The sequence below is a fragment of the Schistocerca piceifrons genome, chromosome 2 (assembly GCF_021461385.2).
Source record: "Schistocerca piceifrons isolate TAMUIC-IGC-003096 chromosome 2, iqSchPice1.1, whole genome shotgun sequence".
NCBI lineage: Eukaryota > Metazoa > Arthropoda > Insecta > Orthoptera > Acrididae > Schistocerca > Schistocerca piceifrons.
Genome location: NC_060139.1, coordinates 512,001,785 through 512,073,873, shown reverse-complemented (window position 1 = coordinate 512,073,873; position 72,089 = coordinate 512,001,785). Strand labels below are relative to the sequence as shown.

Below are 72,089 nucleotides of genomic sequence, written 5' to 3'. Positions count from 1 at the left end.
GATTGTCACAGTGAAGGAGAATTTTATCATGCCTTCCTCTAAGCATATTGGTCTCAAGCTACGCAAGACCGAGTAAAACATAGCATCATGATGATGAAACACTTTGAACAATCTGAATTTTCCAGTTTTGTCAAATATTTTGAAGACATGTTGCACAAGAATCAATACCTGTCAAACCTATACAGCCCTTCAGAACTCATCCACATTTGCTTAATGAAATTACCTGAACATTTACGACATATTATTTTGGCAGGACGTTGCAAAGACGACATTGAAGCTTTTCAGGGACTCTTACAAGAATTAGAAATTGACTCAGACAGTCGCGGGATGCAAAAACAGGAAAACAATCACTACAGGACACATCCGTCACAATTCCGTGATAACAGAAACCATAACTGGACACGACAAGTCTATTCTTACAACGCAAATCGTGACCAAAACAGACACCACCCATATGACAACCACTGGCAGAGTAATAATAGTTACAGAGAAAGATCGCATTTCCGTAGTAATGAATATGACAGAGATTACCATACAAACAGACAATATGGGAACAAAAACAATTATTATCAAGGGAGACAGAATAACTTAAGACGCAACAGTTCAGCGCGCAGTTACGATTCCGGAAGAAATTCTCCACCACATGACCGACAAAGAAGAAACTATGTAAACTACCGACAAAACGACAGACCTGAATTCCATCAGAACTGGCGGGATTCAAACAGAGCAGGGCACTCTCGACAAGGTGAATTTGTAGAAGTTAGGCCTCCTAATCCCAATAACGACGCGCGCCAACAAAGGGAAGACAATGACTTGCACCACAGGCAGCCACGTGTGCAGGCTGGCTGGGAGAAAAATAACATAGATAACCTTGAGAAAAATTCCAGTATTCTTTACCGACGTATACCGCATGATAATTACGTTCAAGTTGAAACTCTGAGTACTTTGAAGAGTAAAGGATTGCACCACATTTCACATGTAAAACCGTTTATTGAAAGATAATCTGCTTTATAACTTAGTCTTTGCCATAAACCTTTTCACTTCACGCTACTAGTATGCTTGTCAGGCTTAGAATCTGTTAACATGCAACAATGTTTGAAGTTAAATATCCAGTCAAGAACCAAGAGAATTTATTGAAACAGAAATTACGAATGCATTGTTATAGTGAACAGACGTCTCAGTGTTATTGTGTGTGTACATTCTTGCATGTTAACTGCACGATTACGTAACGACTATGAGGCTTACATACTTAGAACATATACTGGTACTGCTAATGAGATTTTAATGCAACATTTTGGTTTATTTGAAAATACATTCTGGATTTAAAGTACTTTCAGTGAGATGCCAGATGACTTAGTATTTGGTTTCTTTGACAGCTACACGATTTTATCACGACGCTACTAATGAGTGACAATTTACAATGTTGTTTTTGCGGTGTATCTGTTTTATATCTGCACAGTTTTTCTGAATTCTTCTGGAAAGTAAAACATGTTTTAGTTGTACCTTTTGTGGTATAGCTACAATGAGACAGCCTTTTTCGTAGCACAACAATACGTTACAGTATAGTACTTTCTTGATCACGGTAATGTACGTGATAACTACGATATCTATACGCATAGCATTTCGCTTTGGTTTATTATAAGGTAAGTACATTGACTTCCACAGAACTTTGCTTATGAACGACGATAATTACGACACTAGGCACATTTTTTACCAGCGCTACAGTACACATACTTGAGTGAATAATTATTTACTTAAAACATTTATTGTTAAAGATTTTTTAATTACAAAAAAAGTTTTCTGTGATACATTTCAATCCATTGCTGTAATCTGTAACACCTGAGGGTATAATTACATTAATCCTCAGGGGGGTACGCGCCTACTTTGTGTACCATGTGTTTGGCAAGCACAAGGAGCCCTAGCTAATATGGTGTTTGCTTATACAACTTTACACATCGGTACCATATTTCTCTAACACATAATTACACAGCTATCTGATCATTTAACTGAGAGAGACAAACATTTTTTTTTACTATGTCAGTGACAGATGTTTACGTAATTACACAGTTGGATAACTTCACACTTACGAAATTGTATTTTGTCTGTACTTTGTGAACTCTTCATATTTTTTCAGAACCATTGTGATACATTGAGAGCTTTGAATGATGTATTTGGTATGAGATCATGATTTTTAAGGTACGTTTGAGGTAGATGACACTATAGAAATGAGCAGAGAATATTTTTTAGGGTTTGAAATTACTGCAGAAAGCTACGACGTTTTTGAGATTTGACTGAGGTGTTATGATGTTATTTTTACTACGACGATGTGTATTATGCCTCTGAGGTATGTTTATGGTCAATAAGCTGATGCTATATGAGGAATTTGATTATGCTACGTATCTGTTATGATGAAATATTGAAGAAGTGTCGACTAATAATTATATGTGTAATAAGGTAAGGAGTAATGAATAGTGGTTAGGGACTCTGACTCGTGAAAAAGGATGTTGGAAACCAAGAATCGTACTTTAAGAGTTATGAAATGTGTGTAAATGCGTGAATGTATCACAATGCTGGCGAAAATTTTTTGGACACTGTTATATTCATAAGATTTTGTATCTACACATTTGCAACGCAAATTCTCGACCTGTGAAATTTTTTATATGAGACTGCCACTTTAGCGGAAACTGCTGTCGTAAATATTTCCATAAGAAAGTTAAGTGACCACCTGCATGTAATGCGTCGTGGGCACCCAGCTGTGTCAGATGCCTGGAGAAAAAGCCATTAGTGTGTGCTTTTTCAGAGGCAGAGGTAGAAAAAAAAAACGGGAGGCCATTATCCTCGCTATTGACATTCCTTTGTAGGAAGAATCGCAAATACGACACGCTCAAACTTGGAAACATATGATTATTCTGTGGAGCTCTTAATTTATGATATTTACTAAAATACCTAATGAAACGATGAGAAACATTTCAAGGCTATTGTCTTGCTAGGTGAGAGAAATGCCATATGCTTGCTTTATGTATTTATTTACTCATTTTGTTTAATATCTAGTTTCTAGCTGCACTGCAGCATTGGTTAAAATAAAATTTAATAGATGTACTAATATAAATATTTTATGCCTACAGATCCAGTAAATAATTTTATGATCTATTCAAAAAAACGAAGGAGCATAAAAAGACATTACCCTTCACAGGAATTGCATACAGAATTTTCTTTTCAACTACTTGGTAATTTTTTTGGTAGAATAACTTCTTGTGGTGCACTACTTTAATTACAGAGACATTAGGATGTGAATACACATTTCCCTTGTCTGCATTGTTGTCTTTAATGTAATATTTTTCTGCTTGAGCTTTGTCATGTTTAGATATAAGTTATTGCATTTGCTGCTGCTGTGTGCCAGGCATAATGCTACTGAATTTGACTTTGTATTACGCTGTTAAGCCAGTTTTACTACGGATTTATTTTTCTTGTTTGCTGCACAGTGCCTTATATTAGTTGTAATATTGCAATTGCTTTGCCAATTTGAATTTTTTGTCATTGCTGTTTGTATTAATTGTTTTGTGCTGCTGCATTGCCTCGTCCCTTAGTTTAGAATCTGAGCTCAGTAGATTTATGTTAGCTTAAGAGGGGGTAGACTATATAAGAAACTATCTATGATGAATTGGAAGAAATGCATTGAGAAGCTATAAGAAAATGGTTTGGTCTAAAAAGTATTTTGAAAGAGGATATGAACCAAAAAAGTAGGGTTTAGGGACAACAGGTGTAGGTAGGATTTTCTTGGAAATAAATGATGAGCTAAGATAATGGAAAATAAATAATGAGGTAAGAAATGTGTGAACATATAAATACAGAAAGCATGCTTGGATAGAATTTTTTTGGTGGAAACAAATGTTGAAATAAGAGGAAAGATATATGGAATGAAGTTTTGGGGTGGACTGCAGTACCAAATGTCACACTGAAAACAAACCCTGTCCTGTATTTTTGTGTTATTACACTATGTGAATTTGTGTTTTTCCTGTCTGTATGTGTCTAGCTAATAAGATTTATGTTGTGGAATTTTTCTGATAATATGTTATTTACCTTGTAAATATGCTTAGACATTACTTTTTCTTTTTTGTTTTAATGCTCATGTGTGAAGTTGATGTTTCAAAAGTTATTCTGATCTTCTATGTATTTACTTATGTCATAATTCCTGTAACACTGATGTATATGTTATTTCGATTCTTTTGTAAAGCCCGTATTACTACAAATGTTATCTGTATTGTTATGTTCTTTGATGATGTATTTTGTACCTTTGTTATTGTATTCTTACGTTATAAAATTGTAATTGACACCAGTTCATCAAATTAAGTTACTTGTAAGTTACATTACACTGCACACGTTTCTGTTGGTCGTAGTATATGGACAATATGAGAGAAGTAGGGACTGATAGTGTTTGCACGAGTGTTAATAATTCAGCAAGGGACCGGATAACAGCATTGCTGGTTCTAAGGACATTTCAAAAAAAAATTTTGTGAGTGCACAAGTGGTGGTTCATGGACTTGCTATATTATCCACAAGACTCTTCGATGGTGATTGTGCACCTGCACAGTCGCAACAGATGGATGCTGGCCGTCTCTACAAGGACTACAGTGGGTCTACACCTTTGATGACTCACCAACACCATTATTTCTACAAGGACTGCAGTGGGTCTGCACCTCTGGTGGCCCACCAATAACGTAATCTCTAACAAGACTGCAGTGGTCTGTTCTGTGATGACCTACCTACCAATATTCCTCAAAACTTCGACTGACTCTGCGGTGGGTTTGCTCTGTTGTGGGCCATTACCTGTCAGCATGTCAAGAGTCAGCACTGTCTTTCCGTTGGAAGGACAACACTACTTCTTCAAGACTGCATGGAAATACACTACTTCCATGTGCATTGTCTTTTAGTGCTCAGACCTTGAGAAAAGAAACGGCAGTTTTACTGTGATGAATGATCAGGACTGTCTTTATGGACTGTGAGAAAATTTTAGCTTTTGACCAACATTGTATCAATAAGTGTGTTCATTTGATTTCTTTGTTATTGTAATTATGAAAAATTTTATCAACTCATTATTGGCTCCTGCCCAAAACAATTTGTAAAATTTTTTGTGGGGAGCATGGGGGCTATGTAAGTAAGCTGTTTATGTTTTCTTATTGGCAACGTTACGTAGCGCTCTGTATGAATATCACTGACTGTGCTGTGTGCAGTCTGTGGCCAGTTTGCATTGTTGTCTGCATTGCAGTGTGGGGCAGCGGCAGCTGGATGTTAACAGCGCATAGCGTTGCGCAGTTGGAGGTGAGCCGCCAGCAGTGGTGGATGTGGGGAGAGAGATGGCGGAGTTTTGAAATTTGTAACATTGGATGTCATGAACTGCTATAATATTATGACTATTAAGGTAAATACATTGTTTGTTTTCTATTAAAATCTTTCATCTGCTATCTATGTCTATCTGTAGTTAGTGCCTTCCATAGTTTGAATCTTTTATTTAGCTGGCAGTAGTGGCGTTCGCTGTATTGCAGTAGTTCGAGTAACGAAGATTTTTGTGAGGTAAGTGATTTGTGAAAGGTATAGGTTAATGTTAGTCAGGGCCATTCTATTGTAGGGATTATTGAAAGTCAGATTGCGTTGCGCTAAAGAATATTGTGTGTCAGTTTAAGCACAGTCATGTATAATTGTTCTAAGGGGACGTTTCGGGTGGAGATTAAAGAATAAAAATTTGAGAGAGGAGTTTACTGAAAAAGTACTGGGAAAGGTAAAATTAGCTAGAGTGTGCAGGAGCGGTGAAAAATATTCTGTTATAAGGGAGACCGGGAAGGAAGTGCTTGGCTTAACATCTGGGAGAGGGGTGCCAAAAGATAAGGAAGCATGGTGGTGGAATGAAGAGGTCAAGAAGGTTGTGAAGGAAAATAAAGACGCTAAGAGGAAGGGGGATATGTCCGGAAGTGCTGAGGATGGGCATGCATACAAAATTGCAAAGAAGGAGGCAAAACAGGCCGTGGCTAAAGCTAAAGCTGAATCGGTAAGGGAGGCATAAGAACAATTACAGAAAAATCAGGATATGAGGCATCTGCTACGGAAAGGCAAATCAAGAGATACAGCTTCTAATGATCTAACAGCAATAAAACAAATGAAAGATGAAACAGGACTAATTCTGCATGACCATGGATAAATAATGCAAAGGTGGTTGAATTATTTTGAGAAATTGCTGAATGAAGAAAATGTAAGAGTGAAAACTGAGGAAGGAGGGGTAAACGAAGGATTAACGAGGGATATAAGTAGAGATGAAGTGGAACGGGCAGTTGAAAAGATGAAAAATGGGAAGGAAGTTGGCCCAGACCAGATCCCCATTGATGTATGGAAGTGTCTCGGTATAAAGGGAATTGAGCTCCTTTGGGATTTAATGAAGAAGATTTGGCGTAGGAGGAGATGCCAGACGAGTGGAGAACTAGTGTACTGATCCCAATATTTAATGGGAAAGGTGATGTGCTGGACTGCAGTAACTGTAGAGGTATTAAACTGATGGCACACACAATCAAAATTTGGGAAAGAGTTATAGTAGAAGAAAGACTACGCAAGGAGACTGCGGTGTTTGAAGAACAGTTTGGGTTCGTGCCTGGAAGACGAACGACGCATGCAATACATGCTTTAAGGCGGATAGTGGAGAGAAATGGGGAACTACAAACCGATCTACATATGGCTTTCACTGATTGGAGAAAGCATATGACAGAGTCCCAAGGGACGAAATATGGAGAAGCATGAGAGAGCAGTGCGTGCTGGAGAGGTATGTGAGGTTAGTGAAGGAAATGTACAGAGGGGCAATTACACAGGTGAGAAGTAGTGTGGTCATGACAAAGGAGTTTCCAGTAAAAGTAGGGTTACATCAAGGGTCTGCGCTTAGTCCCAACCTCTTCGACCTGATTATGGATGTGCTGGTGAAAGATGTGAAGAAGGAAGTGCTGTGGAATATGATATTTGCGGATGGTGTGGTTCTTTGTGAGAAGAGCATCGACAGACTTGAGAGAAGGCTAGAGGATTGGAGGCCGGCACTAGAAGAAAGAGGGATGAAAATTAGCAGGACAAAGTCAGAATATTTAGCACTGAAGGATGTGCAGATGAGGTCTTGCAAGATCCAGGATGATGAGCTGAAATCGGTCTGCAAATTTATATACCTGGGGTCGTACATACAGAGGGACGGAGGACTGGAAAGCGAGATACAACACAGAATAAATTGCGGTTGGAACAACTGGACGAAAATGAGTGGAGTGTTGTGTAACAAGAAGGTGTGCATTGGGTTGAAAGGGAAAGTGTACAAGTCGGTGATAAGGCCTGCTATGATATACGGGGCAGAGACATGGCCAATCACGGTAGCCCAGGAAAGGAAGATGAAAGTATCGGAAATGTGGATGCTGAGGTGGATGTGTGGGGTAACAAGGAAGAACAGGATTAGAAACTTACTTGTTAGAGGAGCTGTGAAAGAGGGACCCATGGGGAATAAGATACAAGATAGCAGACTAAGGTGGTACGGACACTTACAGAGAAAAGAAAAGGGGAAGAGTATATCAGAAACAGAGTTTAAGATATAAAGATTGAAGGAGCGAGAAGGAGAGGAAGACCGAAGATGAGGTGGAGGGATAAGATATCCGGGGACTTAAGGGAGAAAGAATGGAAGAAGGAAGAGGCAATGGATAGAGTGCTATGCAGGAGAAAGATCCAAAAGAGCAACGCCGACCCTACGTGACGTGAGACAAGGTGACGATAAAGAAAAAGAAGAAGATTATACTAATTTTATTCATCCCATTTACGTAATGTGGTACCTACTAAATTTAAATCACACCTCAATAATGAATGGAACTACATTTCTTCCAGATATTGACTGATAAAGTTTTGTAAATTTGGTAAATCAATAGCAAATTCAATCCTCCCAATGTACTATATGTGTTTTATAACTACGCATTATAAATACTAGAAGCTGTTCCAGCAAGTGAAACTGGATTCCATACGAAAAAATTTGCAATTTAAGTTTTGGTTTCTTATTCACTTCACTTTCACTGTTTCAGAAATGAAGCTTTTCTAAAGGGATTGTCTTCTGCAACACCTTCACAGATAAAATTTGCGTCAAGTGTTAACATTTTTCTCGTTGTTTCCTTTTACTAAATATCATGTAACGTCTTCAAAATTATTAACTAGGAAACAGTTTCTCGATGTTCTGCAAATATTGTTTATTTGACCACAAACCAGCTTTCTACTTCTCTGGAGCAGTTGAATGTGGCAACCACAGTTACAGTAACACACGATTTTCCGTGTAACACGGTTCAGATGACAGTACAATCACGTCATTTAGTAAATGACTTGCGATTTACATAGGTATTACTGACATAGATACATAAAATAATGAGATACAGAGCGCTTACACTAAAACATATTACTTTTTCAAGTTATATAGAAATCGTCACATTTAACGAAAAATGAAAAATAAAACTGCATTAATATTGTATTCTAACGTATGCATAAATGATATTGAGTTAAAACAAGGGAAATACGAAATTATAAACAATTCTGCTTTCAGTGCCATATGTCTATTGACTTCAAATGTGGCGTGAGTTATCTGCTTTTCTGAAAAACATGTACAACGTCACAATGTACACCGTATGGATGAAATATGTACCATAAACTTTGAATTTGTCTTTGCTGTTCTCCAGCTTCCCTCTTGCTACAACGACATGAATATTGCACGTCTGCCCGACCGACCAATATACTACGAAACATGAAAATCCTTAAAATTATATCATGTCTGTACGCAAGCCAACTGGCACAAGTCAGTCATTATAAAACTGTGGCACCGTCCCACGTTTTGGAAGTATGCAAAATCGTAGCCATTACTAAAACACGGTAAGTTTGATTGCCTATGATTCGGTTTGGAAGACATTTACGGATAATGAATCTAATGTGAGGCTGTGCATAACGGAATGGAAAGCTTCATATTTGTGAATTTGTGGATGCTGGAAACTTACAGACATTACACTATTGGCAAGGAAAGCGTTTCTGAAGAAGGAAAATTTGTTAATATCGAGTATAGATTGAAATGTCAGGAAGTCGTTTCTGAAAGTATTTGTATGGAGTGTAGCCATGCACGGAAGTGAAACATGGACGACAAATAATTTGGACAAAAAGAGAATAGAAGCTTTCGAAATGTGGTGCTACAGAAGAATGCTGAAGATTAGATGGGTACATCACATTACTAATGACGAGGTATTGAATAGAACTGGGAAGACGAGTATTTGTGACACAACTTGACTAGAAGAAGGGATCGGTTGGTAGGACATGTTTTGAGGCATCAAGGGATCACAAATTTAGTACTGAATGACAGCATGGAGGGTAAAAATCGTAGATGGAGACCAAGAGATGAATACACTAAGCAGATTCAGAAGGATGTACGCTGCAGTAGGTACTGGGAGATGAAGAAGCTTGCACAGGATAGAGTAGCGTGGAGAGCTGCATCAAACCAGTCTCAAGACTGAAGACCACAACAACAACATCGACAGGGGATCGCAAGTTGATTCCATATTTCTAGACTATCACAGAGCATTGAACACTTTCCTCACAGGCGGCTTCCAATCCGATTACGTGTCTACGGAGTATCATTTCTGCTGTGAGAGTAGATTTGTGATTTCCTGTCAATAAGGTCACTGTTGATAGTAACTGATGGGAAGTCATATAGTGAAACGGAAGTTATATTTATGGATCCCCGAGGAGGTGTTGTAGGTCCTTTGGCGTTCATAATCTTCATAAATAATCTACATACATAATTTAGATGACAATCTGAGCTGCCCACCTAGATTGTTTGCAGATAATGCTGACGTTTACCGACCAGCAAAGAACTCACAAGATCAAAACGATTTGCATAACTGTTAAGAGAATATATCTGCATGGAGTAAACCGTGACAATTTACCCCAAACAATAAAAATCATGTGGTCCTCCACAAGAATCCTGTTAAATTTCGGCTCTATGATAAATCGCATAAGCCAAACCAACTAAATACCAAGGAATTATAATTACGAACAACTTAAACCACGACATACAGAAAAAGTTACGGGTAAGCCAAATTAAAGACTGCGTTTTATTGCCAGAATACTTAGAAGATGCAATAAACCTCTTACAGTGCATGGGGGCTTAATTAAATAATGATTAATGCAAATACTTTTTTAATTTTCGTCGCTGTATGTCCGGCTACGAAGTCTCGTAACCGGTTGGACCTGACTGGTATTTGTACGCAATCTGACTGCATAGCATAAAAACAAAGTATGAAAGGAAATTTCCGTTAACACAATTAATTAATTAAGTCCCCAGCAACTATGAAAGCTGCGAAACAACAAGGCACAAGTGTCGCTGTTCTGTGTGTGGAAGTGTGATTCAACGTACACATCTGGCACGGTTCTTCCTCAATACGACAAGATATTTTAAATGCCATTTATACTGAACTAATTAAAAAAAATAAACATAAATACTATAATTGCACATAGTAACCAGAAATACAGTCTAATACAAGAACACGAGCCAGATGCTTTGTTGACTGAACCTGTGACCAAGAGGCATTATTGTTTAAGACACTGAAATAATGAAAAAAAGGAATTTTTTACCTCCATATATATTGACGAAAAGCACACTCTGATTATTACAGCATCCCCAATCCAACAATATCTGGTGTCTAGCCCATCAAAACATTATGACAACATCTGAACAAGCACTCTCCATGGGAACTTCTCAACAACGACTGACCATTGCTACATCTCAACAAGCACTCTCCACCACGACTTCTCGATAAGCACTGCCCACTGCTACTTCTCAATGAACACTGCCAGTGGAGGCGGCTGAATAATACTCTTTGGCGCAATCTCTGGCGCTGTGGCTCAGTGTAGCCACCTTTCAACAGAGACTGACTATACTACTCCTTCTCGTCCTCTTCTGAGGTACTGCTGCGCAGTATGGGATTCTTATCATACAGAATTGACAGAGGGCATAGAAAATATTCAAAGAAGGACAGAGTGTCGTGTGCGTGACGTGTTCTTGGATAATTAAGACAAAATGGGCTGGTACTCCATCATGCTTCAACCATATCTCCAGCCGTTGCTGGAATGATGTCTCCTCCGGCAGGATAGGTATGTCGCTTGATACGAATTGACGATACTTTACCCCAGTCAAAGCATTTGGTATCATGTAAGGCTCTGTTAGTCTATCGCCAATTATTCCTGCCCAAACGCCGGTGAAGCCTTGTTTCTGCAGTAGTCTTACTTCTGCTACTGCATGTCGATTTGTATCAGCCCACGTAGGCTGGTTATTAAAACTGATAACCCCATCTAGCATGAAACGAACCTCGTCTGGGAACAGTATCTTTATTGAGAAAATTGGATTTTCACAACATCTTTGCAACAGCTATTGGCAAAATTGACTTCTGATAGGATAATCTGGAGGAAGTAGGAAGAGTAACGCGAATAGGTCTGAAACTTCTACGTACACTAGACAGAGGATCTTCATCCAGTACTCGCAATATTCGCACTTCACAACAGGAGTAAGAATGGTACGGGATACGCCATTAGTCCGCCGTTGTTGGAGTTACGGAGCCAGGGTCTGCTAGATATTTTGCAGCATAAAGGATTGCTTCAATTTGTGAGACCACAATAGAAGATGGTATCTGCGATTTCCAGTGTGAAACAACAGGCTTGAATTATGCTGGCAAGTGCGAAGATGAAACTACATCGTACAAGCATTCCACAAACTTATAAAAACACGAACAGTTTCCATTAGAACTAATGTATGGGTTAAACTTGCCCAGAACTGTGAATATGGTTTACAGTAATAACGCTAAGGATGTTTACTGCAAGCTGTATCCACAGATAGTACAGAAGAATGCGTCTTCATTTTTTATTGAATTCTGCAGGTTGCTCGTAATAAAAAAGGGGTTATCTGTCTCACGGTAGCGAAGATGAGCAAATGCTCATAACTCTTAAAATATCCATTTTAGAGCCTGGGTTTTACTGGACATTTTTGTGCTGTATTGATCCATACTAGCACCTCTGTAAATATGAAATACTTTTATTGACACACTATATGTTTCGCCCGAAGTGTTTCCAAATTTGATGCATGCATGTACAGCAAAGCTTTATACGTGAAATGTTATAACTGAAGTAATGTACTGTACTAAGTTGCTCTTGCGAATACTGCATCTATTATTCTCATTCCAGTGTCCATTATTCTCATCCCAGTCATCGGCCGTTCATACTTGGTTGGCTTAGAGGAAGGGTTTCTGATACATTTTTAATGTTAATGTTCACATATTGTGTTAACGTGTGAAGTTGGTGATTTTTTTAATGTATTTTGGCTGGAGCCACAGTTACGGTGAATGTTTTGAATGCTGCTGCCGCCATTTGTCTGTAATAACTTTTATTTTATTGTTATGCGATCCTTATTTGACAGTCATTTTCAAGTGCAAAAACTTATTAATATGTCAAAAGATCTAAGACTGGTATGAAATACAAGTCCTTGTGGAAAAAGCATATCTAGTCATACAGCTCTGATTTGTCATTAGTACAAGTGAGAACATCTCTAAAACGCCTAAACATATTGCAGACTTTAATTTCTGGACCCATAGCACAGCTGTTAAGTATCGCATACCAGTTTATTGGATAGCAGTTTCATATAACAGCTGTGCTATAGGGCCGAGAAGTGAAAGTTCATTTATTTATTTATTTACACATCTAGTTCCGTAAGGCCAAATTGAGGAGCAAATATCCAAGGTTATGGAACGTGTCAGTACTTGAAATTACAGCATAAAAGTAGTATGAGATAAAATGAAATGTGACCGTTCGAATAGTAAAAATGGCAGCATTAAGTCTTTGAACAAGATCTTAAACATGGGCTTTGCACGAGAGTTTACTATCTACCTGAACACCTAGAAATCTGAACAGTTCAGTTTCACTAATCATACACCCATTCTGTGAAATTAAAACGTCGAGCTTTGTTGAATTGTTAGTTATATACTGTAAAAACTGAGTCTTACTGTGATTTAGCGTTAAATGTCTACAAGCCGTAAATTTATGTCATGAATTGCACTATTTAAAACAGCGCCAATGTTGCGCACAACATTCTTTACTACCCAGCTATAGTCATCAGCAAACAGAAATACCGGGTGACCAAAACGTCAGTATAAATTTGAAAACTGAATAAATCACGGAATAATGTAGATAGAGAGGTACAAATTGACACACATGCTTGGAATGACATGGGGTTGTATTAGAACCAAAAAAATGCAAAAGTTCAAAAAATCTCCGACAAGTGGCGCTTCATCTGATCAGAATAGCAATAATTAGCATAACAAAGTAAGACAAAGCAAAGATGATGTTCTTTACAGGAAATGCTCTATATGTCCACCTTCATTCCTCAATAATAGCTGTAGTCGAGGAATAATGTTGTGAACAGCACTGTAAAGAATGTCCGGAGTTATGGTGAGGCATTGGCGTCGGATGTTGTCTTTCAGCATCCCTAGAGATGTCGGTCGATCACGATACACTTGCGACTTCAGGTAACCCCAAAGCCAATAATCGCACGGACTGAGGTCTGGGGACCTGGGAGGCCAAGCACGACGAAAGTGGCGGCTGAGCACACGATCATCACCAAACGACGCGCGCAAGAGATCTTTCACGCGTCTAACAATATGGGGTGGAGCGCCATCCTGCATAACCACATCGTACGTTCCAGCAGGTGTTTATCAGCCAGGCTGTGGATGATGCGATTCTGTAACATATCGGCGTACCTCTCACCCGTCTCGGTAGCAGTTACAAAATCAGAATCACGAATTTCCTCGAAGAAAAAAGGCCCGATAACGGTATATGTGGTAAATCCAACCCATACCGTGACTTTCTCGTCGTGCGACGGAGTTTCCACGACAGTTCTAGGATTTTCGGTAACCCAGATTCTGCAGTTGTGGGCATTGACAGACCCTCGAAGCGTGAAATGAGCTTCGTCGGTCCACAACACGTTACTCAACCAATCGTCATCTTCCGCCATATTTTGAAACGCCCACACCGCAAATGCCCTCCGCTTCACTAAATCGCCAGGTAACAGTTGATGGTGCTGATGGATTTTGTACGGATAGCTTCGGAGGGTACACCTAAGTGCCAACCAAACGGTAGTGTATGGAGTGCCGGTGCGACGTGCGACTGCACGAGCGCTGACTTCCCCGTGCATAGACGAACCCGCTACAGTCCCCATTTCTTCCTGAACTGTCTCAGCAGCATTACTCCTTGTGCTCGGTCGGCCACTACGGGGTCTATCGTCTAAACAACCCGTGGCTTCGAACTTCGAAATCATTCTCCCCACAGCTGCATTTGTCAACGGACCTTTACCCGTTCGAATCCCCTGCCTATGGTGATAGGATCGTAACGCTGTACTAGCACATTCCCCATTCTGATAATACAGCTTCACTAAAAGCGCCTTTTCAGGTAACGTCAACATGCCGCTACTGCTGGCGCATTTGATTCTCTCTCTCATTACAGGTCCTTTTATACACGATTGTCGTGCGCCGTCACTGACGTTTCGCTGTCCAGCACCATCTGTCGGACATTTTGTGAACATTTTTTGTTGTTGTAATAAAACCCCATGTCATTCCAAGCATGAGTGTCAATTTTTACCTCTCTATCTACATTATTCCGTGGTTTATTAAGTTTTCAAATTTATACTAACTTTTTGATCACCCGGTATTTTAGAATTATCCGTAATACTGGAGGGCATATCATTTATATAAATAAGGAACAGGAGAGGCCCAACCACTGATCACTGGGGCACACCCATTTGACCGTACCCCACTCAGACCTCACGTGACAGCCATTCTCAACACTGTGAATGATAACATTTTGCTGTCTGTTGTTAAAGTAAGAGGTGAACCAATTGTGAGCTACTCCATGTATTCCAAACTGGTCCAACTTCTGGAGCAATATTTTATGATCAACGCAATCAAACGCCTTAGTTAAATCAAAAAATATGCCTAGCGCTCGAAACCTTTTGCTTAATCCATCCAGAACCTCACAGAGAAAAGAGAGTATAACAATATAGTCTGCAATATAGTTACGAGCTTTTATAGATGTTCTCACTTTTACTACTGACAGATCTGGCCTATATGATCAGTTATGCTGTTTCGACAGGGACTTATATTCCTTACCCGTCTTGATGTCTTTTGACATAAAAATAAGTTCTTGTAGTTGAAAATGACCTAAGGGCGAAATGTGGATCGAATAAGATTAAAATAAAAGCACTATGGGACTTAACTTCTGAGGTCATCAGTCCCCTAGAACTTAGAACTACTTAAACCTAACTAACGTAAGGACATCACACACATCCACGCCCGAGGCAGGATTCGAACCTGCGACCGTAGTGGTCGCGCGGTTCCAGACTGTAGCACTGCCAACCTCAGTGAACAATTCCGTGGCTGCCACTACCGAGTGCTTTGTGCTGTCCACTTCGCTTTGTGTTGCGCATCTCTCGTTGTTTCCTTTTCTTATTTAGGCTGGAGACGCTAGTTCTGCTCCGTTACTGGGTTTGAGTACGACACCCACGACTCAAGGAAGAATCGGTGATCCCATGACATTATGTCTTGGAGTCCTGTGAGGTGGAGGCGGTGATAGTTCTCCCGCGCCATTGTTCTTTACACAGTGGCAAAAGGGCTCTTCTGTTTACGCTCTGGTTCTAGTACCATGTTCAAGTATCGGCACTCTATTCGCACAGGCCATATTTGTCCAGGTGAAAAGTCGGTTTTATAAGTAGCTACAAGTAATCAACAAAAGCTTAGACAGAACACATGATCTAGAATACTTTTTAATCGTATAATAGCACTGTATCCGACAGAAATCACACAAAGAGATGTTATGTTTTCTTCTGCTCTGTTGGATAAAGTGCGTCTATGCGTGGCTATCTGTGAAAAGCAAAACCACCTTTCCCGCATGGGGCTCAACCCTCGATATTAGCTTTTCGCGAGCGCTACAATATCATTTTCACAGATTGAGAAGAGGAACGACATCAGCAGAATTCCAGCATATACGTCACGTTTGAAATGCTGGAATAAGGAACACATTCTACTTCTCTCTTAAGTGTCAGCCTTTACAACTACCGTTTAACCGAAAGCATTAATTTATTCATAATAATCTGTCGAATCGTTGTGGACATTTGTTGCTAAGAATAGGGTACGTGAGTATCCTTGCCAAGTGTTTACAGTCAATGACAGAAAAATAAATACCTGTGTTCTGAACAATTACAGTATAATAGCATACATTAATAAAGAAACCTAGAATTAGAGTATATTTACACTGAACATCATGATGGGAGGGTTATTGAAGAAGATAGACCTCTATCAATGGATTATGGCTACAACAGCTTGCATTTTAAGCAGTTACGAGAGGTCTGAAACTGACGAAACACATTCAGGAATGTAACTAATTTAGAGAAGTATAAATATCTTCCACAATACTTTCAGTGCAGTGGCACCGATATTGCTTTTTCTTAGCACTGCTCATTGGAATGAAACTGATGTAGACATGGCGAGGATTGGCTGACCGATGTTTGCATTTTGCTCATACCAAATACATGTGAAAATTGGTCTCGTTACTAACTCAAGTCCTGTGCCTGTATTAGTCTGCTTAAGATAGAATAAATTTCTGGAGTAATTTTTGGTAACGGCCTACGAGTTGCAGTTCTTCGTTTCAGAGTATCTGAGTTACACTCTCTAGGATTCGTGTTAGAGCACCCTGCTGGCTGGTCAGTGCGAGAGATATCCTTACTTCATTAAAACATCATGCACCAGCGCAGTGGAAAGAACTTTCTCTTGGCAGACTCCTTCTACTCCCTCCACTGTAGGATTACTTAAGATCCATTTAAACTGGTGTCCATCACATCAACTCTACCATCGTCAGACATCTGACAAAAACTGCTGGCTAAATCGTTTTTCTATTCATTGCTTTTTTCTACTATTCGCATCCATGTTGATACTTCACGTTTCACAATGTTATCCAAATATCTTACTTTAGGTTCCCGTCTTGGTCTTTTCTTATCCTTTGGAATCCAGTGAAGTATTTACTTGGTCCGGCTGTTGTAAATACAACTTATTACAATTAATGAAATTTAGGAATTGTCAATGTTGTGAAACGGACTACTCTTTGTTACCCGTTCCTATCGAACTAACATTATGCTCCTAATTATAACTCACGACCTTCAAGTTTTGTATCAGTAATTTGAAAACAACGTGGTCTACATGTACGTTATTAGAAATGTAGTAATCATTAAGCATTAAAGTAATTCATTTAAGCCGGCCGCGGTGGTCGAGTGGTTCTCGGCGCTCAGTCTGGAACCGCACGAATGCTACGGTCGCAGATTCGAATCCTGCCTCGGGCATGGATGTGTGTGATGTCCTTAGGTTAGTTAGGTTTAAGTAGTTCTAAGTTCTAGGGGACTGATGACCACAGATGTTAAGTCCCATAGTGCTCAGAGCCATTTGAAACATTTTGAATTCATTTAATTTAATTAATATGCAGTTGAAGTTGCGAGGGCATGTTCCCTTTACAAAGTTCCAATGAAGCTGAAAATAAAAAATAAAATAAAACGTCGAAAAGATATTATCTAGTTTGCATCTTTTTGTCTAGAAATCAATGTAATACAGCAGCCACTCGTACCGTTCTTGACGAAACAATTCAATCCCCTTTTATATGAAGCCTACAGATAAGTCGTAAGATTAACGGGATCAACAGACACGTCACGTTAAACCTGGCTTACATTTCAGTTAACATCTCTGAAATTACTAAGGCTCACACGGATAACAGCTGGAGCTTTACCTCTGCATTTAGATGTCTAGAAAATCTGAAGAGTAATTCCCTAACCTTGCGTTAGCAGCTGGCATTGGCGATAACTCTGAAAACAGGTGACAGGCTTAACTACTTCTCCCTTCCTGATTGGTGGGTATTATCTTCAGCAAGGCTTGCCGATTTTTTAATGAAATTACGATGTCCCAACAAGTGTAACAGGGCATGTCTTAGCGTTATGTAATGCCCGCCGGCCAGAGTGGCCGAGCGGTTCTAGGCGCTTCAGTCTGGAACCGCCCGACCGCTACGGTCGCAGGCTCGAATCCTGCCTCGGGGATGGATGTGTGTGATGTCCTTAGGTTAGTTAGGTTTAAGTAGTTCTAAGTTGTTCTAGGGGACTGATGACCTTAGATGCTAAGTCCCATATTGCTCAGAGCCATTTGTTATGTAATGCCCACCCATCAGTAGTTGTCTTCTAACTCCGTCGTTACTTGAATGTTATTCCTCAAGCTGCGAAAAAGTAAAATCAGAGAAAAGACAGATTTTATGATCATTAGCCGGAATAAAGAAAATAGATTGAATGATTTCACGGTGTACGTTATAAATTTGATCTGTAACGAAACTGCTACCCGGTGCTGCTCAAACACTTTTTCTCCGACGGCGTAATGTTTATGACATAATATAGTATGTGAGGACACCAAGTTAAATCTCACTTCGGAAGGTTTTTTTTATAATTTTCCGAACGTAGCATCAAAGATATCAATTACTTGAGCGACATTAGACTTCCGTAGCAATTCTCTAGTGGAACTCATTCGTGTGCGTTTCACAGAGTTTTCATATCTACCTCAAAGATGGGGAAATATTACTAAACGTTTGTCTTCTCTATAATTCTTTGACGCAACAGGGTCTGTTACTCTCTCTCTCTAAAATGGTTCAAATGGCTCTAAGCACTATGGGACTTAACATCTGAGGTCATCATTCCCCTAAAATTAGAACTAGTTAAACCTAACTAACCTAAGGGCATTAATCACATCCATGCCCGAGGCAGGATTCGACCCTGCGACCGTAGCAGCAGTGCGCTTCCGGACTGAAGCGCCTAGAAAACACTCTCTCTCTGTCTCTCTCTCTCTCTCTCTCTCTCTCTCTCTCTCTCTCTCTCTTGTACCTCGTTTCACTTGTACGACAGAATACTCTAAATGCAGCTAAACGACAATTCGTTACATCTTTTTTTATTTTCTATGCCACCACACTTATTACTGCGCCAGCAAATAATTCCAACAGTGCACATAACGTGTTTCGTTCACATCTCGTTCTGTTTCACTGATCTTCGTCCCAGATATATTGTTTCGGCTTCCTACTCACCTAGTAGTACTCTGTAAGCTGTTTCCACTTTATTTCATAACTTGCGCCTTAATGGCTGCATGGTGGGCAAAGTAGTCGCTCAATGGACAAATTATATGTCACACACTTTTAAAAAAAGCACGATGGTCTCTTTGGAGCGCTGATGTTGGAAGACCAAGAACGAAGTTTTCGGATTAAGAAGAATATAAGACGGGGATGTAGTCTTTGGTCCCTACTGTTCAATCTATACACGAAGAAGCAACGACGGAAGTAAAAGAAGTGCTGAAGAGTGAGGCTAAAATTCAGGGTGAAAGGATATTATAACATTCGCTGATGACGTTGCAATCCTGAGTGAAAGTGAGATAGAACTGCAGTACTTGCTGAATGGAGTGAACGGTCTAATGAGTTTACCACGGACTGGGAGTGTGGTGTCACCGCCAGACACCACACTTGCTAGGTGGTAGCCTTTAAATCGGCCGCGGTCCGTTAGTATACGTCGGGCCCGCGTGTCGCCACTATCAGTGATTGCAGACCGAGCGCCGCCACACGGCAGGTCTAGTCTAGAGAGACTCCCTAGCACTCCCCCCAGTTGTACAGCCGACTTTACTAGCGATGGTTCACTGTCTACATACGCTCTCATTTGCAGAGACGACAGTTTAGCATAGCCTTCAGCTACGTCATTTGCTACGACCTAGCAAGGCGCCATATTCAGTTACTATAATTACTTCAAGAATATATTCTGAACAGATAATATTGTGAATCATGTATCGTCAAGAGCGACGTTCATCATTAATGGATTAAAGTTAAGTATCAAACTAATTACGTCCGCTTTCTGAATTCTCATTCCTTGTCATGTTCCAGTCCTCACGTCAGTATAGTTCTTCCCTCCTCACGCCAGCCTGCGTGAGCTGAAACGCGTGCATTTCGGCCTCCACTCGTAACATGGTGTTGGCTCTTCTGCTAACACAAAAGGGAGTATACTGAAGAAACACGATAGTAATGAAAAGTAGTAAGAGTGAGATCTGCGATAAGCTTAATACTAAAATTTGTGACCACAAAGTAGACGAAGATCGTTATATATGCTAGAGGCAGCTCTCTCCTGGACGTGATTAACGTTTTGTCTGGTGTGCTTATAATAGCACTCACTAATAAGTTCTGTTCGAAGGACTGATTCTGGTAGGTATTTTCCCCCTAGGCTCGATGCATAAATTCACACATATTACACTCTCACAAAAGGTGGAAAAAAGGCAAAGTTGCAGCCAGAGACAGAGGTATCAGGCGTTCGGAAAGCGACTAAGGAGAGGTAAACATGCGAGCCCGGGAGATGTCGGCGAGGTGTGCTCCTTCTGAGCTACCTACTAGGAACGCAGGACACATACTATCTGATCAAAAGCATTCAAATACCCCTATATAGAGCAGATTAGATTAGTAAATGTCACGAGTAGCGGACCTGCTATCATCGAAGGATGACAGGAGTATTGTGTTGTCAGTACAGAAGCAGCAAATGGATTGGTTAGGAGATTTCAGTTACTTAAGTAAGTGAACTACACTACTGGCCATTAAAATTGCTACACCAAGAAGAAATGCAGATGATAAACGAGTATTCATTGAACAAATATACTAGAACTGAAATGTGATTACATTTTCACGCAATTTGGGTGCGTAGATCCTGAGAAATCAGTACCCAGAACAACAACCTCTGGCCGTAATAAAGGCCTTGATACGCCTAAACATTGAGTCAAACGGAGCTTGGATGGCGTGTACAGATACAGCTGCCAATGCAGCTTCAACACGATACCACAGTTCATCAAGACTAGTGACTGGTGTATTGTGACGAACCAGTTGCTCGGCCACCATTGACCAGACGTTTTCAATTGGTGAGAGATCTGTAGAATGTGCTTGCCAGGGCAGCAGTCGAACATTTTCTGTATCCAGAAAGGTCCGTACAGGACCTGCAACATGCGGTCGTGCATTATCCTGCTGAAACGTAGGGTTTCGCAGGGATCGAATGAAGGGTAGAGCCACGGGTCGTAACACATCTGAAAAGTAACGTCCATTGTTCAAAGTGCCGTCAATAAGAACAAGAGGTGACCGAGACGTGTAAGCAATGGCACTACATTCCATCACGCCGGGTGATACGCAAGTATGGCGATGACGAATACACGCTTCCAATGTGCGTTCACCGCCATGTCGTCAAACACGGATGCGACCATCTTGATGCTTTAAACAGAACCTGGATTCATCCGAAAAGATGACGTTTTACCATTCGTGCACCCAGGTTCGTCGTTGAGTATACCATCACAGTCGCTCCTGCCTGTGATGCAGCGCCAAGGGTAACCGCAGCCATGGTCTCCGAGCTGATGGTCCATGCTGCTGCAAACGTCGTCGAACTGTTCGTGTAGGTGGTAGTTGCCTTGCAAACGTCCCAATCTTTTGACTCAGGGATCGAGACGTGGCTGCACGATCCATTACAGCCATGTGGATAAGATGCCTGTCATCTCGACTGCTAGTGATACGAGGCCGTTGGGATCCAGAACGGCGTTCCGTAATACCCTCCTAAACCCACCGATTCCATATTCTGCTAACACTCATTGGATCTCGACCAACGCGAGCAGCAATGTCGCGATACGATAATCAGCAATTTCGATAGTCTACAATCCGGCCTTTATCAATGTCGGGATCGTGATGGTACGCATTTCTCCTCCCTACACGAGGCATCACAACAACATTTCACTAGGCAACTCCGGTCAACTGCTGTTTGTGTGTGAGAAATCGGTTGGAAACTTTCCTCATGTCAGCACGTTGTAGGTGTCGCCACCGACGCCAAACTCCTGTGAATGCTCTGAAAAGCTAATCATTTGCATATCACAGCATCTTCTTCCTGTTGGTTAAATTTCATGTCTGTAGCGCGTCATCTTTGAGGTGTATCAATTTTAATGGCCAGTAGTGTTCTAATCGGGTGACACCTGATTAGCAGATCCATCACGTACTTTCCAAGTCTTCTAAAACTGCCCAAGCCGAGAGCTGGTGATGTGACCGTGAATGGAAACGCAAAGGAACAACAACAGCTAAACCAAGATTAGTTAGACTACATGTATTGACGGACAGGAACCGCCAACTGTTACTGAATGCGGTTGTAAACAGTTGCATGAAATCAACTGAAGGAATTACTCCTGAGCTTCATTGAGTTACCAGGAATCCGGCTAGCATGATGGTTGTGCGTAGGTGATTAAAAAGAATGGGGTATAGTGGTAGAGCAAGTAGTCATAAGTCACACACTTCCGTAGTCAATGCTAAGCAAACGATGCTTGGTGTCGTGTGAAGAGTGGTGCGACGACTGTAAACAAGTACTTTCTCTGGTTTCGGCTCTTGGGATCAATGGACTGTCATTGCCCCACAGACTGTCATACACGTCACTGAAATCGTCCCCAGCGAAGGTCAAGTCATCAAAGACGCGAAGTGTGGATGTACCCCATGTTAATGCAAAATAGTAGGTGTCCGGATACTTTTGCTGTAGCAGTGTATACGCGACTCGAGTGGGTTAGTGTATAAAGCCCAGTCGCAATTTTGGCATGAAGTATCAATGAGTGCCGCCGACAAAACCGCAGAAATAGTGGAAATTCGTTGACTCAGAAATACAATTTTTAATACTGCGGGAGCACCAGCAGATTCATGTAATACACAAAACCACTGTCAGATGCAGAATTTTAAGCTGAATCAGATGAAACACGCGCCTGCCAGTACCGCAACATAGATAGTTCCTTACTGGTAACACGTCGCTGAATTGGCCTGGACGAGTGCTATTTAATGACGCTATGTAATATCACGTAATTATTTTATTTCAGCAGCCAGCCACAGTTAATTAACATCTATCAGTAACTTAATAAGTGCTAATATCACATTTCCCAGGTACACAAATGTGTCACAGAAAGATATGTATATGTGTAGTCATAGTATAGTGTTTGTGTTGTTTAGATATGTGTATTTCCCTGCGGTTTTACAAACACTTAAACACAGGAAGATACAGACTAGAAAATGATAAAAAAGTCATATATATTAATATCAAGATTATAGTACCTTCTCATTAGTTACGCGATCTGTCCATATAATCTTCAACATTCCTCTGTAGCACCACATTTCGGAAGCTTCTATTCTCTTTTTTGTCTAAACTGTTTATCGTCCATGTTTCACTTCCATACGTGGCTACACTCCAGACAAACAGTTTCGCAAAAGAATTCCTGACGCTTAAATCTATATTCGATGTTACTAAATTTCTCTTCTTCAGAAATGATTTTCTTGCCATTTCCAGTCTACAATTTCTATCGTCTCTACCTCGCCCATCGTAAGTTATTTTGCTCTCCAAATAACAAAACTCATCTACTCCTTTAAGTGTTTCGTTTCCTAATCTAATTGCCTTAGCATCACCTGCTTTAATTCGACTACATTTCATAACTTTTTTTTATGGGACTTAACTGCTAAGGTCATCAGTTCCTAAGCTTACATACTACTTAATCTAAATTATCCTAAGAATAAACACACACACCCATGCCCGAGAGAGGACTCGAACCTCCGCCAGGTTTGCTTTTGTTGATGTTCATCTTATACCCTCCTTTAAAAGGCACTGTCCATTCCAGTGAATTGATCTTCCAAGTGCTTTGCTGATTCTGACACAACTACAATGTCATCGGCAAACCTCAAAGTTCTCATTTCATTCCCGTGAACTTTAATTTCTACTCCAAATTATTCTTTGGTTTTCCTCACTGTTTGTTCACTGTAAATATGCAGGACAGATGAACCTAGAAACAGAATACAGCAACTACACAAAGACATAAACACTGTACACAAAAACATGAAGTCCATAATAACTTCAGTTGTGAACAAGAAAACACATTCAATTTTTTAGACGTAACCGTAAGAAAAGACAATAATAAAGACATATTTGACATATACAGAAAACCCACAACAAGTGACATTATCTTAAATGCATCTTTAAATCACCCACAGAACCACAAACTGCCATCTGATTCCTGCACAAGTTAAATAGCCTTTCACTCCCTGTATTTTACCCCTGCTCTCTTCAGAATTTCAAACAGGCTGCTCCAGTCAACAGTATCAAGAGCTTTCTGTAAGTCTACTAATGCTATAAATGTAGATTTGCCTTTGCTTAACCTGTCATAAAGTTAGTATTACCTCGCGTGTTGCTACATCCTGCATCCTATCAAGATTACTCGAAAAATAATTAAAGTCACATTGATAGTTTAAGTTTTTACTATGGTCGCAGTTTCGAATCCTGCCTCGGGCATCGATGTTTGTGATGTCCTTAGGTTAGTTAGGTTTAACTAGTTCTACGTTCTAGGGGACTAATGACCTCAGCAGTTGAGTCCCATAGTGCTCAGAGCCATTTCAACCATTTTTTTAAAGTTTTTACGTATGTGTTAGATTTTAAGAAATTATTTCAGTGTCGGTATTTTGAGCTCTAAATTACCATTTCACTAGCGTTTAGGAGGTGCAGACGCTACGTGCGACATTCTTGTCCCACGACCGCGCCTAAGATAAGTCGGACAGTAACGACCAGACAGGTCATGACAGATGTGCGATCCGATACAGTAGCTATCTACAAGAAGCTTCGGCTGCGGCCGAAAGGTGTCAGCACCTTCCGGACTACGAAATCGTAAATAGTTAAACCAGTATATTTTGGAAACAAAACTGTGTTTTTTATTACTATTATGACTTTTATTCATTATTTACCATCCGATGTATTTAATTATTAGTGTGAAACATGATGTAAAAGAAAAGTAATATAATAAATGATTACCGGTATGTCTCTTAATTGAGTATACGTTAAAGTGAGAACTGCATCTGTGAATCATACTCTTGGGGGAATTTTGTTAAGTGCAGCTAGTTAGTTTATGTGACTGAGGAGAAAAAAAAATTACGATAATAATGTTATCTAGGGAAGGTGTCATTTCAATAATAGTGAAGTTTTTGAAATTAGTTTATTTAATAAGTTGTTCATAAAAATATTAAGTAATAATTGGAAAACTGTAAAAGACGCCGGACTGCGCGGTTTAATAATGATATGAGATTGGCTTTGATGGATATCAGTTAATCACAGTAAGTTCGCTTGTATTGTGGGGGCTAAGGAGAACTGCTTTCTAAAGCAATTTCGGAGCTCAGCCATCATCACGTACGGAAGCTTTCATAAGGAGCTTATATTTATATAACAAATTTTGCGGAATATATAATTCACAATTTCGCAAAATTATTACAGCTGCTCAGAGCTCCTTATACAAGCTTCCGTACATGATGTTGGCTGAGCTCCAAAATTGCTTTAGAAAGCAGTTCTCTTTAACTCTCCCAATAAACGCGAACTTACTATCCTCATTAACAGATATCCATCACGGCCAATATGATGTCATTATTAAACCGCACAATCCGGCAACTTTAACAGTTCTCCAATCACTACTTAATACGTTTATGAACAATTTAGTAAATGAACTAATTTTTGAAAATCAACTATATGCACTGTGACTTTTGAATGGACGAAACCCCGCCTGGTGTATTGTACAAGTCGGGACCTAGAACTGTAGGTTCAAAAGGATCAAGTTGTGTAATATTTGAGAGAGCATTTGTCACAGATAATGCGTTTTGTAATCTTTTGGTAAGTGACATGTGCGCACGATGTGTCGATCTCCACGCGAGCCGAAGTGGTATCTCATGGCTATTGATTGACAGCTTTTCTCTTCGCATCTCCGTGTACTCACGGCTTTACTTGTAATGCGCATAGGAGCTTAAATTGTATCCTGTCTACGGCTATGTGGCCTTTTCTACATTGGTGTTTCCGACGCTTCTGCAGGTGCCACAGGCGACAAAGCATCTCTGATGACACTGCGCCCTTATAATTTCTAACAGTACAATCGCACTTACGCTTTCATGGCATCCAAATACTAGAGAAATGCCCAGGAAATTATCTGCGGCTCCCAGTCACGACCCCTCGGCCTCTCCGACCAGAATTTGCACAGTGAGATCTGTAACTGTCGTAGGTTATTCTGCAAAATCTGTTAACGAAACTAAAATTTTCTGACTAAGCATTACAATCGTGATGAAAAAGTACATAAGCCCAAATAACACAATTACGAAAGTATTCACAAAAGGAGTAAATTGTTGTACACAGACACACGAACATAGTCGTAAACATTAGCGTCCATGAAATTAAGATTAACGTATGTGGAAGTCTTTATGACATAGGAATGCTAGATTTACTCTTTTAACTTTTCTTGTCGTCAGTTCTTTCTAGTTTGTTTTTATAACATTAGTTGCTGCAAGAAAAACGCACTGCACATAGTCTGTGAAATTTCCTGTTAAAAAATTAGTTTCGCCGGAAATATTATATTTGCACTGCACTACTTGTTGTAGTGTCTTGAGTAAAGAGCCTACTGTCGGTAAAATAAGTGCAATAGAATTCGGAAATAACAAGACTGTACACAGTACAGCATCAAAGTCTTGCAGAACCTTTTCTTGAAATGATAATTGTTGAAGACTCAGTATGAGATACAAACTGTTCTCATTCACTGTCATCGACAACCGCAGCGCAAGCAGAATAGTTCATATGTATGGAGGCTAGAAGCAAACTCAGAGGAATCTGTAGTCTATTTCAGTTTCCTCTTGACAGCTCAATGCCAAAGATTTACCACAAACTAGCTGCTGAGCGTGAAGTCCCATATTTGACACAAAAGTATTCCCTTCAGTACAATTGAAGAGACCTACGCTCTCTATGTTGTGAAATCATATATATTTTCCCTTAGTCCTACCACAGTACAAGTGTCCAAGCACAAATCTTTATCATACATGCAATCAAAGAATTACGTAGAAGTAAATGTTGTAACATATTACATACGTGGGCAAACATAAAAGTTACAGAATCAGTAAACAATGCTTAGTCAGACTCTTACAAATCCTAATGCTTAACAAATCGTAATGCTTAACAAATGACATAATGCCATAAGCAGTACACATAAAAACACGAAAGATCATTTCTTATCAGAAAAATTAAATAATCTCAGTAAATAAGCACTTACAGATAATGAGATCATCAGTGAAAGAACCATGCGATAAATCTCAGCTACAAAAGGATATAACAGCCTCATACAATCATGAATTAATGTTTTTCTGCTTAAAACTATCTTACATACCGTGAAACACATCTACAATACTGTATCAAACGAATGCTACGTTCTGCAAATTTTTCGAGATCATCTAACTACTGGGTAGGAGAGTATATGAGAAAGGAGAAAAAGGGTTCATTTTGTTGTGCACAGCACGCTATTTGTTCCTGTTGAAAGAAATATGTGAAATATGTTACAATGGCGACAGTCGTCAGTTTGTGAAACATACCATGAGTAAATTTTGTGGCTACTAGGGTATCTAATCCACGTATGTACTGACTAAGAAATCACATCTAAGAAGTATTTGCTTAATGTTCTCCAAGTATATGTCAGGTAGAGGGTAAACAATACAGAGCTGGTGTACAAGGATTACTGCTAAACATCATGGAATAAACAGAAATCATGTGAAACAAAACGATGTTGACCTTCTAAGAAAAACAACTGTAAAATTAGGAACAAGAACAAAAGTAGAATTTCTCATAACCAGAGTGAACAGTTGTCTCCAAGAAAAAAAAAGAATCATTTGGAACATCTTGGCAAACCAAATAAAACGTCCTCTCCACAACCTTATCAACAACCTCCTTCTTCATTACATATGAAGTACCTTTCTCAGGCAAAAATGTTACTATATCTAAATTATTAGCATGTGTACAAGTTCGCCAAACATATTCGCATCTTCCTACACATCATCAATACATCGCTTAAAAATATGTCACGTTCGTAGCATCATGTTGTATACACTACTATAGCTCCTCCAATACGTCAAGATACATCTTGAAATCAATATAAATGTACCTAAAACGTTTCGTGACTTTGCTCAGAAACGCTGCCTTTGCCGTAATTCAAACTCAGTAGTCCTTGCTGAAAATATCGGAATCTTCCAACATTTTAACAACTCTTTGAAAGAACTGTTACCTGATCTGCACAAACGTCCAACCTCACTTAACTTTACCAGTAAATTCCACTGTATAACACAGTTTCCCTGTAAGAAATATTATCATCGTGTACCTGTGAGATCATTTTCATCACTTGTTTCATGTATCAAGACATGCATGTGATGCAGAAATACAAGAGACTGTTCTCTTTGCATCATCAAAAAGTAAATCAAAATCTATTCTCTAATGCAGGCTAATCCAACAACTGCGCCCGGTGGGTGCGGCTGCGCTCCGCGGGCGCAAGGCAGTGTAATTCAGCGCCCCGTACGCGACCGTGCGTCGCGATTGAGACCACACAGCGCTGCTCTGCGCTGGACTGATCCGCGGTCAGATCCAACGTAAACAAAATAACAGAGGAGGCGCAGCTCTGTAAAAGTGGTCGATGAGCCGTGAAACAAACAAACCATTTACTGTTTAGGTAACAACTAGTGTTCGTGTGGTTGAACAATATCCAAAACAGGAACTGAAGAACAGCTTATTAGTTTTCTGACCCACAGATTGATTCTATTAGTATTGCACATGTACAGTAAGTGTCTTCCGAAAGATATATCACTTTCTTAAATGAACTACAGTCATAAAGATTCTATTTTAGAAATAATTTCACGTAAGGGATATAGAGTCTCATTCTTACTGTTAGTAGCTACAAGTAAATATTTTTTGTTGTACTTCGTATTACAGCTTTTTGTATCCCTTTTCAGAGTTTAGATATCGGATCCTTAGTTTGCTGTTTCGTATGCAATAATTTTAATTGACTAAGTTTGAAAATTTATTAACAAAAATAGAATTTACGTTATAAAGTTCTGTAATCCTTATAGTCAACATTGTTAAAGAAGACAAATAACGTTTTACACGTTTTTCTTTTTCGAGGAAATGATTTTGTCTTGGTTTGGTACAATATTCCGGGGGACTGCTGCTAACGTCAAAGAATTAGTCAAATTTTTCCCGCTAAGCAGTGAACGATTCTTAGTTTTAGCAAGCCTTGAAAAGGAGAATAAACGCTCACAAATATGCGTGGAACCAACGACTGAGAGAACTTTGGCAACGTGTTTGTGCAGAAGACGATATTTCTCTCGTTGGAAGCAACTGTAATGTTATCCACAGATTTACACATAAGAAAGCGGTCCTTCAAGCGGATATCGCACTGCAGGCCAATCACCTCTAGTTGAAAGACGCCCTCCGCGCAAAGGGAAAACGGGCGAACAAATATATCTAAGGCCGCTTGAAGCTCACTTACTCCAAAAATTTGTTTTCAAACTCTTCCTGTAATTCGAAAATGATTTAATATAATCTGAAAAATCCACATCTTCTTTAACGCTGTCTAATGAAGGCAACTGTCGACAGTTCACCTCGCACAACTGTTTTTCCCACAAAGTAAGTTTTTTTCTTTTTTTAGTGCTTGAATCGTCAACACTAAATGAACAATAGAGTGATTTTCGCCTTGGAGTGAAATGTTCAAAGTATGCAAATGGCCCGTTATGTCACTCAAAAAAGCCAAATTCGTCACCCACTTAGGATCACGAAGTAATTCCTCTGGACGTCCTTTCATTAACAAAAAGGTATTGATTTCGTCGCCCCAAGGAGAAAAACCGATGAAGAACCTTCTCTCTGCTCAGTCATCTTAAGCCGGCCGGTGTGGCCGATCGGCTCTAGGCGCTTCACCCCGGAACCGCGCTGCTGCTACGGTCGCAGGTTCGAATCCTGCCTCGGGCATTGATGTGTTTGATATCCATAGGTTAGTTAGATGTAAGTATTTCTACGTCTAGAGGACAGATGACCCCAGATGTTAAGTCCCAAACTGCTTAGATCCATTTTAACCAATCAGTCATCTTACTTCGGCGTGGTAGGGGATGTCTGGGTATTCCGCTTCGATATCAACCAGAAATTCTTTAATTTGGCAATGTGCGAGTCCTTGAAAGCGAAGATAATTAACCGTTCGAACAACTGTGTCCACAAAGTTTTTTATGTTCACAGTCTTCGGATAAAGTGCCTCCTTGTGTATCAGACAATGGACAGCCGCGAATAAAGAACAGTTGATTTCAGCCATTTTTGACCCAACGTAAAGCAGGGATCCACTAGCGCAGGGGGTGCTTCCGTTGTTACATTGGTCAGGCGTTCACATTTTAAACCCACTGACTCGAATACGTTTTCCGCGGCTAGAAAGATATCCAAACCCGTGGTTGTGTCTTTTAATGGTATAAGGTCGAGAAATGCTTCGGTGACACGCACATTGTCATTGGCACCCCAACGAATCCGACGACCTGAGATTTGTTTGCAACGTCCGTGGACTCGTCAAGAGCGATAGAAAATGAAACGAAGTTTTCCGCTCTCTCCATTTATTGCTGCTCCATATCTGAGGCCATATCTTCGACTCGGTGAGCAACAATTTGAGGCGCAGGAGCTACTTTTTTCCAACTTTTCCGTGATTTTTGCTGGACAAATACAAGCTGCCGAGTCGACCAGGCAATCCTCGATGAGATACCCAGCCGCAAAAGGTTTCCCTGCTTGTGCAATTGCCAGCGAGCATTTGTAACTTGCGCGCAAACTTTGCCCACTTGTTTCCTGCTCCTACCACGGCACAAAAAACTTACTATTAATTTTGTACAATCCTGTTTTTAAAACATTTTTATCATTTTCGTAATTAATAATTCCGTTAATTGACACCCAATTAAAAAACTAACGAAAAAGATGGGCTTTAGGTGCATTTTCCCGTAGTTCCTCTGAAAAGTGGTCATAAACGCAGTAAGGACAGCGAAATGTGGTCGCAAAATAAATTGTTATTTATTGGAATAATGAATGCACCCCGTGGCTCTGGCCTAGGGTGATCGCGGCCGCTAGCGCTCCAGGGGCACAGTTTGGACGAGGCTGCTCTAAGGCCTCTACTTACATCTAACAAGATAAATGACAAAATACATATGTAAAGGTTGAAATAAAAATTTATCTTAACTCTGTATACGTACAAATGTTCCAAAATGCGATAGAAAAATGCTCTTATTGCCTGCATATCTAACATGTTTGTCTGCGATTCGTCACCTTTATTTGAGTAAGAAAAGTCATTTAACTGTGTCGTGTAGCAGTCAATGTTTTTGTATGACGTCAAGAAATGTAGTCTGTCGATATCCTGTTCTCCTCTCGACAAGCTTTGTTCGAAGCTTAATGAAATGTGATCATCTTCGTTGTACAGCAGTATGCAATAATTGTTGAAATCCAGTATTGCTTGGTGTTTGTTCAGAATATCGATACCCAGTATTGTTTCTGTTGTAAGTCGGGACGCGATCAGAAGGTCTGCGAAAAAAGTGTGACCTTGTGCCGTGAATTCTTAGCCGGCCGTTGTGGGCGAGCGGCTCTAGGCACTTCAGTCCAGATCCACGCGGCTGCTACGGTCGCAGGTTCGAATCCTGCCTCGGGCATGGATGTGTGTGATGTCCTTAGGTTAGTTAGGTTTACGTAGTTCTAAGTCTAGGGGACTGATGACCTCACATGTGAAGTCCCATAGTGCTTAGAGCCGTTTGAACCATTTTGAACCATGAATTCTAGATGTGTTTGGAATTTGACATCAACACCTCTTTCTGCAACAGCATAAAGGAGGACGTTTCGCCTACATTACATATGTTGGGTGCTGAATCGCTGAAAACTGTGACGGGAGAGCCTGAGTGTACAACTGTATTTAAAGTGTGTTTTCCTAATTGTATATCGATGAATGGGTGGTAAATGGGTATCTATAGTTCTTCTTTCTCTCGTAATAGCAGATCTCTAATATCTTCTAATCAGCTCATGTTCTCAATAATGTTGTCTGAATGATTAGTATTCTGTGTCGTCTCTGTGAGCGCATCTTCTGTCACCTGCACCTCTAGTCATTGTCGACATCCATTGTTGTGTCTCTGTGTGCCAGATGATGAAACTTTAACTATATACACTGTTCTTCGTTGTTTCGGATTATTCGGACAATGCTGTTGTGGATGGAAACGGCTGTCTCGTTCATTTAAAGAAAGACTTTGTTCGTTATTAAAATTTTCGCTTCTGCAGTCTTCGTTATTTCCCATACGACAACTGTTATTTTGATTCTGATAGTGTCGTCTGTTGTCGTATGAGTTCTGAGGGTATGATTGTTCTCTGTGTTTGTGTAAATAGCTATTCCTCTACACGTAGTTATTTCCTGAATTTTTATTATTATTGTGTGTGTGTGTGTGTGTGTGTGTGTGTGTGTGTGTGTGTGTGTGTGTGGTGGTGAGATCACGACTGTAGATGTGAGGAGTGGTTCAGGTTGCCTTGTGTGTTGAATGTCTGCTGGTTGTTGCAATGAAAAATTGTGATTCTGCTGGTAAATATTCTGATATGATCCATTGAAGGTCTCGTTGTTATAATTTTGGTTTCGATATCGCCTGTTGTTATTAAATGACCCTGACTGACCTATGTTGTTTCTGTCCTCATAGTTGCGGATTTTACGTGAAAAGTGTTATTCCTGTTCTGAGTTTATGACTCATAAATCTCTAGTAATTGTAAAACGTTTCGGAATGCGTGAATATTGACTTTCTGGCGTACTTTAAGTAGCGGAATATGTAACGATCTTGGAAGTTTCGAAATGCAAAGTTTGATTCACGCTGATGGGTTGTACGGTTCTAACAAATATTGGTTTTATTGTGCCATGTGTTCAAAAAATTGTGTGTTTCAAATTGCGAGTTTTCAAAGTTTGGTAAATTTAGATTGTCTTTGACATTACACTGTGTTGTCTCGCGCCAGTACGCTGGAAGGAATGCACTCTGGAATTCTTCAGCTGAAAAACACAGTCGTGCAATCGGTCTCATTTCATTGCTGGTTCTCCATCCAAAAAACTGCAAATGAATTCTAATTTGCATGTGACTAGCCAGGTAGGTGGTAATGAAAAACTAAATTGCTGGACTCACTCTAATGGATGTAAGTTGTTTGCTCCATTTCGAAAAATTTTAAATATCCTTACTGATAAAAAATGTTTGTCGTCAAAGATGTCGTCCTCTGCGTGTTGTAAGTTTTGTCTGTTGGGGGAAGTGCGGCTATGTTCGTGTGTTTGTAAAAAATCTCTTTCTCTGAAAGGCTTGCTAAAACGTTGCTGTCGAATACTTTCCATTTCGCGTTCGTTATAGTTTTCTGTGCAATTGTCAGTACAATGCTTAGAAGTTAAGTTCTTCACAATTTCAGCAAGATGAGCGTGAATTTTGTTCACTTCCTGCTAGTGCTGTCTGTTAAGTGCCATCTGTCCTTGCTTAAAATGTTCTAAAGGCTCGTATTTCTCTGTTTCTGTGAAGTATACTGGTTGGGTTCCATCTGACTGATTATCTAAATTTAACTGTAACTGAGTTTACTCAAAAGGTCGTAAACCTGTGCCTTCGGTGTCTCGCACTTTTCCTTCGTTCTGGCATCGATCATTTTCGTGTCCGTATATGTTTGTTGTGTCTGTTCTGAATGTGTGCGTGATTTCTTTCGTAATTTGGTTACGACTGCGCTAGGAACTACGTTTTCGATCTTAGCAATAATTAAAGCTTTCTCTTGGTGGTATGTGTCGGTGTTTGCTTCACGTCTTTCGTCTACCTTAGATTCTCCTACCGAAAAACGTTGTTCTAGCTGTGTGTGTGGTGTGTGTGTTGCTGCAGTTTCCTCGACCGTAGAACTTAAAATATGAATTTGTTTTAATTTTTCTGGTTAAATTCCTTTCAAGTAAATCTACGTTTTCTTTTTGTTGTTTCGCTAGTTCCTTTTCAACAGATTTGAGTAGTGTCAAATTGTTTTGCCATTGTTTTGTTATTTTCTCGTAATATCTGCTGAAGCAAAAGACCAAGGTCATTGTTCTGCAAAGAGTTCGTAATGTCTTTTGAAAGATGAACCGGCAACGACTAATAGTGTCTGAAAATTTTTGCATTGTTTGAGTGGCTGTGGTTTTCAACGGAACTGAATTTTGCCAAAATTTCATTCTGAGTTTTGACTATCCTAAAAGAAAGGAATGTCCAAATTTGCAAACATGATCAAAAATTTAACAGTTGGTCTCCCTAATTGCTGGAAAGAAATAAAGTTTGTTAGTAAGTGGCGCAGTGACGAGGCACAGTTATGAATAATAATGTAAGACAAAAGCAGTGCACTTCACAGAAATTCCCTGACGCAGGAATGTCGACATGTGGAAGTCATCTTAATAAAAGTAATATGAATGTTTTATTCATTAATCCTCGAATACTAACCGATTTCAAACAATTCCATACATACACCTTCGTCGATTCGACTGCCACACCTACGTTGACCAGTAAAATGGTTAGAAGCGATGCAACGGTAGAATTGTAAACCAGTTATTGAAGAAAAGTTAAAGGCAATTACATTTCAAGGTTTACACACTTTTTCCATTGCAATAAATCACAAAAACTCCCACCACGCATGTTCACAAACAAAATGGCGTTGTTACGTATTTTTCATCCAGCGGGAACACTATGGGATAAGCATCCAAAAGAATAAATCCATCAACTCTTGTATGATAATCTGAGTGCTCGATTGCCAAGAGTATTGAATACAAACAATAGCTACATAAACAACAGAATAAGAAAAATACTCGATCAGTTCACCTAATGAATCAAAAGTAACTTGTTAAAAAACGTGGAAAAACAGAAATAATGTATGCCCAACGAAAGAATCAGAATCGCTGACATGAGACCAAATGCATCATCAGAAAAAGGTACAAAAAACAAAGCTGCCATTGACAAAAGAATATCGCTACATATCGCAAATGCTTTCTTAGCTACAGCTGTTGTGTTGAGGAACTGTAGTAAACTAACTTGAAATGAAAAACTCTCTGGGAGATAGGTAACTCGTCCCGACACTGCGAATTTCTTCAGGTCTCATGAGCGTTGCTGATGGCACGTAATGCACACAGTCTTGTTATGTTCCCCACAAACAGGTGCCTCACCAATTACACAGTTGGTTTTCATCATTCTTCTCAGCTTATAGCTGCAGTCTCTGCAAACGCGGCAATTTTTGGGCTGAGAGGGGATGCGGTCCTTAGACCTACGATGGGAATTGCTGGAGGAGGGGTGAAGTTAGTTTTGTTTCGGCCTCTGTTGAAAAGTGTTTGTAGCTCAACACGTTTTCTATTCTCTGCTTCACGTGCCCTGCAATATCTTTTCTTTCAATGAGCCATTTCTACGACAAAGTATCTGCAAGGGAGGACATGAAATCCAGCCGAGACAGGCCTTTCCAGGCTTAAATACTAGCTCACCTTAAAATGACTCCAAGATGCATTGGTAGTTGTCTCCAGAGAAAGAAAATGTGGCTAACGAGTGTGAAGCTCCTGAGGAACTCTTCTTCCTTAAGCGATTCCCATTACTCGTGTTCTGCACATTTTTCAGGCCAGTATTTTTGGGATGAATAGTTGATTGTTTTGCATTCTCCTTGTTTTTCCCAACAGATGTTTCATTTTCAGTTTGGGTCACCGTTGCGTTGAGTGTTTCTTCAAACAGTCTGGTGCTCAGTGGATAGTGTCATAGGAAACGATGTCTTCTTCTTCAACGTTGTAGTCTTCGTCAGAATAATCAGATGAAGATATGTCAAGGTCTGATTCTACTGCATCCATAACTCTTAGTACTGGATATTCGTCAGGATCTTGAAAAGAATAGAAAGTTCGAGAATGGGAACCACAACCCACTTGACACCAAAAAGTTATTTTCAAGAAACATCCAATCGGATACCTACTGGAAATTGGTCGCTCATTACTAACTGTTCGCTGAATCGACGAGTCCATTTTCTTCGCGAGTACTACTCGTTAGTCTATTAGACGAATGAACAAAATAATGGCTCTGAGCACTATGGGACTTAACTTCTGAGGTCATCAGTCCCCTAGAACTTAGAACTACTTAAACCTAACTAACCTAAGGACGTCACACACATCCATGCTCGAGGCAGGATTTGAACCCGCGACCGTAGCGGTCGCACGGTTCCAGACTGTAGCGCCTAGAACTGCTCGTCCATCCTGGCCGGCACGAATCAACATTTACCTCTATTCGACACGGTAACTTTGGGACTAAATGACCAAAAATATGGTTTACCTGATCGTAGAGCGGCTTGGGTCATTACAAGCGGAGGAATCACACAGCCAACTGAGCCCCCACGCACAGCTGCGGTGAAGGCGTGTCACCCCCGTCAGCAAAGAAGGAAAAATAATCTGTTCGTCGGTACGACTACCAATGGTATTCCAACGTAGGGCAAAAATAACCTGTTCGTCGAATTGACTTCCAACAGTATACTAGGGTTAAATGTTCTGCTCACTTAAAGTTCCAACATAGGAATTCGTAAACTTTGAACATACGAATTCAACTGCGAGAATGTGGTGTGAAATCTGACTGCTAGAAAGTAACTTGAAAGTGTCTGTCTGGTTACCTTTTCGCCTTTTTGTTTAAACATTCGTAATGGCCAGAATACTGTCTGAATCCAACAATGTGAACAATTAAGCTTTTAAACTAAATTGGCCCCAGGAAAGCTCAAAGTTGCCTTTTTCTTTTTCTTTTTTTTTTTTTTTTTTTTTTTTTTTTAAGGCGGGGCAGAGATGGTCTATGCAAGCCTCCAGGCGACACGGCATCTCTTATGACATTGCGACCTTACGCGGTTATGACATCCAAATACTAGAGAAACGCTCACGAAATTATCTATAGCACCCTGTCAACATGCATGCCCATTTACCGTGTTGTGTTTGCGCCTCAGTGATAAACTGGTATTTCTGCTTTACGTATGATTTTGCTGTACCCTTTTCCTAATTTAATATTTATTCTACGGGCAATGTTATTACGTGTTATACGTGTCTGAAATACTTTTTAGTCGTTAGTGACAAAATCTTCGGTGTCTTTACGCCGCCTCAATTCCTCTTCAAACTTCAATTATCTGTGTTCTGAGTCCACTGCCTGGATCCATCGGTAGACGAAATTTATGGAGGAAATATGACCAGACCTAACAACTCATCATTATGACTTTCACCGTGAGATTTCATCTTTCTGGGTTGCAAAGCTTTTATTGTTATCCGATTTCAACTATGAAGAATTTATTTTCTCTAAAGGTGTTTGCGTCTTATATAACTACATATTTTTAGTCCAAGCCATGATTAGCTCAGTTAGATTAATATCGCTTGTGTACTGGTGGTACCCTAGCGGTAACATGTTAATGACTGATGAAATCTTCTCCTGTTATCAGTCGAATAATAGCTTTATCTTGGAGCAACATTCCCGTATGTTTCCCACGTGTAATCCTTATGCGAAGTGCCAGTTTCCTGTTAAATGTGATACATAAATTCTGCATTACACACTCTTGCTCTCCTAAAGAAGCCATGATCGGTAAAATCAGTGTTTCGTGAGGTATATATCCCAGCCAGTGACTGCGGATTTGCTAGCAGGAGAGAGAGGTTATCTGCCGATTGAGTGCTAGTTCTGCTCCATCTTCCGGTCAAATGACTGCATCGCTCTTACCAGAAAGTTCTCTTTGAGTTCTTCTCAATGCAGCATACCAGAGATAGAACTTAGCTATAAATCTCTGACCCGGTTCCCAAGATCATCATTTACTCCTAGCTCCACAACATAATGGCACTGCACAGTACAGTTTTCGCATCGAAGTCGGTGTTGCCTTAGATCACGTAAGAACGTGTTCTGGGATTCCACATACAGTCAGTTCAGACTAGGGATTTGCGATGTTGGCAAATCGTCGATGCTGATCTCGAATTCATCATCGAAGCGTAGACGACGACAGCCGATATATCAGTCCAAAATATCGATGCTTCTTCCATCGTTGTTAAGTAATTAACCTATAGAAAGGAGAAAAAACTAACAAGCAAATACATCTATCATTATACTTATTATTTAGTAAATAGAGAAATTGTTGACTTATATGTCGTACAACTGTGTACGTCTCCGTCCCAACAGCCCTCCAATACTACAGACAGATTGCTATGTCATCTCTGCCTTAGACGTCTCTGGATACAGATATGGAGGGACATGTGGTCAGTACACTGCTCTCCCGGCCTTTGCCATTCTTCGTGACCAGAGCCGCTACTTCATATCAGGTAGCTCCTCGATTGGATTCAGAAAAGCTGAGTGCAATACGCTTGCCAATAGTGCTCGGCACACCTTGACAGTCGGCCATCCAGGTGCTAGCAAAATCCGACAGCGCTTAACTTCGGTGATCCGACACGAACCAGTGTTACCACTGCGGCAAGGCTGTTGGCAACTGTTTGTCTGGAACCTGTAAAAAATTCATTTTTGAGACAAATTTCCATTACATTCTATTGCGTTGTTGACAGAGAATATAAGTTGCATTTGGGGCCTTTGCAAACCCTGCGATGTGGCTACAAAGCTCAAATATTTAAGTACAGTTTTTTGTAGCTTCGAGTACGCAGTACCAGTGATGTGATTCAATATTTGTAATAAAGCTTATTTAAGAGTTAGAAGGCGATCTTTCAGACAGTAAGTGAACTCTGATGCTGGACCGCCTCCATTCCTGTCTGAAAATTTTTTCTTCGAAGCTTGTTTAGAACACTCACTTCACAGGCTTCCTTTGGATACTCTTTTCTCTCGTGTTATCCACACTACATGTCATCACGAAAGAATGAACTGAATGAACAATGAAAGACATGAGTCTATTCTTAGCTACAACCATAGCCCATGATCCTACCGTAGGTCGTTCAAAAATATCCCTCCCCCCCCCCCCCCCCACCACGCCCCTACTGCCCGTTCGACAAATCGCAGATGGGTTGCACTTGTGTCGTTATGTGACAGGTTGAGAAAAAAATCATTTATATGACAAAAAATATTTGCAATGATGCAAGTACCCCGTTTTTTGATTTTTTATTTATTTATTTATTGCTTTATTAGAATCAAAGGTTACTTTCACTGAAAGTGGAAAAGTTGCGAAACCTAATTGATTCACTCATAACAAATGTAGATTTTTTAAATGTTCATTAATATGTGCAACCTCTAATCTCTGTTTGTTATTATGTTTGGTATATGCATAAGTTAATTATTCATGTTGTACTGTTTCTGCAATATGTTCAATCCCATGAAGGTGATGTAAATAATGCAGGCATAGATGTGTTTGCAATAGAGTAAACGTTGAAAGAGTGAGATTGCAATTACAAACGGCCCAAAGAAGTCGGCAAGGCGGTTGTCATTGAAACCCGGTCTCAATTGGGAAAGAGTGCGCAACATCCTGAGAAAATGTTTGAACCTTCTGCCTTATAAGCTTCAGGTATTTGCGAAGTTGATTTTCTAAGTCTTTTGCTGCTATGCAGAACCATTATTGGAGTTCACTTACCCAAGAACAGTTTTGAAGAAGACTCATAGTTACAGATGAAGCACAGTTCGATTTATCCATTTACGTGAATAAGCAGAATGTGAGAATATGGACTGGACAAAAACCATATGACGTTCAACAACTCCTTTACATAGGACAACTTACTGTATGGTGGACGATATGAATACCATTAATAATAGGACCTTTATTTTAAAAAAAGCGTAAATGGTGTTACTCTGACTGTTAATAGCGATCGTTATAGAAGTGCAACAAACATCCCGATCATGTGGTATCGAGGTCTGTCGACACTGAATAACCTCCCAGTTCCCCGGGCTTAACTGCTCTAGACTGATTTATGCAGTAATTTACAATGTAAAGTCTCTGTCAATAAACCAACCACTTAGAAAATCTGAAAGCAGCCATAAAAAAAGAAATTAAGCCGCTATCAAATGTACGACTTGCATAAGTAGCGGCGAAGGTGTTAGTTCATAGACAGGAGTGCATACAGGATTCAGCAGAAGGTTTCCACTACTCTACTGCTTCATCCGAACAAGCCTCGGAAGGCCCAATGATACTGACCGACCGCCGTGTCATCCTCAGCCGATCGGGCATCATTGGATGCGAATATGGAGGAGCATGTGGTCAGCGCACCGCTCTCCTGACCGTTGTCAGTTTCCGTGACTGGAGTCGCTACTTTTCAGTGAAGTAGCTCCTCAATTTGATTCACAATGGCTGAGTGCAACCCGCTTGCCGACAGTTATCGGCAGACCCGGACGGTCATCCATCCAAGTGCTGGCCAAGCACGACAGCGCATAACTCCGTTGGCAGCAGAAGGTATCTAAAATTTGTAATTTTCAAAAAAAGAAGCATGTTCGTCATTTTTCTGATCTTACTGCTGCAGTTTTGTTGCAGAAAGTTTAATATGCATGAAATCACTCTAAACAAAAATATGCACGTTGACCAATTGTCAATGAGTACAAGGAAAGGAAATGCATGTAAAATGACTGAACCGGTTATGGTATGCACAATATAATATTTATTCAGTTTTATGACTAGCTGTTTCATATTTTATAACAAATAAACATGTGATGTAAGATACGTCTAGTTCTGAATAATTTTCTGAACGGCAGAAACACGTCTCGAGAAGATGCTGCTAGAAAACTTGCATTAAGTTACTACATTAGTCGCTGAGTCCGTCATATAGTTCTCCAGTCGTAGGAAGCACGTGTTCTGCCGCGGTGGTGCTGGGTGGAGCCTCTTTTAGCAGATGGTGGTTGGTGACACGGTGGTGCCGCTGGTGCTGCCGCTGGTGCTACCGCTCGTACTCGCAGTGGGGGCAACAGTGGTGCCGTTGTTGCTGCCGATCAGTGACTGCAAACACATACCGTATATAGCGTGATATACACTGACTCATTTCCTTATCTATACAAATAAAAAAATGAAATATATATGGAACCTGAATTAATTCTAGCTTCTGGCGAAGAGAAGGCAGCAGTGGTACTAGTGCAGAATAGTGGATTGCTGTGAAAGACCTATTTGACAGCATAAGCATCAGGCTTTCAGATTTGTGTGGGACCTTCGAGTGGAGTGAGAAAAACACATCTATGTAGTGCCTTGTGCATGACGGATTTTGTACGTACAACTTCTGCTTTCATCTGAATAAATCTGCTGCCGGAAGTCACCGTTTTCTAATGTGCGGGAGAACAGATTCTGTCGGAACCAACGCGCAGAGATTGGTTTCGGTGTATCAAAGACAACGATTTTGAGGTGAGTGACAAAATTCGCCCTCGTCGGTGCGGAGTACCATGAGCTGCTGCAGTCGAGTCGGAAGGTGAATGTTGAAAGCTACTAATCATAATTATTCAATCTGAATCGCGCACTAGACAAACGCGCGAAATTTGGTCAGACCCATGAAAAAGTTGTTCCACATGATGAGAATGCCACGCCACTTGTTGCAATGCGAGCGAAGGCAATATTGAAGGGACTACAGTGGGATGTCTTAACCCTGAAGTCATATTCACCAGACATGGCCCCTTCATTTGTTTCCGTATATGCAGCATGGCCTTCCTGAAAAACACTTTTATTTTTAACGAGATCGAAAACTACCTCATAAGAACCTGGAATCTTAATCGCGAAATCCACTGTTACCCGGAAAGTGGGAAAAGTTCGAGCTGCCGAGTAACGGTACTTTCAGTAAATTATCATATACCCTACTATTAAAATAAACATAACAGCTCGAATTAATTCAAGTGCTCAATATGTTACGAAGGTGAACAATTTCTTGCATCGGTCTCTTTCTGCTCTAAAAGTTCCCATTAACTCTAATTGAAAATTGTATCGATTGGAACGGACCGTTACGTTTTATATTATGTGATTATTATTATTGTATATATCAATCACAACAACAAATACAACACCAGTTTAAACAAAAAATTTGCATGAGAAACGATATAGATTGAACAAACATTAAACGGATAAGACTATGTACGAATATCGGTAGACGCAATCCAGTGGAGAGCCCTATCCAGAGCTTCATATAGATTGTTGACGCAACCAGAGAAATGCCTGTTCGGACACTCATTTACAATGTTGCCAATTGCCTAAGTGACACCACAGTCACACGTAGAGTCAGTGCAAATGCTCCAGTTGAGCATGTTGCTGCTGCACATGCCATCCTCAGTGAGATTTATGTTAAGCTGTTCCCATACCTTCCTTGTATGATGAAACCTTGGAACTCCAACAGACGGGTTGAAAATAAATCGTGGTTCTGGGTCTTCGTGTCATGCCATTCACGTTTCCATTCAGCGTTGAATCCAGTCGAGAGCATTTACATTTCCCCTTCATATTCTTGTCTTCTGAATTTGAAAAGTTTCCTAGGCAGCGAGAGGCACATTTTTACAAACTACCCTGTGAATGTTGTAGTGAGCTGCCTTCGACGGATGTAACCGTGACAGATGTTCCACAATATTGGCAGCTGGCAATCCATTACTGGGCACAAGTCACCCGCTCTTCTTATCACCCGGATGTGCTTTAAACTGTAGACTGCTCAATATGTTCCTTAAGACGTCACCTAGAGATTTACAAGGTATTGTTTACAGATATTTCAATACTAGGCCCTCGCGCCACACCATGTCGTAAGCTGGAGACAGGTCAATGTAAATAAGGCCAGTACTGAGTTTATTTTGGTAGGCAGTTTCTGTGCGAGCGGTAGCATTTATGTGGTCTAAATCCAGCTTGTTCAAATGGCACCACAGACAGTCATGATGGATACTGCTGTAGATTGTTTCCTGCAATCGCAAGGAAACAGACACTGGATGCAATAGATGCACAGCGTAACCCGGAATATTCGCCATGCTGAGTAATAAACTGCTCTCTGTTGATCAGCAATACGAACACGTGTGTGCGACTTACCCCTTCATGGATCGCCAGGACACCGTCGTCCTCGGAAGCCAGAATCTCGATGGTGGCGGTACCGTCTGCGCCGACTGTCACACTCTTTCCGGTGCAGCTCATTCCATTCACGTCACCAGAAATAACGTCGCAGTAGGTACCAGCAGGAAGGCAAGTCTGCGCAGAAAGAAAATGAAGAACTTACTCACAGGATCCTGCAGAATTACTATTTATTCGAAGTCACTCTTAATAGCAGCTGGAAAATATTGTAACACATGTAGTTTACAGTGTACCCTCACGCATACATGGATTTTACGATATGCTGTAAGGGCATAAAAGAATGTTTCCAATCGTATTAATAATTCATCACATACATCTTCCGGGTGATTTGTGAAGGGGAAAAGGGGAGTGTATTTTTGTGTTTCTAAACTGGTTAATCATCTTCATTGTTCCTGCGTGAGTGGGATACACGAGGAATCTATTATTTTCCCCAAAGAAAATTGCATTCCCTAATGAATACATTTTATGGAAAGTATGTGAAAACTGCTGTCAATGTTGCTACAAGACATTGCCAGTTTCGACAGAAAAAAATCCCGTTATAGTTTCACATCATTGTTTGTGGACTATTAACTGAAAGCAGACGTTAAGTTTGTTATTTGAAAAAAAGGAGTAAATTACTGTGATTATCGATGTGCTACTCTTAAAAGTTGAAAGATAACAAACCCTATTTACCTGTGTAATTGTAACTACAACACACGAATATCATTGCAAGATATCACGTATATAAATGAAATTTAATTAATGTGTAAATCGTTGTTTCGCAATGGTATATATTTCAGAGGTCCATCGCCGGTTTTTTGTTAGCTTTGTCGGAATGAGTTGCATATTTATTAACAATATATATTCAAGCAGACAAATAGCAGCAAAAAAGGAATGTTTTCTACAATAGGACCTCACCTGGATGGTCGCTTTCAGGTCGGAGGACTCCTCGTCATTGATGGCAATGAATCCCTTGGTACCTCTGCAGAAAGCGATCTGCCAGTCGCTACCCGACCACCAGTTGGTCACCTCAGTTGCTGAGAAGGAACAAGCGAAACGTTACTATGACTGTCAATCATATTCGAGCACATTTAGTTGACGCGAAATGAAATGGCAGAATATTTTGTTTGTGTATTTTACATCTCTATTTCTTGTGCCTGCAGGCCGTATTCTTCCCAAACAACGCGTACCACTCTTGCGCGTGCATTGCTGAAGACACTAGCACTGCATTCAGGAGGAACGTAAACAAATCCCCATTCCACATCCCTGTGTTATGTTGGCCGCGATTTCCTGAAATATTTTCAAGAATGTGCTGGAACAGACGATCCATCGAAGTCCCATTCTGTTCGGTCCCTCGTTTGCAACTAACACAGTCCGTAGTCTTGGCGCAAAATGTTTGACCAGCATAGTCATAATCATATTCACAGTCCCTAGGTACGTCAAAGTTCCTGGGTTTGTTTCCAATTACTGCGTAAATTTCGAATAAATATCAACAGCAATAGGGCCGAAGACATCTGGTATAAGAAATCACCCTCGATCTGCCAATGGTCTTGTCAAAGAGGGCAGAGGAATTGACAGAGGTTCAGGCCACACTCTTGTCCTTCGAGTGGGAAACTGCTACTAAAAGGCGGAAGAATCAACAATGATCAACGACAAGAGGAAGGAGAAGTCAATGGAAATCACTGCATTAAAGACACATAATGTTTATTCACAGAACATGTGGTCTGTAATTGAAAGAGTGCCATCATGTTCTTTCCATTAGCAAAAGGTTCCAGGTAACTTCCCCATTCGGGTCTCTGGAAGACGATTGCCCAGGTGGCGGTAACCACGAGAAAAAGATGGAGTGGCTAATGCCGGAGTCGGAACTTGGAGTGTACGAAGTTTCAACATGGAAGGGAAGTTAGAAAAGGTGAGCAGTGAAATCCCAATTCTCAGTCCATATGCTGTGTCGGTTGATGAAATGAAGTGGAAAGAAGATGAAGAGTTCTGGTAAGACGAATATGCGGTCAGCAGCAGCAGCAGCAGAAAATAGGAGAAAATGAGTTGAGTTCGTTATGAATAGAACATGATAGAGAGCGAGTTACTGTAGGTAAGTAGGTCCAGTGGTCTGGTTCTTCCCGACAGAATCGACACCAAACCAACGCCAACAACCATATTTTATATATACGTTTTAGCACAAACTGAAGATGAAAAATGGAGACATTATGTGAGGATATTGAATGGGTATTTCAGTATGTAAAGGGAGATGATAAAACAATAATCATGGAGGATTGGAATACGGTAGTAGGGGATCGAGTAGAAGGAATTACGGGAGAATACGAGCTTAGGTGAATAGTAATGGGAGAGAAGGTTAACGGATTTCAGCATTAAATTTCTGCTAGTAATAGCGAATAGACTGTTCAAAAATCACAAGAGTGGGAGGTGCACTTGAATAACAGTGGAGCAAGGGAGAAGGTCCAGATGCTTTACATCATGTTAAGGCAGCGATTCAGAAATCACATACTGCATAGTAATCTGTATCCAGGAGCAGTATACACTGGCATCACAATTTAGTAATGACGAAGAGTAAAATGTAGTATTTTTTGCGTCCTTCAAAAAACTTTCACTCCACAGTGGAGTGTAAACTCATACAGCACACGTGCAACATTTTTAGCAGCTCAGTCCGAATGTGCACCATTGTAAAGAGATATGCCCTTTGTATAATAAGGTCTAAGTTCTTCTCACAGTCCAGGGTCCAGTTTACAATTTTCATGTCACAGAACTATGTCTATAATGAATTCTTATTCAGTGTGGTATTATAGCTCGACGTTATTGGAGATGGGAGACAACAACACCTCGACCTCGAACATGACTGTCTCTTCGCAAAAGACGTCAGACATGTCATCTCCGAAATTAATATCAACCAAAACAGCCTCACACTAAAACCCCATACTGTACCATAGAGCGTTCTGGAATTTGAACCAGACAGCGTGTGATCCAGAGATCCCGTAGTATACTTTGCAGTGCCACATCTCATTGTCAAACGAATTATGGAGATGGGAAGTTTCTCCTAAGTACGCGGCCCGAATAGCAGTCTCCATCTGGAGAATCTGAACGCTAGAGCCTATTAACGTCCTCTTCAACCAAGGGAGGTGTGAAGTGTCTAGACTATCAAGTACTCAGTTAGCACTCCATGTCCATAGCACACAAGTCATCAAGTCGTACAAACACAGTCATGACGCACACAAGTCATCAAGTCTTAGCAACACAGTCATGAAAGACCTACGATTACCGTTACACCAAAGATACGTTTCAGTACAGATGGTTGTGGATCAGCATCGTAGGAACAACTGAGAAACTACTGACTATTGGAAAAATATTTAACAGTTTCAGTTTAGGAAAGTCGCTATGAACGGGAGGGAGAGTGCGACGTTCACTACATAACGTACACTACCGAGACCAGCTGACGGCAAAAATATAAGGAAGCACAGCGACCGGTCAACATTGTGTTGCTCCTTCGATGTGTTTATGTAGTTCAGTTTTATTTAGTAGTTATCGACGTTGATATTTTCTTCGTAACGTACAAACTGTGCCTAGAACTGTGGCACTTGGCACTGAATTTTTAGGGAAAATTAACTTACGCTGTTTACTAGAAGGGCGAGACTTTCACGAGGAGTGCGAAACTGTCAAATATTTTTAGATCATGGTGGGCCACGTTCAAGCTTTAGACATTTGATCCTTTGGAGTGGACGATCTTACCTCCAACGACGTTCCTGAACTCGGCCATGTTGTAGATCTGCCTCCAGCGATGCTCACACACCCAGGGGCTGGCGCACGAGCCGTCTTCGTTGAAGGTGGGCGAGATGATGTTCTGGTTGCTGTCCTGTGGGGGACCCTCGTCCGATGAGCTGAACTGGTAGCTGGACATCACTCGGGGCAGACCGTAGTTGTAGGCAAGCATAAAGGCCACCGCAATCTGCAAAATACCCGATATCAAGGAATGCTGTCACTGGCCTTATATTTTGGAGGAATGGGGTACAGGTAACCATCAGAACATTCCGATTAGTATCTCTTATTGTTTCTACACTGCAAGCGTATTTCCATCACCGACACCATTTCGTTGTTTCACCATTGCTCTATTGAACTGATGCCACACGTCTGGAATTCGCGATCTCGCTATTACAGGGCGATCAAAAGGTTGCGTACAAATGGACGGAGCTAACAGACGAATCGATGTACAACGACTTTGGAATGGGAACTTCTGGTCTTGGAAGTTTTGGAATATCAGAAACAACAATAGCAATCAATGCACTTGCGCCTCAAGTTAAGGAAAGATAATGTGCTGTTTACTCGATAAGATAGTCAAATACAGGACATTTTCAAAGCGGCGTCCATCACATTCAGTACAGACATAACATCTTCGCAGAAAATTCTGGTGCACTCTACCAAGTAAACCAGACAGCGTACGAACGTCGTTGGACTTTGAAACTATACTGGCGAGAAGTGTTTCTTCGTCGGGGACGTGTCACATTCACAAGGCCTCCGATCTGCTCCCACTAAAACTAAATAAATCAAAAGGCGTCACATTACGGTAACCAAGTGGCCATGCAATTGGACCACCCCTCGGATCCAACAACTGGGTTGCGTGTATTAAGTATGTTACTTATTTGCACAGAAAAGCGCGCAGATGCTCCGCCTAATTACAGCTGCTTACAAAAACAGTTCATTATGTTTACTAAATTTAAGATGCGTGTTCGTTTATTGCCCTTGTTGTTCCTAACATTGCAAAAATTTCACTGGCTCAGGATTAGTTTTTATCACCATATGCTCCTGTTCCAAAGCTGTTATATTTCGATTTCTTTCCCTGTTTCTTTAATTTGTGCGCAACCTTTTGAATGACCATGTATATTAAACCATTACCCCATTATAAGAACTAATGCAAGTAATTTCTCTCTCTGTGTTTCGGCCTCCAAAAGAAATTTTCAGGAATTATTAGACCGAAACTAACTCAAATATTTGTCTACTTACGTATTATTCAGAGAATGTACATATTTCACGGCTGTTCTCGTAAAAACATTGTCAGTAAATCACTAGAGATTCAGTCAGCTGTACTACTTTCACAAATCCTTATTCACACTTACCGGGGGTTCACTGACGTGTTTTTCAATAATGTGATGCACTATCATATGTTAATGTAAGTTTTACATGAGTTTTCATCCTGTCCTACTAATTAAGCAGTACTTGAGTGAATATCCCTTCAGAGAGCACATCAAACAGGAACACCAGGGTTGACTTTCTTCCTCTGTTTGTGGAAATGGGATCATTCTGGCACAACAGTAAGGTTTGGGATTCGGAAGTAGAATCTACATCTACATCCATACTCCGCAAGCCACCTGACGGTGTGTGGCGGAGGGTACCTTGAGTACCTCTATCGGTTCTCCCTTCTATTCCAGTCTTGTATTGTTCGTGGAAAGAAGGACTGTCGGTATGCCTCTGTTTGGGCTCTAATCTCTCTGATTTTATCCTCATGGTCTCTTCGCGACAATGACTTGTGATAACTAAGTGACCAGTGACGAGTTTTCGAAATATTACTAAACCTCCAACTGGTTGCGTTAAAATGGCTTAAAATGATTATTTCCTGTACTTATTCGTTACGTTTCATACCTTGTACATCTTTGGGCTCTGGAAGGTGAGAATATCACCGGCGCCTCCGTGACCTCTCTGATTGTCATGATTGTCCACAAAAGACAGAGCACTCATTCCAGCAACCATACCCCAAGGTTCACCTGCCAAGAGAAACAGTACCATGAAAGGCAAGTTCCTTAAGTTCAGCTAAATATTCAGTCTGAGACTCCAGCGTCGTGAAACGTACCGAAGTTGCTGAGGTCCTTGAGAGGGCTGTTCCTCATCACGGCAGCTGACAGCGCTTGCCCGAAATAGAACTCAGTGATTCTTCCAATGGACAGGTATTCATTCTTGGAAACAGCCTCAGTACCTGCAAGAAAATTGTGACTCGATTTAGCTACTTTTGAGTTCTATCGTCAAACCGTCTGTCAATTTCACAATGATGTTCGTAAGTTACCTGGATCGATGACTTCCTGGTAGATGAAGGGACGCAGACCCTCCGCAAATCCGTGTTCGGTATTGAGGTTGTTCAATCTTCCATAGATGTTCTCGAGATCAGATGGCCACATGTGTTTGGCAGCGTCAATCCTGCGCAAACGCACAAAATAACACGAGTTCTTCGCTCTGGTTGTAAAGTAGTAATCTAGTTTTGAAAAAGAGATCCTCACCTGAAGCCTGCGACACCGGCGTCGATGAGTGTGTTCAGGTAATCCACAATCTTGCCCCTCACGTACTCCTGGCTCTGGTCGAGGTCGTGCAGTCCAGTGAGTTCGCAGTTGCGGATCTGAGTGTGAAAGAAACGTGGTAAGCAGAGCGCCTGTGATTTTTACACATAATGACTATTTAAATGCGAGGGCTAACTGTGGTACTATTTCACTAAAATGTAGTTGAACTCGTTAACGTAAAAAATTATTAAAAATCGGTTACCAGTGCCGTATATTACTGTGTTATCACGAAGGCTGTAACACATGCAAGTGTAGATATTTTTGTTGTTGACCGAGAGCCATATATTGACCATCGTTACATCATTAATTACTTCTTTCAAAATTATAGCTGTAACACATATAGGTGTAGATATTATTATTTTTGACTGAGAACCATGTATTGAACATCACTACATCAGTAGTTACTTCATTTGCAGTTATAGCTGTTATGAGTAGTATGGTGTTAGGTTGGGTAGTACCTCGAAGTACAGGTGACGAGAACATGTCGTTAACGCTTATTTTCCCCTGGGCAGCAGATCAAGAGTCGAAACGTGGACAAAACGGGCAACCGATACTGACAGTCATAGGCCACTTAGTGGTGGAGTTATACACAGTGCAGAAAACATCAGGTAGTACAATATATGACGTATTTGTGGGAAGAATGTCGTTGCGGGGAAAAAACAATCAACACACTGATGTGTGTATGTATTAAGGTATCACGTTTTAAAAATATCTGTACTTACACCTGTTACAGCCTGTATAGCACAGGACACAACGTTACCGTTTGCTTTGCGGACTTGGACTGTATGTATAATCAGTTATTATTCTAGTATACAAGATCATACATAAACGTTATACTGGAATTTGTACAGTATTTCTGTTCCGAACTACCGTTTTCGTGTTCACTGGATGCCAGGCCAAACAAGCCAGTTAAACCGAAGATTCTTACATCCTTCAAAATGACAAAATTACTATAAAAATATAAACGTACTGGAATGTCAAATGCTCCCTTAAATTATCCATACCTCTTCATCCTCTTGCGTTAATGTTACGATTAAGGTTCGAGAGCATGAGCTCATTGTTGTTTTTCTAATGCGAATTATGACATATCAGGTTTGTAATTTTCAGTATGAGTACAATACTGATAGGAACATGCGCAATCATCAATAATGCCACCATAATATGGATTAAATGACGCTTCTTAAAATAGGAAAGGATACCGAAAGCTAAGTCAGATTCGATACTGACAAAAGTTTCGAGGATGGATTTCATATTACAGAAATCAAACCACTGTCTTCTGCAGCTGTGTGGCGTATTATAATGACATTGCACTGAATTATACAAACTACGTTGCAGGACATTTCACATCTATGTACGAGTATACAGCCGGCTAGCTACATTAAGGTGCTTCGCGAATACACCACTGCTATTCTGCTACTTCTCCTGTTCCATCAGCATATGGTGCGTGCAAGGAGTGAATCTGATTTAGTCTCTCTGTTATCCCAAATTTCTATGATGTTTCACCATTTTATAACCGTAATGGCGTATTTTTCAGAGATGATGTTACGTTGCGTAAGACCTGCAGAAATGAAATAAATCATGTCGTGCTGCGGTGTATTTACTGGATTACATTTCATCTGTCATCAACAATAAGGGCAGTGCCGAGCTAACACCTGCACAGGCACGACAGTATATCAGTTTTTCAGAGTGATGAGATTTAAACGCTTTTGAAGCTTTATACGTTGGAATACTAACTGCCATCATGCCGCTTCTTCGACTCTAGTCAACATTTGAGACATTCGATGCTCTTTTTGTACTGAAAGTAAAATTTCCTTCAAATCACTAAGCTTATATCAGCCAATATATATGCAGTGCACATACGACATAACACAACATTGAGCCAATTTACGCGCCGTCTTGTGAAACCAGATGAATCTTTATGACAATGCCAAGTATTAATGAGGGCCGAAGAGATAACTGTGACATCACCGTGTACTGCTAACGTGTTATAGTACGCTTGCTACATTTTTCTCCTGGATTCGCCGAAGGAGATGCGACTCACGTTGTTGGCGTCCTGGTAGTTGTCGACGGTGCACTGGCTGTGGAAGTGCTCCTTGGTGTAGGGCACCGCGGGGTAGTCGTAGTTGGCCGTGTCCACGCTGCTTCCACCGGTGGTGCCGACGCCGTCCCACGTTCCCGTCATGTGGTTAAACACGGCGTCAACGTAGATACTGCAAAAGCAAGCGCATTCACCCAACAACCATATCGTCACACTGCATAGCACAGACTGTTTCAAAAGAAAATGTTGTTGTTGTTGTTGTCTTCAGTCCAGAGACTGGTTTGATGCAGCTCTCCATGCTACTATATCCTGTGCCAGCTTCTCCATCTCCCAGTACTTACTGCAACCTACATCCTTCTGAATCTGCTTAGTGTATTCATCTCTTGGTCTCCCTCTACGATTTTTACCCTCCACGCTGCCCTCCAATGCTAAATTTGTGATCCCTTGATGCCTCAGAACATGTCATACCAACTGGTCCTTTCTTCTTATCAAGTTGTACCACAAACTCCTCTTCACCCCAATTCTATTCAAGACCTCCTCATTAGTTATGTGATCCACCCATCTAATCTTCAGCATTCTTCTGTAGCACCACATTTCGAAAGCTTCTATTCTCTTCTTGTACAAACTATTTATCGTCCATGTTTCACTTCCATACGTCGCTACACTCCATACAAGTACTTTCAGAAACGACTTCCTGATACTTAAATCTACATTTGATGTTAACAAATTTCTCTTCTTCAAAAACACTTTCCTTGCCATAGCCAGTCTACATTTTAAATCCTCTCTACTTCGACCATCATTAGTTATCTTGCTCCCCAAATAGCAAAACTCCATTACTACTTTAAGTGTCTCATTTCCTAATCTAATTCCCTCAGCATCACCCGACTTAATTCGACTACATTCCATTATCCTCGTTTTGCTTTTGTTGATGCTCATCTTATATCCTCCTTTCAAGACACTATCCATTCCGTTCAACTGCTCTTTCAAGTCCTTTGCTGTCTCTGAGAGAATTACAATGTCATCGGCGAACCTCATCGTTTTTATTTCTTCTCCATGGATTTTAATACCTACTCCCAATTTTTTTTTGTTTCCTTCACTGCTCGCTCAATATACAGATTGAATAACATCGGGGACAGGCTACAACCCTGTCTCACTCCCTTCCCAACCGCTGCTTCCCATTCATGCCCCTCGACTCTTATAACTGCCATCTGATATCTGTACAAATTGTAAATAGCCTTTCGCTCCCTGTATTTTACCCCTGCCACCTTTAGAATTTGAAAGAGAGTATTCCAGTCAACATTGTCAAAAGCTTTCTCTAAGTCTACAAATGCTACAAACGTAGGTTTGCCCTTCCTTAATCTAGCTTCTAAGATAAGTCGTAGGGTCAGTATTGCCTCACGTATTCCAACATTTCTGCGGAATCCATACTGATCTTCCTCGAGGTCGGCTTCTACCAGTTTTTGCATTCGTCTGTAAAGAATTCGAGATAGTATTTTGCAGCTGTGACTTATTAAACTGATAGTTCGGTAATTTTCACATCTGTCAACACCTGCTTTCTTTGGTATTGGAATTATTATATTCTTCTTGAAGTCTGAGGGTATTTCGCCTGTCTCATACATTTTGCTCACCAGATGATAGAGTTTCGTCAGGACTGGCTCTCCCAAGGCCGTCAGTAGCTCCTATGGAATGTTGTCTACTCCTGGGGCCTTGTTTCGACTCAGATCTTTCAGTGCTGTATCAAACTCTTCACGCAGTATCGTATCTCCCATTTCATCTTCATTTACATCCTCTTCCATTTCCGTAATATTCTCCTCAAGTACGTCGCCCCTGTATAGACCCACTATATACTCCCTCTACCTTCTGCTTTCCCTTCTTTGCTTAGAACAGGGTTTCCGATTAATAGATAAACTAATGCTTGGTCAGAATTGAGTTGAGGAAACTAGCACTGAAAGTTCATTTCCACCTTCTGTGAGAGAAGTCGTTACTTTAGTAAATGTCTGGATAGGTACATAAACACTACATGAGATTTATTTTTAAGCCACAGTTATACTTATCAAAAGCACTGTGGATTTGAACCGAGTTCCGTGAATATCACTGATACTGTTCTTCCAGCGAGCAAGCCCCACATAGCGAATCAAACCAATGCTTACTACTCGCTGCAATCAGTTTGACCGAAATTCCACAGTGAAACAGCGCTTTGTGTAGTACTGGCAGATATTTGCGCTCGGATGAATTCCAGCTGAACTGATTGAAGTTCTCACTTATGATCGACGCAGGATGTGCTCTACTTTGTACCATGTCATAACTCTGCGTTTCAGATCTTCGTCAGACCTAGATCATCCACCGCACTTCACGTTAACATAAGCTCATTGTGCGTTGTTGTACCGTATTTTAACCCTGTGGTGCTCAAATCCACCGCTATGGACAGCTGTTAAATGTCGCTTCTTTCACGTTTTCAATCGGTCCTGAAGCTGCAAATACACTCAGTGCACAGCAGCAGCAGGAAGTGACCACTGGAGTGGACTGCGTGAATGTGCAGCCTCAGGACTCATTCAGATCGCGAAAGATGTGATATTGACAGCTGTCCACTGCAGTGAACATGTGTAACAGAGGCTTAAAATAATTATTTAAAACGGTAATGCGTATCTAACGGTCGTTTTATGAGACTTATGTCACCTGTCCTTAATCCCACGTCCGGCCATCCTGATTTAGGTTTTCTGTGATTTCCCTACATCATTTCAGGCAAATGCCGGGATGGTTCCTTTGAAAGGGCACGGCTGATTTCCTTCCCCATCCTTCTCTAATCCGAGCTTGTGCTCCGTCTCTAATGACCTAATGGACTGAAGACCTCAGATGTTAAGTACAATAGTGCTCAGAGCCATTTGAACCACTTTGCAAAGGTGGAACATCGGAACATATTTCCACTGACATATTAGATCATGCAATTATGGTTTTTTGTGATGAGTAATTTAGACTTGTCCCTGCAAAACTGCTGGTTTCATTAAGCAAAATTATACTTCAAGACAGGTAAAGTCATTTATGTTTCAGCGGAAAGACTCCATTTGTAACACAGAAATTTAGGTATTATCGTGAATGTAAGTTTCCTAGCATGATTTTTATCGATTCCGAAGTTAAACAATGTAATCCAAAGGAATGGACAATTATATGCTGTATCGACTGCCTGTAGCACAACGGTCAGTGCCGGTCGCGGTGGCCGAGCGGTTCTAGGCGCTTCAGTCGGGAACCGCGCGACTGCTCCGGTCGAGGGTTCGAATCCTGCCTAGGGTATGGATGTGTGTGATGTCATTAGGTTGGTTAGGTTTAAGTAGTTCTAAGTTCTAGGGTACTGATGACTCATAGTGCTCAGAGCCATTTGAACCATTTTTTGAACAACGGTCAGTGTTCAGATTCAGCAACAAGTACTATTAATCAGAAAAGGCGCAACAGAATGTGAAATGAGCGCACCATTCTAACTCTGCGAGTGGCACATATCATATATTATTGCAAAGAATCCTAAGACAAAGCAACTCACCTACGAAAGAAAGTTCTTATAGACCGTAGCTTCTGCTGCTGCTTGTCGATTCTGGATTCTTACCAAAAACTATTAACGGAAGCTGACGAAAGGTTTCAAAGGAGAGTTATATGATCCATCACAGGTTGTTTAGACACGGAAGTATGACTATAGAGGGAATAGCCTTAGTCAGCACTTTTCGCTTACCAACACAGTTTTCGCTTAACCAAGTAGCTTGCGGTAATTTGGTCCCAATGCGTTCCATCAGCGAATGAAATAGTACGTGTGGGAGGCGGTGAAGGCGTTATTGTAGTGCACAAGCTACAATGTCTCATGGCTCACTCATTACAAAAGTAGTTCCTGATAGAGACCTCACTTTCGATTTCCAGCCCTGTGGCGCCTTGCCACACACCTCGAGCCTGTGAGGGCGTCCTCTTACCGGATTCCTGCGGCGTTGCAGCGCTTCACCATGTCCCTGAACTCCTCCTCGTTACCGGAGCGGGTAACGAGTTTGTACGACGCCGGCTGGTACCTCTCCCACCATGGTCGGTTGCTTGCGGTGATGGCCAGGTTCTCGCTGGGTGGTGACACCTGAAAAGAGAGTAGGCTGTATTGTTATACCTGCGTTCAGAGGTTTCTAAAATGGACCAGGAGGAGAGCGCAATACCTGAAAAATTGAAAATGCATTTAGATTATCATACTGAAGTCGGCGGCGACGAATTGTGCCCGTTGTACCTCTCAGTCCAGTTTCTAAACGATCAGAAATACAGACTTAGTCTCCTATTATGAAATTCAATCATGTCTGATGCTTCAGTTTATGAAAATATTTTCGAAGACTTTTATTGGGGCACTTATTAAAATTTTTCATCGATGCCCCCGTAACCCTCATCATTCGTACTTTGTAGACGTAATCTCGATTCTCGGGGTTACATCATTCGTGAAGGAACTACAGCTTCAAATACCTTCACAATCATATAGATAGTGTCGTAACTTTATATCGTATCTTTGGTTCAAACACTTCACAGGTACCACGTATATTAAAATAATGGAAGGGCGCCTAAAATACACTGAATAATTCGCTATTTGTTTTTTACTCTTCACTTTGTTTATTCTTCACTTTCTGTAATTCCTTGAAATGAGCACAATTTTAGCGTTTCCGGTGCTGCTACGGTAAATGGTAATTAATCCGAAATTCCGGATTGTAAGATCAACACAGCCAGTATTCTGACGACAAACATGGACAGTTTCGGTAAAATACATATTCAGTAAGGTGTTTCCCTACACTACTTCACATTTTAGCACATTTTTTTGTAGGCTCAGTCATGAAAATAAAGTAACTAAACAAAACGATAGTTACAGCTGTCCGCAGCTCGTAGTCTAGCGGATAGCGTTGCTGCCCCTGGGTACCGGGTTCGATTCCCGACCAGGTTGGGGATTTTCTCTGCCTGGGGACTGAGTGTTTGTGTTGTCCTCATCATTTTATCATCATCACTATGATGATGTGGCTAGTGATAGCGGCTAGGTTGGACTGCGTAAAAAATTGAAGTGTGAACAAATTGGGACTTTGTACGGTCGCTGATGACCACGCAGTTGAGCGCCCCACAAACCAAACATCATCACCATCATTGTAGTTATAGCTACGTGATCCCTATAACAGACAGTAATTCCTAATATCGATTTACCGAACCTGATTTTTCCAAACTGATCATGATAAGTGTCACAGATTTATTACGGAACTCAAACAATCAAAAGGAGCAAGTTGTAAAACATCTCTTACCGAAATAAATTCTATATTACCGGTAGATAGAGCACGATGCGCCGTAGGTCAAAATGAGATGTGCGGATTTTAATTATTCTGGGTGTATTTGAACGTCAATAGAGGCGACTCCCTCTACTTCCAATATTCTATACAAAACAGAGCTGTAACAAACCTTGTAAAATTGTAATATTTGTTTAGTTAGTGACGATAAACTAAACCTTGTGTGGCATTTACCGAGGCGCAAGCGTTTCAATTTCGTGATTCTGCGGAAGCCAGAGAGCCAGTTTCACTACTTTTCTACTGATGGAACTTTTAATTTCCCCGTTCTGTCTGTCCCCTTTCCGTAAATATAGCAAGAGACATGGAATCTGGTTCCTCTTTTTTAGTATGCGGAGGCGCTAATCAAGTAATGTCGAAGTCGGCCCGTAGCGATGATAGGTTGCCAGAATATACATATCACTGTTAACGATGTGACTGGGAACATTATGACTTTTTTGTTACAACTTCAAGTTAGGAAGCCAGTTATTATATGGGGGAGCAATTTAACACAGTTAAAGAGCAGGAGAAACGAAGTAACGAGCAGCGTCTGAAACAAAATTAATAGCTGATGGAGTAAAGTATGTGGGGAAATACAGTCTGCTTCTCATAAATACGAAAGAGGATATCGAAACGGCTGTTTTGGTTAAGATAATACGAAGGAGGAAACGGTGCACGTAGAAAAACAGAATATTAAGTGCCACAGAAAAATGTATAAAATGGAGTGACTGAATTACTTGGGAAGGACGGCAAGGTTGAACAAATCTGGAAGGAAATGATGTCAGCGAAGAAGTAGGAGAGGGAACGTAACGTAGGGCACATGTCAAAACATCCAGTACTAGGTAACCTCGTGGTGCATGTAACAACAGTTGTAAACTACTGGTATAGACAAAAATAATTCTTCTCCTTCATGTCTGTAGCGTTTACCGCTTCTAAGTCCGCTCCCGGCAGCTGAGTGGTCAGCGCGACAGACTGTCAGTCCTAAGGGCCCGGGTTTGATTCCCGGTTGGATCGGAGATTTTCTCCGCTCAGGGACTGGGTGTTGTGTTGTCCTAATGATCATCATTTCATCTCCATTGACGCGCAAGTCGCCGAAGTGGCGTCAAATCGATAGACGCAGCAGGCGGGCGGTCTACCCGACGGGAGGCCCTCGTCACACGCCTACCGCTTCGAAGGTGGGCTGCGCTGTACTCGCGTTCCGGGAAAATTATGTTTATTTGCCCTTTCGGGCGAATGCCTTTCCTGTCACCCTTATGGGGAAAGTATGCTCATCCTTCTTCCCGATGCTTGTTGCCACCTGCAGTGTTCGGTCACTGTAGAGTTTGAAGCTTGTGCTCTGCCTTAGCAACGCGTGCGTGAGGTACTGATTTACCTTCTTTAATAAAAACGGTTTAATTACACTGTAGCGGTCAACGTACAAGCAGCAGCGTGATAGGTCCAATATGATCGAGGTTGGCTATAGTTTCACACGGGGTAAAGTCCTGTGCGTCCTCGTCTGTAAATTGTGTAAATTTGTCCTGTGTGTGATCGTATTTTAATTGTTTCTGTATGGTATTTCCTGAGGCGAAATGCGGTAATCAACCCAGAAATGGCCTAAACGAGTGTGAAAAACGGCGTACAAATCATAGGCTGGGATGTGCTCCACTCACGCGCGTATTCTATCCGGAGCCGACTTAGCTTCTTGTTTCTCCAAATGTACCGCATTGCACTTTACGATATACGAGGTGGTAATAGCACGGATTACAGAAGACAAATTGTGGTGTGCGTACTGTAAGACCTTCGGTACACACACCATCAGATTATTTGACTTGTCGCTCTAACGAAGTAGGCGAGTGTCAGCAATATGTCTCGTGGTCTTATCGTGGCGTGTTTATCCTCTGCCGTTAGGTCAGACGATAGAAATGCCACTTGCACGCTCAGAGTAGCAGACTGACGGTGACCAGCTTTAAACAGAACTTCATTAATTTTCACACACATTTATTAAAATAATAAAAAACATAGATATTACGTAACTTGATCCTGGGTGCTATTTACAATTGACCATCTGAAGTTCCTTTGGTCTTGGTACGTTAATCTTATTCTCAAATATCACTGATACTTGACAAAGAGTCTATTCATTTATAGTCATGTCTTGTACAAAAATATGGTAATCTTGTTAGCTGCAGACTGAAACTTGACTATAGACTGGTACAGACTAATGCAGACTGACTAATCGGAGGTCTGTACACTCGTTATAATACCTCGCGCGTTCATGTATCACTGCGCGAGTGTGATCCGCGAGGAGAAAAGGTCCTATGTTAGCAGCAATCTCATTGGCTGCGAGACATATTAATACGCGGATCGGCGGAAGCAGAATTTGGTCCATCTCTTAGGCAGTGCCATGTCGTAGTGCGGAGACGGACGAGCGCTGTGTGGTGTCACCGCCAGACACCACACTTGCTAGGTGGTAGCTTTTAAATCGGCCGCGGTCCATTAGTATACGTTGGACCCGCGTGTCGCCACTATCAGTGATTGCAGACCGAGCGCCACCACACGGCAGGTCTAGAGAGACTTACTAGCACTCGCCCCAGTTGTACAGCCGACGTTGCTAGGAAAGGTTCACTGAGAATTACGCTCTCATTTGCCGAGACGATAGTTAGCATAGCCTTCAGCTAAGTCAATTGCTACGACCTAGCAAGGGGCCATCACCAAGTTATATTGAGATGATAATACTGTATCAACAAGACCAATGTTCACCAATTGTGGATTAAAGTTAAGTATTCCAGCAGCTACATACTTTTCTTTATAGCATTCATTACGTATCCTGTTTCAGACCTCACGCCATCCTGCGTGAGCTTATAGCGTGCATTTCGGCTTCCTCAAACAACACGGTGTTGGCACTTCTGCCGACACTTCACGCTGCGCCTGCGCTGTTGTGCTTAGCGGGGCGCGCTCTATTGGGAAAGTTGTGTACGCTCTGACTACGCGGAACTATGTACACAACACAAATATAGAGGGAAGGAGCATTTGGTTAGTGGGTTAGCTATTGACTGACCGATACTACCTCATCGTCAATACGGAGAGAGTGATTTTGTAACCAGATGGAGATAATGTATCGACTTAAAATTAAAGGTATGATGTACTACGAATTCACAATACACATAGTTAACGCCTTCTCCCTCAAACAAGCCCAGATGAATTCAGAGACCACGATGGACAGCTGAAGCAAACTGAATATTTCCCTTGTGGGGCACGGATTACTAACTCATTCATCCTTCCATGTGTTTGCTCTCACCTGGACACCGCCGTAGTTCTTCGGCGACAGGAAAGTCTCGCACTCGTTGGCAATGTCGGTCCACTTCCACTCGAACAGGTGAACCATTACACTGCGGCCCTCCACCACATTGGGCTCCCATTGCGCTTTCGCGCAGGCAACGAGCGCCGCCAGGACGAGAAAACCTATCATGGTGACCAGAGGGGCGATGGCGTCCAGTCTGATGCAGCCGGCTCTTATATAGGCCGGCCGCCTGTGTGCGCAGCTGGGGCGATCGCTCGCGCCCGAGGCCGCCGCCCGCGTCGTGGCAAACACATGTGGCGCTGAAAACACCACGGCACTTGTAGCAGTTGTGCCTATGCCGCCGATTCATTGTGTATTTTGACTTCACTATTCTCTACTTTGAAATCTCACAATTAGAATTCCAATATGTTCCGATAGCATATTCTGAAAACTCACAATGGGAGGCCACGACGTTCGTTCAAAACGGTTGAAATAGCTCTGAGCACTATGGGACTCAACTGCTGAGGTCATCAGTCCCCTATAACTTAGAACCACCTAAACCTAAATAACCTAAGGACATCACACACACCCATGCCCGAGGCAGGATTCGAACCTGCGACCGTAGCGGTCGCGCGCTTCCAGACTGTAGGGCCTAGAACAGATCGCCACTTCGGCCGGCCACGACGTTGGGATTCAGATTTACTTCAAACTTTGTACACATTAATAGGCCATTAAAACAACGTAATATGTAAGCAGTAAGGTGCACTACTCTGGCAGTTTCGAGAAAAACTTGAGAAAAGTTTTACGCTTCTATTATGTGGCCTATATATCTGTATGTATGTGTCCTGGCCTTCCCTCATCAGTATGAGCGCTCTCCACTGTGTACAACCATTTATCACACGTTATTTTCGGGATCAGGAAAACGCCTCCTATTTGTTTTGTAACTAAGAGCCCAATTATTCTAAATATCTTTCTCGCTCTGAAATACGTCCTCAATATTTTTGAACGTGCGTGCGACCTTCTGACGGTGAATCAGGGCTGAGACTACTATGTCTCCAACCGGGGTGGCCGAGCGGTTCTAGGCGCTACAGTCTGGTACCGTGCGACCGATACGGTCGCAGGTTCGAATCCCGCCTCGGGCATGGATGTGTGTGATGTCCTTAGGTTAGTTAGCTTTAAGTAGTTCTAAGTTCTAGGGGACTGATGACCTCAGAAGTTAAGTCTCATAGTGCTCAGAGCCATTTGAACTACCGTGTCATCTACAGCCTTCTTATATGCCCTTTTAAGGGAAACTGTGTCCAAATGCGTGTGTCCAGTCCGAACCGGTGTTCTCACCCACATACTTGATGTAAGCGGAACTGCTCCAAGAGCTCTCTAAACTTACAGAGTGCGTTACTCTTCTCACATCCATCTCTAGTAATGAAGTGAGTTGAGCTGAAAACTTGGCTTCTTCACGGCCCTAAGAATATCACTGAAAGCTGAAACTGAGATAATTAAAGGTGACAGGTTAAAATCTCGACCCTCCGAAACGTAACATTTAGGATACAGTTTTCGTATCCAATTATCAGACATAATAACCACGATGTATATTCCACGAACGGTACAAAACTGTGGTCATACCTAATGCGGCATTAAGGTGTCAGCAACTGTCTCCTTAGTACTGCAGTATCATTGTTGTTAAGAGGGCTTCTCTTTCCTTGTTAGCTTCTGCCTGCAGTTGACTGTGTATGATACGAGTGCTGTAGAAGATATTTCATCGATGCAGCATACCTTCTGCCCAAAATCAGCACGTATTTAGAAGGCGTCGCTTATCCGGAACTCAGTTTTCCCTTTTCTAGCATGACATCCTGCAAATAATGGAAAGTGTTCGATACAGTGGCCCTCCATGGACTCTCAATGAAGATACGAGCATACGGAATAGATTCTCAGGTGTGGGAGTGGCTCTAACACTTCTTAAGTAACAGAGGGTAGTACACTGTCCTCGATAGCGAGTGTTCATCAGAGACAAGCGTATCGTTAGGAATGCATTGTTACGACAGAACCGCTCTTGTCCTCTATATATATAAATGATCTGACGGACAGGGAAAAGAAAACAGCGACAATTTGCTGATGATGCTGTGTTGCGCGGGAAGACGTCGTCGTTGAGTGACTGTAGGGCGATACAAGATGTTTTATACCAAGATTCTAGTCGGTGTGATAGATAGCATCTTGTTCTAAATGTAGAAAAATAAAAGTTAACGCAGATGAGTGGGAAAAACAATCGCATAATATTCGAATACAGCATTAGGAGTGTGCCATTTCACAAAGTCAAGAGGATTACATATCTAGGCATAACGATTAAGAGAAATATGAATTGGAACGAGCCCGTCACGGTGGTCGACTTCCGAATATCGGGAGAATTTTAGGAACATGTATCTAATCTATAGTGGAGATAGCGTATAGCACCTACTGCGACCCATTTCTGAGCGCTACTCGTGTTTGTAGGATCCCCAGAATATTGGATTAAAGAAAGACATCGATGCATTTCAAAGGCGTGTTGTTAGAGTTAGCCGATAAGTTCTATCAGCAAGGAAGTGTTGCGGTGATGCTTCGTGCACTCGAAAGGGTTTTCCTGTAGGGTAGAAGACGGTCTTATTGTGAGGCAACGTTGAGAAAGTTTAGAGAACCGGCATTTGAGGCTGACTGCAGAACGATTCTACTGCAGCCAACGTACATTTCGCGCAAGGTCCACGAAGATAAGATCAGAGAAATTACGGCTCGTACGGAGGCATACTGACAGTCGTTTTTCCTCGCTCCATTTGCGGGAGGAACAGAACAGGAAATGGCTAGCAGTGGTACAAGGAACCCTCCACCATGCACCGCGCGGTGGCTTGCAGTTGTGTATGTAGATGAAGCTGTAGATATCAGTCTTGTACCATGAGGGTAGGACGGCAGTTAAGTTTAAAGAATTTTCCACTCTTCAGAATGAGTTTGCTCTTCATCTCTGATGCATTACAATGCTTTCGTATCACTCTGTGAGTTTTTTCTAGTATTTAATTTTACAAGAGGTCTGTTGTCTTGGAGAAACAGACAGGACTAACAAGCGAACATTCTGGGCATTCACAGAGTAATTATTTAAGTGCAAAGCAGTGTTACTCAAGTAATAGATGTTTCCAGACTCACACATTTTCTGGGCATCGCCAGTTACTTGAACTAGCAAGAACAGCGCAATTTGTTAACCAAACCGAATGAAATCCCATCACATATATACGTCGGCAATTTGTAGTTAAACATCTGATAATGATTTAACAAGACGCGGCAAGCAATGGAACGAAGAAAAAGTGTAAATAAAAAGTGTTTGAGCGAAAAATTGTGGCCTTCAATTACCATATTTTTCACCTTCATTTCAGCTTCGGAAGTTATGAATGGAGGTCATACACAGATTTAATACGAACACGCAGACATCTATGGAGTGCAGGAACGTAGCTAACGCAGCGACAATACAGCACAAAACAGGTAGGTAGACCACCGTGATTGTCTTCATGTTAGATGTTAATACGTCCATTTTCGTGACTAGTACATTTTGTGAATGTCACATTATACCTACATCATGGAGAGACAGTTAGATTTCTGATATGCGTCTTCAAAGGCACATGTCAAATTTATTCACTGACATATTTAGAACTGTTCACGGAAGTGCAGTACCCAAGAGCGGAAGGTCAAATCACTTTCCAGCAGATGCTGGTTTTTAAACTTCTATCATGCCGAAGAGTAAGAGTCTTTTGTAGTACTTTATTTCTCGAGGTTCTAATCCGTGCTGCCGGTCGGAGTGGCCGAGCGGTTCTAGGCGCTACAGTCTGGAGCCGCGCGACCGTTACGGTCGCAGGTTCGAATCCTGCCTTGGGCATGGATGTGTGTGATGTCCTTAGGTTAGTCAGGCTTAAGTAGTTCTAAGTTCTAGGGGACTGATGACCTCAGAAGTTAAGTCCCATAGTGCTCAGAGCCATTTGAACCATTTTTTTATCCGTGCTTTCAGGAAGTCATCAGAGCGTTGAAGATCGCTCACACCACTCAACCACGTTCAGATGTTTCAGAGGAGTTCGTAACGTAATTTTAACCTCGAGGGCTTTCACTATTCGATCGCTGCAGACAATGTTTCTGAATATGGTAGATTGCTTAAGAAAATCGCTTTTAAATCAGAGTGTGTAAAACGCCAATGAAATGAACGTCCCTCAGATTCACTGGTGTGTAGGAACTTTTAACATTAAGATAATTATGTTTGTTCTTCTTTCTTTATATTTTCAGTTACACGCCAAATCCCATTTTATAAGAAATTACTGAAACAATTTTGACATTGACTCATCTGACTTTTTTAACAACACCGTTTCAAGAGAAATTATTACAAATTATGCTCAATAATACATGTGTTTTTGGATGAAGTACTCCGTACGAGATAAGAAAATTTGACAACAAATAACGTGTTTAGAAAGTCGAAATGTTAACGTGTTTAGAAGTTAGAAATGTGAAGTTCACAATCACAAATTGATATTTGTTTAAAAGTGTTTCAAGATGAGGCACGCCGTATGTATTAAGATTGTCCGCCAAACAAATAATGTAATTAGAAAACAAATGTGTAGTTCACGAGCACAAATTGTGACACCTTTTGAAAGCCCCTTGCCATCTGCTTAAGATTACGGGAAGTCTATTATGTCATCATGACTTATTTCACAATGCCGGCAAAAAAAGTTCATATACCATTTAAGATTTGAGCAGGCTTCAGCTATTAAGCATTATTTCTATGATTATGCTTTTTCGAATGAAGCTATTGAAAGGTGCACGTATTAGGAGAAATAGTTTTCGACATTGTGTGAAATCCTGGTACTCTATAGAATGACTGGCTAATGTTTAAAATGCCTGATGGTTTTAGGAAACAGTGAAATGTGATTCTTTTGTGAAAATATTACACACTTTTACTAGACATTATACAAAATCACCAGTGATATTTACGCAAGGTGTTAAAAGGGCATAAGGTAAGAAGCCTTTATTAATTAATACGCCATTGAAAGTGAAAGAACAAAACTACGAAATAAAGCACAGGACATTCCTACTGGAAAGCAGTGAAAGCAGAATTGAGATTGAAGTACTTGTTACAGTAAGTATTTACTTTTCTTCTTTACAAAAACACTTTACATTTTGACAATTTGATCTTGCACTTACATTTCACCGCTGCCAAAGCACAAAGCGTAAGTAACATGATACAATCGTTGCAGCAGGGAAGGCTAGAGTGACATTTTGAATTACAATTAATTTTCTTTTTTGACACAAAGCTAAATTATGTTTTCGATTTTCGTGTTGCACATATTCCTCACGAATCCATTGCCGCTTCCTGTGCACTGAGAAGTAGCTGCAGATCGCAGGACTATTCGTGGTCAGCGAGATGGACTTCTTGAGGAAGAATATGGTGTCTAGGAATGTGTATATGAGGTAAGGTTTAATGAATAACAATGCTAGTCTGTAAAAAGATAAGATATGTTTAACAGAGAAAGGTTTGGTAATGGTGTGTATTTTTTACTGTTCAGTGATCTGAATATTTTCCTTCTGTTCATGTCGTCATACTATGCTTATGCTGCAATATTCTTTTTATCAGATTATTTTTATTTATTTTATTTCTATTTTACGGCCTCCACTGGACCATTCTAGTCAGTTATACAAAGGTTTGTACAAGTTGTTGTTATTCAGTAATACAATACAGTTCAATAATAATTCAATATGACAATTCAATAATACAGTTCATATACAAGAATTATCACAATTTATTGTTTTGCTCTTCTGTCTGCCCAATATTTCTTCATTCTATGAGATATTTTGTTGCATTGTTAGTCTGAGATGACCGTTCCAGTAGCCCTTTTAATGATCTTTATTTATAGTCTGATTTGTATGTCTTGCAGTAATCTGATTCTCTGTTTTGTTTTTTAGGACTCTTGCTATAATTTGGAGTTCTCTTGTGTCTTCCTTAATTTCTGTAACCCATTTAATGTCGCTCATACTGTTCCCTTGTTATCGTATTATTACTTTACCAATTCTGTTTCCTAGTGTTCTCATCAGATGTCCAAAGAATGAGATACGTTTCTTCCTGATTGTGCTCATTACTGGTTCTATTTTCTTGTATAGTGTTTCTTTTGAAGCTGTTCTCCAACCACATTATTTGCTAAATATATGAAAATTCCTTTAACTTCTAGGTTTTATATTAACCATAATTTTGTGTGACAGTACATAATATGAAATTTCTTAAGTTGTTAGTGATGCTATTTGTGTGTCGAATTTATGCTAAACTTCTGCCGGTTTTTCATAAAAAGGTGTACGTACTACATTCATTGTACGAATTCAAGATACATACCTATCCAGTATGCTGGTTTATTGTCACAATGCAAAGCGTACTAGAATTTTTTAGGCTGTTCTTTAATGGTACTGGAATGAAATATGAAAGACAGAGAAATGCAGTACAGCATTGTTGAAGGCGTGAAAAGAAACGAACGTATAGTGTACAAGGTATAAGAGTAAACATAATCTTGAGACAGAAAATAATTTTCGGTAGAGAAGTGATAGAGTAAGAGCGTCTGGTGCATTTATGGTTCTGAAAAGAGGAGTTATATGTGATGCAGTGGAGCAGAGTAAGAGATGAGATACGTGTTATGAATTGAGGAAGAGTAATGAGAATATATGTGGTGAAATATAACGAACGATTTCTCCTGATTTTGTGTTTTAGGATATTAAAAAAGATAAAGAGTGCAAGGTACGTAGAAAGCTTGGAGGGAGGTATTTTTCATGAGTTAGTACAGGAAATACTGTCGAAATCTAAAATGTGTGCCTGGAAATGTTCATTTCAGGTACAAAGAGTGGAATGGACGATTGTTCTAGTAGACGCAACGGAGAAAATGATAAAAATTGTGATGTGTGAGTTTGTAGCTATATTGTTTTGGTATGTATCTAACAGTAAATTTCATGACAGCTGTGGACCATGTGAACATTATTACAGACTATTTGCACCACTAAATGCTTGAGGTCTCCCTTGACAGCGATGGCCTCTTCCAGTACGATAATTGTCCGTGTCACAAGGCCAGAACCGTGCTACAGCAGTATGCGGAGCATGAAAGTGAACTAATGTTTTGCCTTGGCCGCCAAGTACTGATTTCAAACCAATGGACCACATGTGGGAAACTATCGGGCGCCAGCACCGCACCTGCAACCACCCGCCTGTAATTTACGGGAATTGCGTCGCGTATGCCGAGAAATATGGTGCCATGCACCTCCAGAAACTTATCAAGGACTTGTGAAATGCACGCCATGCAGAAACACTGCTATATTGTGTTGTAAGATAGGACCAACACATTATAAAGCTGGTGGCTATGATTTTTTGGCGCGTCACTGTGAATGCGATGTACGAATATCTCCTGAGAACCTATGATGATCGTTGGGGCAACCCGCAAGGGGCTTTCCTAGGGAGACGGGGAATATTTTAACATGCGTGTGGGACTACGTCAATCAGAGGCACTAACTGTGATAATCCCCAATGTGTAGGAGAACACGCAATCCGCGAGCGTGATCTGTGGGTGTGTAAGAGTGTGTGGCGAATAGCCAGTGACGCGAAACCATGGACAATATAGAAGTTGACCCCATTACCATGGTAAAGCAGGTGGCCGTTGAAGCGCAACAGAGCTCAGATGGCATATTTCCAACCAGTGCTTGTGATTTAGAAGCAATAACTGCTGTTCATGGGGCGTCTGTGGCTGTGTCTACTGTCCCCACACTGTTTTTGAAATACTTATAAATATTTACAGTAGATGACCATAGGTAGGGTTTTGGAACGATTCTAGAGGAACAGGATGAAACTGAGGCAAAACCTGTGGAGAGCATTACTAAAAACGAAATATTTATAAATGAGAAGGTAGTAAATGAAGTTTCAGAGAAAAGTGAGCTCAGAACTGCTGTAGCTTCCCGTGTTTACAGTGTGCCTGGTTCGGTGAATATTATGCAGGAAAGGAATCGGGGTTCCAGAAAAGTCATGTCGCTGTAGAATATTGAAGTATGTTTATTTCCGCTGCTCAGTGAAAGTGAAATTGAATTGGATTTGGGCTATGACGGTGTTACCAAGGGAATAGGAGCTCTTCGGCGACTAGGGACTAGTGTGTTTCAAGATCTTGAACATGGATGCACTTCAGCAGCTGTGCATGCAAGAACTTCAATGAATTAGAAATAACAGCTAACCAGCTGCAAAATACAGATTTACTAAACCTTAATAATTAGTGAGTTTGGTGTGAGAGGTTTTCAACCGATACTGCAGCATGTTTCAGTCATGTGGTACCACACGAAAAAGATTTAGAATCCAGCTGACTTAAAGTGAGATATAAAGATGAGCTGTAGACTGAGACCAGTTCACGGCTCTGTGTCAGAAAGTAAGGAGGTGACGCATTTTCCTATGTCGTGTATACACTGTAAATTATTTAGTGTTATGAGGGTAAGCACTAGTTAGTATCAATGTATAAACAGGAAGCATCAGTGTAATTTTATGTGTCAGGTGTTCAGATGAGCACTAGTTTGACCAGATCTTCCATGAATTAAAATTTCTTAAGTGTCCTCGTTTGAAAATGTTTTCAGTGTATGTGTGTTTCGGCCAGATGTGCCATGTTGTAAGATTTCCTTTTTGTTCTCTTCTGAACAGGTTTTTCATGTGTTGTATGCTATGTAATTAGTGTGTTCTTTTGAATTAATTTTATATGAGTTTTAATGTGCCAGATATTTACATTTTACGTGTTTTCCTATGCCTAGCATTTTTGGGTTCTCTTCTGGATTGATTTTCAAACTGTTTAGATTTCCTCTCGTTTCAACAGATTTTCGATGTGCTCTCGATTTGCATAGATTTTCGCGCGTTCAGGTGCGCTCTTTTAAATAAATTTCCATGTGATGAGAATTCCATGTATTGTCTCTGCATAGACTTTATATGCATTAGTATTTACTAGGTGCTAAGTGGGCAGAGTCAAGTGGTCTAGCAATTTCCTCACATATGTGGCAACGTGTTGTAAGGGAATTGGTATTCTTGAAGGAGAATATTGGTAGTGGAGTGTACAGTGACGACTAATCAAGGATGAGGCAAGATTTCTCCACATGCTCTATGCCATTTATTCTTCGAGTATATTGTCTAATCTGATGAATATGTAGTGCTGAGTCGCTACAATTGCTTCCTCATTTGTTGGAGATGAACAGTTGTGATGCAGTGGTATTGGATATACCTATGTGTGTTGTGTGACACAGTGAACTGATACCAGATAACGATTTTTGAGTTTGTTGTGTGTCTTTAATTGTGGTATACGGACGTGTGTAGTTAGCACCGAGCTTTACTACATGATGCGCAGGACAATTTACGTCAGCTATGTTTAGTTTTCTTCCGATAATGATGTGATAACTTCTTGTGAATGACCGTATTCTTTTAATAGCGAGCAGTCTCTCTCTTTCCCTCTCTCTCTCTAGGCAAGGTGCAAGCTGATGTGAACAGTTATGTTCTTTTGAATTTTGAATGTTGACTCTGTCCTTGTATGCTGAGAAGTGAATTTTGTCTTTTGGTTCACGTTTGGAATGTTGAGAACGGGTAAAAGTTTTTTGTTATTGATGTATGTGGTTAATGATTGGAGATTTAACAGTGGTTATTTGATTCCTAAATTCGTTTTGAGTGTCTTTACTTTGGTCTTTAAAACCTGACGAATAGTCTGTTTTTCCATCCATTAGAGAGAAATGTACGCAGAAATCTTGCGAACGGCAATTGGGAGTAGCTGTGGAATGGAAATTGGGAGTAGCTGTGGTCCGTTTCGTGTTTGCAGAGTCCGGCACCAAAACGTATAACTTGATACGCAGGAGTCTGATCGAGTAGCATCTTGTGTAGATGTAATTTAACATTTAGTTTTCTGTGCAAAGCGTGATTGTTTTGCCAGTTTTAGTGTACTATGCCTCACTGAGTAAGCTACGAAATGGGTTCTGATTGAAAGAACTAGGCTTGCATTCAGGGAAGAACACTGATTCCAGGTTATGAATTATGGATTGGCGAAAGGGATGAATTTTGATGAGAAGAAATAAGTAAATGCCAGCAGCAGAGAGTGCTCTGAGGCAAGTTTTGAGTACCTGCCTTCGGAAGGCAAGTACCTTGCACAGGAAAAGCAGAGGATTATAGCAGCAAGTGGATTTCAGAGACAAAGTTGTTGATTACGGTATATTGATAAATTTTTACTAATGGACCGTCTGACAGCAACTGAATAAAACACAATTTTAGTGCCATACGCGTTTCGCCTTTATTTTCTGCAAGGCATCATCATGGCCTGGAATATGTACAAATGTTAGCTATTTAATTTACATTTTTGTCACTGTGCCTATAGGTTATAAACAGTTCTGGTGGTTGGTATTTCCTATTAAGCAGTAATGATTTGAACAGTACTTACAGGTTGCGTGGACAATTTTTTACATATTACGCTCCCGTTGCATTTTTGTTGTTGTTCTTCTTCTTATGAATGCCAAATTGCGGTCTTTTTCCCCACATTCCACAGCACTGTGAACTGAACGCTTGTTTCAATGCAATGTTTTGGTTTCTATTGCCGACTGTCAAATGTTTCTGCCAAAGATCGAATGTTATTGCCAACTTTCGAGTGGAATTATTGAAGTATCTGTGATGTGTTCGTATATGCATTTGTGTGTGTGTGTGTGTGTGTGTGTGTGTGTGTGTGTGTGTGTGTGTGTTATGCTGTGTCTTTTTGGCTCTGCTTATGTGTTTGTGTGTGTGTGTGTGTGTGTGTGTGTGTGTGTGTGTGTGTTTTGGTGTGATATAATTTTTTTGTGCTGTGTGTGTACGTGTGTGTGTGTGTGTGTGTGTGTGTGTGTGTGTGTGTGTGTGTGTGTGTGATGCTGTGTCTTTTTGGCTCTGCTTATGTGTGTGTGTGCGTGTGCGTGTGCGTGTGCGTGTGCGTGTGTGTGTGTGTTCAAATGGTGTGGAGAAGAGTTTTTTTTGTTTTATGTTATCATTTCCTTTATTAAGTGTAGTAGGGAGCCTGTGCTGATGTGTGTTTGTTCATTTATCAGATGTTTGTTTTCTGCTATGGCTTTCTGGATTTGGAAGTTTTCATGCGTTTGTATAAGATGTTTTTCATGGTTGCTTATTCTCATTATTTTCATTTCTTGTTCCATGTTTGTAGGTGATGATTATAGTGTTTTAACTGCTCTGCAAATGAGGAATGGTTTGTTTCATACTTCCAACATCTGATATGTTCTTTGTATCTTGTTTCAAAATTCCTGCATGTCATGCCTATGTATACTGCATCATAACTTTGGCACTCAAGTGTGTATATTCCCGATTGTTGGAATTTGTCCCTCTTCGTAGCTGGCTGGCTTAGGTGAGATTGGAGGGTTTGCCTAGGCTTGTATGCTATTTTGAGGCCCTGTCTCTTTAGGCAATTTTACACGCAACTTAGGACGACAGGAATAAAAAAGTTGAAAGTTGTTGATGGTTTCTTTTTGTAAATGTTTGTATGCCTGAGTAGAGAGAGGTAAAACGGAGGAGGATTGATTATCTATGGATAATACTATTCTATTTTTGTGTTGCAGTATATTATTTTGAGAAGTGATCATACGTGATGGTGTTTGGAAACCACAATAGGAATGGAAGAGGAGCAAAACATTATGCTGGCATACGTGAATCAGTCAGACCTATGATATGAAGAACGGACAGAAGGCAGAAAGAGAACAACTGCAAGAGATTAGTAAAGGGGCTTGTATCTTTCTCCAACCGCGTGCATGTTAATGGGTAAACCTTACCATTCAATGTACTATTCCGTATCTTGTCTAATCATTCGCCTAGTTTGAAGCTGATGTCCGGAGTGTCATTCTGAAAACGGAAATGAAGCGCAGTTGGTACCAATATTTATGTTGATGATAAATGTTGATATTCAGTGTCATATTTTGCACCTTGTCTAAGTATATGTGTAATCTTCAGTCTGTGTTCACTGTGTCCAGGAAAGGGAATTGAGAAAAAAGGATGACTAAAAGTAATTTTTATCCTCGAAGCACAAGTTTGGAGACACCATCTCTGGCAGGCTGCATGGATCTGCGCGAGCTACAGCCTGATTGGCTTATCTCA

At 40.8% G+C, this 72,089-nt stretch overlaps 1 protein-coding gene across 1 annotated transcript; it reads right to left on the bottom strand.

Moving 5' to 3' along the window:
• Positions 1 to 40,593: 40,593 nt before the first annotated feature.
• Positions 40,594 to 61,349, bottom strand: LOC124775531 (alpha-amylase-like). Its single transcript, XM_047250361.1, has 12 exons — positions 61,274 to 61,349; positions 59,957 to 60,258; positions 55,327 to 55,478; positions 51,380 to 51,548; positions 49,282 to 49,397; positions 49,071 to 49,201; positions 48,861 to 48,983; positions 48,653 to 48,774; positions 46,748 to 46,964; positions 43,928 to 44,046; positions 42,992 to 43,147; positions 40,594 to 40,951 (listed from the first exon to the last, which is right to left on the bottom strand). Exons 1-12 carry the CDS (start codon positions 61,347 to 61,349, stop codon positions 40,841 to 40,843), a joined length of 1,794 nt encoding a protein of 597 aa, XP_047106317.1. The 3' UTR covers positions 40,594 to 40,840.
• Positions 61,350 to 72,089: the final 10,740 nt, after the last annotated feature.

Excerpts from the sequence above, each read along its gene's own strand:
- LOC124775531 (XM_047250361.1), bottom strand. The coding sequence starts at position 61,349 with ATGGATGTGAGAAGAGTAACGCACTCTGTAAGTTTAGAGAGCTCTTGG. Across the intron at positions 49,202-49,281 it reads GCCGGTGTCGCAGGCTTCAG|GATTGACGCTGCCAAACACA; the intron begins GTGAGGATCTCT and ends GCGTTTGCGCAG. Across the intron at positions 46,965-48,652 it reads AGAGCCCAAAGATGTACAAG|ATTGCGGTGGCCTTTATGCT; the intron begins GTATGAAACGTA and ends GGTATTTTGCAG.